The 60,948-nt window shown below is 34.5% G+C and overlaps 4 protein-coding genes and 1 long non-coding RNA gene across 8 annotated transcripts in view; 3 read left to right on the forward strand and 2 right to left on the reverse strand.

Annotated features, from left to right (window-relative positions):
• Positions 1 to 20,731, reverse strand: part of sos1 (son of sevenless homolog 1 (Drosophila)) — a 57,281-nt gene extending 36,550 nt beyond the window's left edge. The window contains exons 1-6 of one of the 2 annotated variants that reach the window (XM_048200914.1): positions 19,945 to 20,731; positions 6,380 to 6,505; positions 5,231 to 5,362; positions 2,316 to 2,480; positions 404 to 613; positions 185 to 328 (exon numbers count right to left, since the gene is read on the reverse strand). In XM_048200914.1, the coding sequence (XP_048056871.1) occupies positions 185 to 328; positions 404 to 613; positions 2,316 to 2,480; positions 5,231 to 5,362; positions 6,380 to 6,505; positions 19,945 to 20,031 (864 nt within the window). In that variant the 5' untranslated portion in view covers positions 20,032 to 20,731. The remainder of the gene's footprint in view (positions 1 to 184; positions 329 to 403; positions 614 to 2,315; positions 2,481 to 5,230; positions 5,363 to 6,379; positions 6,506 to 19,944) is intronic. The other variant, XM_048200913.1, reaches the window with a different exon arrangement.
• A 740-nt stretch (positions 20,732 to 21,471) lies between these two features.
• rfc4 (replication factor C (activator 1) 4) lies at positions 21,472 to 27,915 on the forward strand. Its single transcript, XM_048200915.1, has 11 exons — positions 21,472 to 21,632; positions 21,729 to 21,852; positions 21,975 to 22,053; positions 24,647 to 24,726; positions 24,819 to 24,938; positions 25,020 to 25,163; positions 25,237 to 25,357; positions 27,014 to 27,139; positions 27,210 to 27,290; positions 27,465 to 27,578; positions 27,688 to 27,915. The coding sequence occupies exons 2-11, from the start codon at positions 21,737 to 21,739 to the stop codon at positions 27,781 to 27,783; spliced, it is 1,077 nt and encodes a 358-aa protein (XP_048056872.1). The 5' UTR covers positions 21,472 to 21,632; positions 21,729 to 21,736; the 3' UTR covers positions 27,784 to 27,915.
• A 271-nt stretch (positions 27,916 to 28,186) lies between these two features.
• plaat1 (phospholipase A and acyltransferase 1) lies at positions 28,187 to 35,553 on the reverse strand. 3 transcript variants are annotated; one of them, XM_048200920.1, is made up of 6 exons: positions 35,413 to 35,553; positions 33,148 to 33,390; positions 32,619 to 32,674; positions 30,101 to 30,239; positions 28,844 to 29,112; positions 28,187 to 28,558 (listed from the first exon to the last, which is right to left on the reverse strand). In XM_048200920.1, the coding sequence occupies exons 3-6, from the start codon at positions 32,649 to 32,651 to the stop codon at positions 28,457 to 28,459; spliced, it is 543 nt and encodes a 180-aa protein (XP_048056877.1). In that variant the 5' UTR covers positions 32,652 to 32,674; positions 33,148 to 33,390; positions 35,413 to 35,553; the 3' UTR covers positions 28,187 to 28,456. The 3 variants fall into 3 exon arrangements, with proteins under 3 accessions (XP_048056877.1, XP_048056875.1, XP_048056876.1); XM_048200918.1 differs by lacking the exon at positions 35,413 to 35,553 and having other exon boundaries at positions 33,148 to 33,571; XM_048200919.1 differs by lacking the exon at positions 35,413 to 35,553 and having other exon boundaries at positions 32,619 to 33,571.
• Positions 35,554 to 35,744: 191 nt separating this feature from the next.
• On the forward strand, positions 35,745 to 60,455 carry ankrd13c (ankyrin repeat domain 13C). The gene is made up of 13 exons (XM_048200917.1): positions 35,745 to 36,198; positions 40,129 to 40,170; positions 43,221 to 43,325; positions 49,078 to 49,163; positions 49,654 to 49,699; positions 51,291 to 51,357; positions 51,624 to 51,768; positions 51,839 to 51,970; positions 54,536 to 54,697; positions 55,771 to 55,850; positions 55,939 to 56,037; positions 56,115 to 56,215; positions 59,027 to 60,455. The coding sequence occupies exons 1-13, from the start codon at positions 35,913 to 35,915 to the stop codon at positions 59,155 to 59,157; spliced, it is 1,482 nt and encodes a 493-aa protein (XP_048056874.1). The 5' UTR covers positions 35,745 to 35,912; the 3' UTR covers positions 59,158 to 60,455.
• On the forward strand, positions 37,002 to 39,211 carry LOC125274483. Its single transcript, XR_007186263.1, has 2 exons — positions 37,002 to 37,767; positions 37,904 to 39,211. It is a non-coding gene; the product is annotated as an uncharacterized LOC125274483 (long non-coding RNA).
• Positions 60,456 to 60,948: the final 493 nt, after the last annotated feature.

A 60,948-nucleotide genomic window follows, 5' to 3' on the forward strand; every position in this document is an offset into this window, starting at 1 on the left:
TAATAATAAATCACACTAAGTTTGTTGAATCATTAATTCTTTGATTTTCATTAGATGTAGCTATTGCACTTTGCAAAAAATAATTAAAAACAATCACATAAATAATATTCACACACATATATATATCAAAGTGTATATATGTACATTTGTGTGTGTTTATAATATTTATAAATCACATATTCACCTCAGCAAGGTCTTCAAAACAGCTGCCGACCAGCGGATGAGGACTAGTCTCATCTGTCATCTCCACCGTATCTTCAATTAACCCCAGCAGCTTCACCGTCACCTCGTGGATGTCCACGATACGACTGAAGATGTTCTCCACGTCCTACAGGAAGAGACACCAGAGTGAATCCAGCTGCCGGAGGAAGAGGAGCGTGAGGATGAAGAATCTGCGACTCACGTGAGGGGAGAACAGCATGGTGTTGGAGGCGAACGGCTCGCGGAACACCTTGATGATGAGGTTGAGATCTCGCAGATACTGTCGTACCTCCGCCATGAACGCTTTCACCAGGTCATAGTACATCTGCTCCTCTGACGCCGACGGCTCCTCGTCCATCAGAGGAAACACACTGATGTCCTCCTCAACCTGATGGAACATGTCCATCAGCACCTGCAACCATAGCAACAGGGGCGGAGCTTGAGCAAGAGCTGGGCGGAGACTGAATCTGTCATTTGCTTGAACGTTGATGTGTTTAGTTAAAGCTGCATGATTAATAACAACAAAAACATAGAATAAAACTGAAGATTTATGCGGTTTGATTAAATATATGTATGGCGCTTTAGGGGGTCTGTTAAAAGTCAATGTGATCAGGGGAGGCAAGTTACCCGCTGTAACTTTACACACTTTTTAATGTCATATTTTTTAATATTTGCATTGTTTTATTTTTGTTTGTTTTTTTGTTTGTTTTTTTGAGGAGGCACTACATCCCTTGACTCCTTAAAAATTAAAAATTAAATATTTTTTATAAATTATCATATTTATAAAATAAATTATTAATAATATAAATTTAACCATAACCCTAAAAAAAAAAAATAGTAATAATTAATAGACTATAAATTACGTTAGTGTTATTATTAAATAAACTCAAATAGTATTATTATTATTACTACTACATCTTAAAAATTAATATAATTTCTTATAAATTATACAAGTAAATTAAATTATTATTATTTAAATAAAATAATTTATTTTAAATCATATTATTAGTAGTAGTAGTATTAAATTGATAAGCCAATTAAATAAATTATTTTAATTTCCTATAAATTATTAAACACAAAATTATTTAAATTATTATTATTAAGATTAAATTAAATAATTAAATTTAATATTTTAATTTCTTATACATTATTATACACAAAATTAATTATTTAAATTATTATTTTACATTAAATAATCAAATTAAATAATTCTTTTAATTTCCCATAAATTATTATACAAATAAATTATTTAAAATATTATTATTATTAAGATTACATTTAATAATTACATTTCTTATAAATTATTATACAAAATTGATTATTTAAATTATTTTTATTTTATTTTACATATTATTAAAATTAAATTAAATAATTATTTTAATTTCATATAAATTATTTTACAAATAATTCAATTATTATTATTTGACATTAAATCATTCAATTAAATAATTATTTTAATTGTGACTGATTAATCTAATTAATTGCAAATTAATCGCACATCAAATTTGGCTGAGAAATTACCCCCAAAAGATAAAGTCATTATTGCATTAAACGAGAAAAGCATCAAATAGACATTACAAAAATAAATTTTTGGGTGAACTATACCTTTAATGGTTTTTTTAATAATATGTAAGTATGAAAATTATAATGAAATTAAACTATATATAAAGAAACTAAAACACCAGGTGGTAGGTGGCGGTAAATGTCCAAATGAGTAGAGTCATTCATTTGATTCATTCAAACAGGAATTAAGTAAACGGCTCTCTTTATGAATGAGTCATTGAATCATTGACTCACTCCATTGATTCGTTCAAAGCACGGATTAGAAGAACTGCTATTTTTATTGGCAAATTGAGCAAAAGCAGAAAATAATGTGTCTAAAATATAACAATATTGACTTCTTATTTATTGAACTGTTGTATTAAATTCAGTATCACATTTGCACTCGTGCTATTCAGGACAAAAACAGCACTCGTGCGATATTGCTCAACTATATCATGATATAAATATGAGACAAAAACTAATAAAGTGTCATTTTAGGCTCATTCTAACTGCATTATAGGCTCCATCATGCAGTGAGATGTTGCCCTGCTTCATGTTCAGTGATGTCATACCTTATCAGCACACATGGCCACTGTGATGTCCTGCTGCGAGATCTCATAATGGCGAATGTTTCGTACGTAATTTCCCGCCAGCTTCAGTATATCCGCAGAGATGTACTCCAGCACCGCCACGATGTACACGGACACCTGATGGTCAATTTTGTACCCCAGTACCTCCTGCAGGAGAGACCAGAACAATCACTGTGATGATCACATGATCAGTTTATTAATGAACACAGGAGTGCCAGTAAAACACACTACAGAATGAAGAGATTTTGGGTTCATGGTTTCAGGGAGCTGCAGCGCCCTCATCAGGACATCAGCGGTACTGCTAGGAGAACTACTGAACTACACATGATAAACTATTTTAGACCTCACAACAAATATGAGCAGCAGGATATGATGTCATAATCCAGGGCTTCTGTTATAATGATAAATAGTCTTTTAGCTGAAGTTTATACTTGTTTTTGATCATGTTTGATCATCTGTGAGGATTAACTCTTATCATATCTGATTAACACATTTCTAAGGCATCTAAATGATTGATTTTTTTTAGCAAATAAAAGTCTTTTAGTATAATCGTACAAACGTCCTCCTTCAGCTTCATGTGTCTGTAAAATCTGCACTGATTTTTAATGCAAGAATAACTGATATTGTTAGTAATATTTCAAATGAGCTTCACTTGATTATCCAGACATCATTTATTAGAAAAATCATGAGTATCAAATATGATAATCAGGCTTTTGATGAAGGTTTATTATATCAATCATCATTGTATTGCATTATGTGTTTTAAAACTACAGTTTTGATCATAAAACCAAGCATTTAAACATATTATTGGAGGATATTGATATTTATATGAATTTTATGTAAGTATCTGCTTTTCATCTTACTTTTTGTCCATATAAATATCAGCATCTGCAGCAAATTGCATATTTTTGCTCAGTTTGGGTCTGTGAATAAAATTGAGCTGTTTTTTCCTTCATATTCTCACTATATTTTAGCCATAAAAGCCTGATGTATCAAATATGAAAACATATATACAAACATTTTTTTTGCTTCTGTCTAAAAAGGTTAAATAAACATTTAACCGCTTCGTTTGAGAGAACTATCATCGTAAACAGAGGAACTCAAAGCTCTCGACAACTCGTCAAAATAAAAGTTCGATTTAACTTGACAGAAACATATCAGTGTTGTACAGTAGAATTTAGATAAATAAAATTTAATAATTTATTATTAAATTAAACAGTAAAGTTCTGTTGTGCAGCACATTGTTTGACAAAATGTATATAAATGTAGATAAATTAAATGGTATGCGTTCATTTTATTGCCGGAAAAATAAAAATACGGAACAGAATTTCTGGAAAAAAAATAAATAAAAAAATCATAAAAATATTTTTTTTAATTAAAAATTTTTGTTGTTTTTAACAATTCAATTAATTAGACATGCTTATTAATTATTAAAATGTAATTAAACCATTAAAATGGAATACAGCAAAAATAAAACAGAATTTGAGGGAAAAGAATAAAACGTATATCACTGAGCCCTAAATAAAATGTAATTTTTTGTTAAACCTTTATTAAATTGTTGGTAAATTAGATAAGTTTCATTATTTCCATTGATTAGACATACTTTTTGATTACTAAAATTTAATTTAACCATTAAAATGGAGTCCAAAAATAAATAAATAAATAAATAAATAAATCTAATTAAAAAAATAAAAAACAGAATCCAGAAAAATTAAAATAGAAAAAAAGGAATTTGGGAAAAAATTAAAACAGAATTTAAGAAAAAATAAAACGGATTTCATAGGGCCCTATGTCAGGCTTTACAGGTTTAAATGTGTTTTTGAAATAATAATTTGCTTCAATGTCTGCTCTCCTGCTTTGTTGTGTGACTGTTGAATTTCGATTCAATTATGTCATTAAAAATAGGGCTGCACAATTAATCAAATTTCTAATCGCGATTACAATTACGGATGCCACAATTATGTAATCGTTCAAAAGGTGCAATTACAAAAAAGCCCACTTACATTATTCTGCATGCTTAAGATGTTTTTTTTTTTTCTTTCTACAGGTTATCTTAACCATTGTTTTAATTTTAGTTTTAGAATAACATTATACCACCATGCATATTTTTACTTTTTTTTATTTAAAGAAGAAACCAAACCAATGTATAGTTGGAAAGTTTTCAGGAAGAGTGTTTTCAGCTTGTTTATTTTCATATAAAAACATGGCATACAGTTCAAACAATGGTATAAAGCTATTCAAAACGTAAATTGTGATAATCGTAATTAATAATTGCAATTAAAATTTCAAGGGAATAATCGACAATTATGATTTTGTCATAATCGTGCAGCCCTAATTAAAAATTCAACATCCTGCATTTCATGGCCAATTCACACTCTGAAAGTGAAAGTGTCTCAAACTCACGTCCAAAAAGACAGAAGCGTCTATATTTATCTTCATAGATTGTGATAAATTTACACTGTATCCCAACCAGTTATGACATGATGAAATAAATCACATCTTTTCAATGTTAATTCTGTGAGTTTCAGTCCAAACCAGCTGCAACAAGCAGAGATACGGCTGTATTGAATTGTTCTGCAGCAACCGTGACTTTAAAGAGGAACTATTATTCCCCTTTACATCTTGGTGTTATTTTTGGGCTCTACTAGAACAGGTTTTCATGCTTGAATGTTCATTATTTTCCTCATTGTTGCAGCTCCTCTCTTCCCAGTCTGTCAGTAACGCTCTGTTTAGTTCCTGTCTCTATTAAGCCCCTCCTTCTGAAAAGCACAGTGTGCTCTGATTGGTGTTTGGGAAATGTCCCGCCCCTTACCAACTAACTAACTAACTCAACTAAGCCCCGCCCCTTTATCTAGTATACGCCTTGGGCGGGAATTATTTAAAGACACATGCATTACCTTCAGAAGAGGATGGATCTTATCCACCGGCAGGGCTAAAGGGTTCCTCCTCTTCCTCTTCTCTATAGCAGCCTGAGCGTCTGCGATGGCCCATTTCTCTATCGGGTGCGGGAAACTCCTCTGCACACGCTCCTGAGGAGCAACAATCACGTATGAGATGGCGAAACCAGCAGAAATAGAAAGCAAACAGAGTTTACATGTGGGGCGTCACAGGATAAAGGACTGAGGGATGAAGGACGATTCTTTCACACAGTACAATGCGAGAGAGATGAAGAGTGATGATGATGGCTGTGAAGCTGAGGATGATGATGATGAAATCTAAAACCAGAGAACAAGCGGAGGGACCCGACCATGATAAACCAGCGGTTTAACATGCTCTGTGGTTGAGGTCTTAACCACAAACTAAAGCACCTGTCCATCTCACAGCTGCCGTCTGTGAGCAACGACCAAACACACAAAAACAAACATGTGAACATGAGTTAGTGAAGATCATAAAGCCGTCTGAAACACTCGTGGAGGAAGAAATAAGAAACACATTAAAGCCAGTCACACAGTTTTAGATATACATTATAATTCACTAAGATGAGTCCCATGATGCTCAGTGTCATGAAGCAACACGCCTCTCTTGCATCATAACTCGATGTGTTTTTCATATTTTGTGGATTTCAGATTCAGATCTCAATGTGGGCGAGTCTGGCTCATATTTCACCTTATAAAGAACAGAACGCCTATTTTAAGGAATTATTTGCACTTGTTTTCATTCTGGAGTAATGATGCTGAAAAATCAGCTTTGATCACAGGAATAAATTACATTTTACTATATATTCATATAGAAACAGCTATTTTAAATTGAAATAATATTTCATAAGATTTTACAGTATTTCTGATCAAATAAATGACTTGCTGATCTCAAACATTTTGAACGGTAGTCTTATTTTATAAGCTACTTTGTGATATTTTTATTGATACAGATCAATATGCTACTAATAGAACTGAATATCATTCATGTGCTGCAGTAGCGTATGACAATGAGGTCGCGAAACACGGAACCGGTGAACATGATCAATCTGACCGTGTGCATTTAGCTCTAAACTCGTGCTGGAATGCAGTTAATGTGTTGGCAGCGGTTTTCACGGTGACGGCGTTCACCTCCACGTCCTGTACGGTGCGCGGCTGTGCCTGACAGAGCGTGTTGAGCAGCACCAGGATCAGGCCCTCGATGTACTGCAGCGCCTCCTGCTGGGACGACAGCTTTGGGTGCACCTGATTCAGCACCTGAAACACACAAACAACACAATTACATAAACATGTGAGCAACACGTGAGCAATATGTGAGCAACATCTGTTCAACACTTAAGCAACATCTGAGCAACATATAAACAACATTTGAGCAACATCTGAACAACATTTAAGCAACATTTAAGCAACGTCTGAACAACATTTGAGCAACATTTAAGCAACATCTGATCAACATCTAATCAACATAAGCAACATCTGAGCAACATCTGATCGACATCTGATCGACATCTGATCGACATCTGATCGACATCTGATCGACATCTGATCGACATCTGATCGACATAAGCAAAATCTGATCAACATTTAAGCAATGTCTGAACAACATTTGAGCACCATTTAAGCAACATCTGAGCAACATTTGAGCAACATTTAAGCAACATCTGATCAACATTTAACCCTCTGGAGTCTGAGGCTGATTTGGGGCCTGGAGAAGTTTTGACATGCCCTGACTTTTGTGCTTTTTTCAGTTGTTCATAAACATATTAATGGAAAAAGTGTCATTACACTGTATTCAGCACAAACTAGGCTACAATAATATGTAAGGAACATGTATGTACATGTTTGTGTTTTTGAAGGAATAACATTTATGCGTGGTTATTGAAAAAACAAAAAACTTAAATCACTGAAATAAGGCCAAAAAAAGTATATTAAATCTGTTCACAAGACTTTAGGGTATTTGAGGTTGTAGTTTTTGCTTCAAAATTATGTAAAAATTATGCTGCCTACTCCTTCATATAAAACAATATATTGATTTAGTTTTTGTAATACACTTTTTGCCAAGAAACACAGTATGCGTGGAGGTGTGAATCACCACTGAATAATGGGCCATTCTCACCTGAGAAAACAAAAGAATTGCATAGTAATGAGCTGAAATGACTTGCATATTAATGAGGCATTTCAGTCAGGTAGGCTGTGAAAAAAACCTTCTGTGATGTCTCAAGCTCATCATGATATATGAAACATACAGAAAAATATTATTACAATATAAAGTAATGGTTTTATATTATACTTTAAAATATAATGGATTTCTGTGATGCAAAGAGTCTGAATATAGGCTTTTAGTTTAAAAGCATGCACATTTGGAGAAATATTGGATTCTCATATGCTTATGTCAATTTTCTATACAGAGGAGTTATATTTATTTAATATTCATTGTCATTACTATGAGCGCTGGTGTTTTCAATTCATCCTTGAAGTCGGAGGGCGCTCTCTGTGCATTTTTAGTCAAATTCATCTAAAAGAAGAAGAGGCTATTCCATGAATGGAGTTTCCAATTCATACTGATCGCAATACCTTTCTAGTACCGGTATATCATGCAACACTAGTCTGAACAACATTTGAGCAACATTTAAGCAACATCTGAATAAAATATGAGCAACATCTGAGCAACATAAGCAACATCTGAGCAACATCTGACCAACATAAGCAACATCTGATCAACATCTGATCAACATCTGAGCAACATCTGAGCAACATCTGAGCAACATCTGAGCAACATCTGATCGACATCTGATCGACATCAACAACATCTGATCAACATCTGATTAACATCCGAGCAACATTTGATCAACATAAGCAACATCTGATCAACATCTGAACGACATCTGAATGACATCTGAGCAACATCTGAGCAACATCTGATCAACATCTGATCAACATCTGAGCAACATCTGAGCAACATCTGATCGACATCTGATCGACATCTGATCGACATCTGATCGACATCAACAACATCTGATCAACATCTGATTAACATCCGAGCAACATCTGATCAACAACTGATCAACAACTTATCAACATCTGATCAACATAAGCAACATCTGAGCAACATCTGATCAACATCTGACCAACATAAGCAACATCTGATCAACATCTGACCAACATCTGAGCAACATCTGATCGACATCTGACCAACATAAGCAACATCTGATCAACATCTGACCAACATAAGCAACATCTGATCAACATCTGATCAACATCTGAGCAACATCTGATCGACATCTGATCGACATCTGATCGACATCAACAACATCTGATCAACATCCGAGCAACATCTGAGCAACATTTGATCAACATAAGCAACATCTGATCAACATCTGATCAACATCTGAACGACATCTGAACGACATCTGATCGACATCTGATCGACATCTGATCAACATCTGATCAACATCTGATCAACATCTGATTAACATCCGAGCAACATCTGATCAACAACTGATCAACATCTGATCAACATAAGCAACATCTGATCAACATTTGATCAACATTTGAGCAACATATAAGCAACATCTAAACATTTGAGCAACATCTGTGCTCTGAACTGCACAACTTATGGTTAAAAGATCACAATCTCGATTCAAACCCCCGCGCGATCTTATTCCTAAATGACAACAATTCACCTCTGTCTGTTAAACCTTCGACAAGTACAATCACAGCGAAGATTCAGATCTGTGTTCTGATCCAGAGAGAGCAGTTGTCATGTTTAAGTATGAAACAGTTTTCAACCACACAGCATCATTATTTCTGTCTTACAATAATTCATATTATCACAGAAGTACTGGAATGAAAGTTTATTGTTCGGATATAAACACTGATGTCTACGGTAGCAATCAAAATAGATTAAATCACCTTTTGAAAGTCACTCGATGCTTCAAATAAAGTTTGTATCATTACATTGTTACACCAATAGGTGGCGACAAGTGACTGTTAAACAAATGTATGTCATTGAATCATTCATTCAAAAGATTCATTTAAAAACGCTGATTCATCCAGTAATGAAACAAGTGAAATATTTATGAGTGAGTCAAAAACTAAAAAGTTAAAAACTATAGACATTAAAACTAACAAAACAAACAAAAACGAATAAAAAATGAGAGAAACAAACAACTTTAAAATCAAAATCAAAATGGAAAATAAAAAAAACAATTCAAAATATTAATTAAAAACTATCAAAACAAATCAGATGAGTGTCTTTATTCTTCCTCGCACCTAAATCTGAGTGCGAGACAGTTTCTTCAGCTCCCACGATGAGATATTTTTAAAAGCGCAGCCTAATACAGCCAGAGACGTACAGCACAATCTGAGGGATTGTGGGTATTCTAGTGCAGTCTGCCTGAGGACGTCTTCCTGTTGAGACATCGTTCAAATATGACACACACAAACTCAGTTCCTCATGTGAAGTCTCAGAGTGTCAGTGGGTTTCTGTGTGAGAGCTCAGGGAAATCCTCAACACAAACTACCGACGCTAACTAAACCACAGCACAGTGATGGGCAGCTGTCAATCAATCTAAACCACAACAAGCCTCTTCACGCATCAGTCAGAGGAGCAGAGAAAGCACAGTGAACATCACAGAAGTGCAGAGTCAGCAGCACTCCTCATGACATCGCAGTGGAGCGACTGCATGTTCAGTAGCGATACAGAACGCTCGACTTCTCCACAGTTATGACAGGAATTTTACTCAGAAACCGCAGCTAGTACAGGCCTGCGTTCACACACGCGAACACACTTTACCCTGCTGTACCACAGTACAGAATCCAGCCGCTGCAGTGACGACGTCAGACGCTCGTGTACAAACACGGTCGGGTTACTGGGGCAAGAAACATCCGCCACAGCTAAACCAATAAAACTAATGATGACGGAACAGAATCAAACTCTGATTCATCCTGATCAAACTTCATGAGCTCATGAAAATATAACAATGCATGAACTACTTCATAAAAATGTAACATTTAAATAAATACATTTTAAAATAAAACCATCAAAATGAAACGCTTATTAAAAGATACTTAAGTCAAATATTTAAAATTAAAATAAGTGAATAATTTTAAAATATAAACACAACAAAATAAACCTTAAAAATAATTAAATCATACAAACACATATTATATATATATATATATATATATATATATATATATATATATATATATATATATATATATATATATATAATTTTAAAATAGAACAAAATAAAACTTACTAAATAATAAATCATAAAAATGTCAAATTATAATGAGTAAATAATTTTAAAACAAAACAAATCAAAATAAAACTTACTAATAATTAAATCACACAAAACGTAAAATTTAAATTTTACATTTATTTAAGAACTATCAAAATACACCTTACTAATTAAATCATAAAGTAAAATTAAAACGCATCAAAATAAAACACTTATTAAAATGTAATTAAATTATTATATTATAATAAATTATTATATTATATTATATATATTAATAATTTAATTAATTGCATTATTTTAAAATAAGAACTATTAAAATAAAACTGACTAAAATTAATTAAATCATAAAAATGTTAATTATTAATTAAAATAAAAACAAAACAAAATAAAATTACACAAATGTATATAAATACATCATTTTAAAATAAGAACTAAATAAAACATTAAAAAATAACTAAAATAAGTAAATAATTTTAAAATAAAACAAATTAAATCACACAAATGTAAAATTTAAATAAACATATTTAAGAACTATCAAAATAAAACTGACTAAAATTAATTAAAAAGTTAAATTATTAATTAATTAAAATAAAAACAAAACAAACCTTAAAAATAAATAAATCATACAAATGTATACAAATACATAATTTTAAAATGAGAACAAGCTAAAAACTTATTAAAAAATAAATCATAAATGTCAAATTAAAATAATAATTTTAAAATAAAACAAATTAAATCACACAAATGTAAAATTTAAATATACATATATTTAAGAACTATCAAAATAAAACGTACTAATTAAATCATAAAAAATGAACGCATTTTAAAAATAAAACAATCAAAATAAAACACTTATTAAATATATAAAAATAATTAAAATAATTATAAAAATAATTAATTTCATTAATTACATTATTTTAAATTAAGAACAATTAAATTTTAATTAAATGAATTTAATTAAATAATAAAAATGTTAATTAATAAATAAATCAAATATACCTACTAAGTCAATAAGTAAAATTTAAACAAGTAAATTATTTTAAAATAAAAAATCATCAAAATAAAGCACCTACTAAAAAAGATTAAATATTTTATTTGCTGACCTGCATGTCATGTGAGAGAACTGTGAACAATCACCGTCTCTAAATCACTGAAATATTACCTTTAAATCTCAGAGGGATTCAAGTCAATATTTCAGCTCAAAGGGGTTTGTCTGATAACTGACTGACGCTGGTTATTTTGAAGACATCAGAACATTATAAAGTGCACATGGCTCTGGTTCTGTCTTCTGATTGGTCAATGGTCAATCCAGTGATGATCTAGCACTGTAAAGACTAACTATTAACCTCAGTTTACATGCCACAACTAGTGAAGATACACGACACCAACCAATCAGATTAAGAAAAGCGCCACGCTGCTGATAACACGTCTGAAACCGCAGACATGTTGACAGACAGACAGTTCAGGGTGGACGTTTTCCTTTTGCTTTCTGTTCCCATGCGTTTCAGACGCGTCTGCTGCTTTGCACTTGGATCACATGCCTGACGCTTCATTCCCAGCATTCCTGTGGCGGCACTATGGCGTGCTGGTATTTAGTGGGAATGTACAGTACAGTATGCTGACAGTGTGTGTGTGTGTGTGTGTGTGTGTGTGTGTGTGTGTGTGTGTGTGTGTGTGTGTGTGTGTGTGTGTGTGTGTGTGAGAGAACAGTCTGTGAAAAACAGCAACACACACTCGGCCTGTTCTCATTTACAATTCATGCATGAAACTTAAAGAGGTCATAATATGCTTTTTTCCATGTTCATCTTTCTTTAGTGTTTAATGTTGCTTTTTAAGCATGAAAAAGCTCTATATCAGCGTCACCATTTCTAAACTCCCTGAAACACCTCTAGTTAACAAACACGTCACAATATTCCTCATTTAAATAATTCATAAGCAAAATAAAGGGGCGGGGCCTGGTTGAATTAGTTAGTAGTGTGTTGAAGCGCTCAATACTGAACTTCAGTGTGTAACGAGTCCTGCAGTGTTTACGAAAGACAAACACTACAAACCTTCAGAAAAAGGAAGCTACAACAGAAGGGCGCTTCTGGCTTTGATCAGAGCTGTTATTGCACAAACGAGTCTCCGCTGGCCTGTGATGCGTTTCCTTAGAATCGCACCATGAGCCGTGGCGTCTCCACTGAGCTCTGCTGAGAGAGACGCGCTCCTCCCTCATGAGGAGAACCAGCAGACTGTCAAACACGACCACAAACCGACAGGACACGACGCTGGAGAACCAGAACACTGGATCAACTTCAGCACTGATGGATAGAATGATAGATGAATAGAACGATAGATAGAATGATGGATGGATGGAATGACACAGAACGATAGAAAGACAGAATGATAGAACGATGGATAGAACAAAGGATGGATGGACGGATAGAATGATAGATAGAATGATAGAACGATGGACAGATGGATAGATGGATAGACAGACAGAACGATAGCTGGATGGACAGAATGATGGATGGACGGATAGATAGATAGAAAGAACGATCAATAAAAAGATGGATGGATGGATTGATAGAATGATAGAACAATGGATAGAACGAAGAATGGATGGACAGATAGAATGACAGATAGAATGATAGAACGATGGACAGATGGATAGATAGCTGGATGGACAGAATGATGGATGGATGGATAGATATATAGAATGATAGATAGATAGATAAATAAAAAGATGGATGATGGATTGATAGAACGATAGATAGAATGATAGAACAATGGACAGATGGATAGACAGAATGATAGCTGGATGGATAGAATGATGGATGGAACAATATATAGAATGATACAACCACAGATAGAACAAAAGATAGGTATAACGATGGATGGATGGACAGACAGATAGATATATAGAATGATAGATAGATAGAAGGATCAATAAAAAGATGGATGGATTGATAGAACGATAGATAGAATGATGGATGGATGGACAAAACGATAGAACGATAGATAGACAGAACAATAGATAGAATGATAGATAGAATGATGGACAGATGGATAGAGAGAATGATAGATAGAATGATAGAATGACAGATTGAACGATGGATAGATAGATAGAATGATAGCTGGATGGATGGAACAATATATAGAATGATAGAACGACAGAACAAAAGATAGATATAACGATGGATGGATGGATGGACGGATAGATAGATAGACAGATAGATAGATAGATAGATAGATAGATAGATAGATAGATAGATAGATAGATAGATAGAACGATAGATAGATAGATAGAATGACAGATGATGGATGGATAGATAGATAGATAGATAGATAGATAGATAGATAGATAGATAGATAGATAGATAGATAGATAGATAGATAGACAGATAGATAGATAAAATGATAGCTGGATGGATGGACGGAACAATATATATAATGATAGAACGACAGAGAACAAAAGATAGATATAGCGATGGATGGATGGATGGATGGATGGACGGATAGATAGAACGATAAATGGACAAAACGATAGATAGATAGACAGATAGATAGATAGATAGAATGATCAATAAAAAGATGGATAGATGGATTGATGGAATGATAGAACAATGGATAGAACGAAGGATGGGTGGACGGATAGAACGATAGATAGAACGATGGATGGACAAAACGATAGATAGATAGATAGATAGATAGATAGATAGATAGATAGATAGATAGATAGATAGATAGAATGATGGACAGATGGATAGATGGAATGATAGGTAGAATGATAGAATGACAGATTGAACGATGGATAGATAGATAGAATGATAGCTGGATGGATGGATGGAACAATATATAGAATGATAGAACGACAGAGAACAAAAGATAGATATAACGATGGATGGATGGATGGATGGATGGATGGATAGAACGATAGATAGAATGATGGATGGACAAAACGATAGATAGATAGATAGATAGATAGATAGATAGATAGATAGATAGATAGATAGATAGAACAATGGATGGAAAGATGGATTGATGGAACGATAGAACAATGGATAGAACGAAGGATGGATGGACGGATAGAACAACAGATAGAATGATAGAACGATAGATAGAACGATGGATGGATGGATGGATGGACGGATGGGTGGGTAATAGATAGGTAATGTATTCAATGATCCCAAAAACTATTTGGACACTTCAGCCAAAAATAAAAATGAATTTGCATTAAATCACAAAATATCAATTCTTCAATTTTTGAAAAATATGAAGCAATAAATATATACTGTTCAAAACAAATGCAAAATCTCCAGAGACTCGTCCACAATAACACATTCTGGTTTGAAAACTCATCTTTTTCTCTCCGTTTTGTCCTTTTTGAAAATGTTCTTCCAAGTGGATAAACGTGAAAACACTGTTTAGTCATGTGACTCATACTGTACTGATATATATATATATCTCTGTTTATACTGGTATTGTGCCTGTTATGTGCTTCACATGTTTCTCTGCACACTCTTCACATCACAGTCCTGCAATGACAAAGTTTCCTGGCGATTGTGTCCTGCGGCAGTCGTGTTTCACACCAAACATATAACGGTGATTGAGCGCGACCTGAACGCATCAGTGAACGAGAGATATTTTCATAAACAATATGATCCTGCCAGAAGAACAGCGTGCATCATATCAGTACGCTTTTACGAGGTTTCAGTGTGGTTGAGAAACCGGCTGAAAACCAAAGCGGCGTCTGACAGGAGCGAACAGACGGAGGACGGACGAGTGAGTTCTTGAGTTTTGCTGTTGCTATGGATTCAATGTCACAGAAAGCAGCAAGAAACGGCAAGAAAGCTGCCAAGCACAATTGTGTGAGTGTGAGTGTGTCGTCCTCCACAGACGCTGAAACTGCATCCAGCACGCTGCCATTTTGGATCCGCACACAGCAGAGACGGCGGATTCTGATCGGAGTTATTCTAATGAAGACCGAGATCTCAGTTCTGCAGCTGTGAATCTGAACACCTGCAGCTCAATCAAACTCTCACCGTCCATCGACACTGAAATAACTGCACATGAACTCCCATGGAGATCTGTTCATATTCCGATAGTCAGCCAATCTGAGATTATTGAGCCATTTATAAATCTATCTAAATGATTTATTATCCATTGATAAGACATTTCTTTAGGTCATTTTCTATAAATCTTGTGTATTCAGTCATGCACTTCACCAAATAATAGTTAGGCTTGTTATAAATCGATCCAAACCTTGCAGGTTTCATAATTCTCAATATCTTGACCACATATCGAATTAATAACTCCAACAACCTACAACTATAAGTACATCCAAGTTTATACGCAAACATACAGATCACTTATGATATATACGATGTAGCAAATCTCAACCGTTTGATTGTTTATATCGTTGCAAATTGCATTTATATTATCGCACAGTGATATCGATATATATATATATAAAGTTGATATGCAAGTATATCAAACTTTCTTTGCATACAGTACACTCAAGTAAAAATTTATTATATATGCTTAATAGCAAATCTTGATTGTTTATATCATCATTTGTGTGCATCTTCTTTGCTCTCATTATGGAAGCCCATTTCTGCCACATAAAAAAAATCACGCTTTTGAAAATCATAATTATTACATTTAAAAAAAAAATGATTTTATGAAGTCAGAATTATGATATAAAACAGTGAAATTATGAGAAGTCATGAGATGAAAAGTGCAAATTATGACTTAAAAAGTAGAAATTAGAAATAAAAAGTAGAAAAGTAGAAATAAAACAACATGTTGGGTCAGAATTATATGATTAATTACGACTAAATAAAAATTTAGACTTACAAAAATCAAATTATGACATACTAACTTAAAAAAGTCATATTTATGAGATGAAAAGTCGAAATTATGACTTACTAAATGAAAACTTACTTATAAAAATTGAATTATGACATACCAAGTCATATTTATGAGATGAAAAGTCAAAATTATGACTTAAAACATAAAAATTAGAGAAATAGAAAAGTTGAAATAAAACAACATTCTGACATAATTCTGACTTAAAATGTAAAAATTAAAAATAAAAAGTAGAAAAAATATGAAAAATCAAAATTATGACATACTAAATAAAAAATTTAGACTTACAGAAATTGAATTATGATATACCAAATCATATTTATGAGGTGAAAAGTCTAAATTATGACTTAAAATGTAGAAATTAGAAATGAAAAGTAGAACAAACAACATATTATGGCAGAATTATATGAAAAATAGAAATTATGACATACTAAATGAAAACTTAAGACTTACAAAAATCGAATTATGATATACGTCATATTTATGTAACGAAAAGTCAAAATTATGACATTAAGTCAAAACGATGACTTAAAAAGTTGACTTTTTAAATATGATTTGCTATGTCACAATTTTGACTATCGCATAGTGATGCACCGATACATTCTGGCCGATACTGATAACCGATAATTCTTCATATTTGAAAGCCGATAACCGATATATTGGCCAATAAATCTAAATCCAAATTTTTATATAATTTTTGAGAGCCTCACCATTAAAAGCCATGTCCCAAACACAGGATTATAATATTCTCATTATAATTTTATGTAGTCTATATGACAGACTTGCGCTGTACATTGCACTGTATTTTCCTTTTTGAAGTAATTTTAATCATATTTCAAGCAATTCAAAACCATCATGGCAAAGGAAATACTCTATTTATCGGCTTCCTGCAAATGTTCTTATTGGGCCGATACCGACAATATTAAAAATGAACATATATCGGCCGATACCGATATTGTGGCCGATATATCGTGTATTCCTACTATGGCATCATAATCATGTCTTTTTAAATAGTTATTTTGACTCTTTTAGGTCATAATATTGACTTTTCATCTTATAAATATGACTTAGTAATACATAATTTCGAGGTTTTATGTCATAATAAAGATTTACCAACACATGTTTATTTTCTTATGAGGCGGAAATGGGCTTCCATCTTAATATGAACATCAATATGAACATTTTGGCCGATACCGATAATTCTTTATATTTGAAAGCCGATAACCGATACATTGGCCAATAAATCTAAATCCAAATTTTTATATAATTTTTGAGAACCTAATTACAAAAACAAAAGTCTCACCATTAAAAGCCAAAGCCGATACCGATATTGTGGCCGATATATCGTGCATCCCAACTATCGCATCATAATCGTCTTTTTATGTAGTTATTTTAACTCTTTAGGTCACAATATTGACATTTCATCTTATAAATAAGTCATAATTTCGAGGTTTTATGTCATAATAAAGATTTACCAATGCATGTTTATTTTCTTATGAGGCAGAAATGGGCTTCCATGCATTATATCGGTCACTTGCTCTTCAGATATCGGCACTCAGGTATCAGTATTGGCCGATGATAAACTCATATCGGCATTTCTGCAGCTCAAATGGTAAATCATGGCACTGATGTCATGTCCCGTCCCAAACACACAATTATAATATTCTCATTATAATATTATGCAGTCTATATGACAGACTTGCGCTGTACACCGCACTGTATTTTCCTTTTTGGAGTGATTTTAATTATATTTAAAGCCATTCAAAACCATCATGGTGAAGGAAATACTCTATTTATCGTTTTTTAATATATCGGCCAAATGTTCTTATCGGGCCGATACCGACATCATTAAAAATGAACATATATCGGCCGATACCGATATTGTGGCCGATATATCACGCATCCCTACTATCGCATCATAATCATGTCTTTTTATGTACTTATTTTGACTTTTTAAGTCATAATATTGACATTTCATCTTATAAATATGACTTAGTACTACATAATTTCGAGGTTTTATGTCATAATAAAGATTTACCAATGCATGTTTATTTTCTTATGAGGCGGAAATGGGCTTCCATCTTAATATGAACATCGATATGAACATTTTGGCCGATACCGATAATTCTTTATATTTGAAAGCCGATAACCGATACATTGGCCAATAAATCTAAATCCAAATTTTTATATAATTTTTGAGAACCTAATTACAAAAACAAAAGTCTCACCATTAAAAGCCAAAGCCGATACCGATATTGTGGCCAATATATCGTGCATCCCATCTACCGCATCATAATCGTCTTTTTATGCAGTTATTTTAACTCTTTAGGTCACAATATTGACATTTCATCTTATAAATATGTCATAATTTCGAGGTTTTATGTCATAATAAAGATTTACCAATGCATGTTTATTTTCTTATGAGGCGGAAATGGGCTTCCATGCATTATATCGGTCACTTGCTCTTCAGATATCGGGACTCAGGTATCAGTATTGGCCGATGATAAACTCATATCGGCATTTCTGCAGCTCAAACGGTAATCGTGGCACTGATGTCATGTCCCAAACACACAATTATAATATTCTCATTATAATATTATGCAGTCTATATGACAGACTTATGCTGCACATTGCACTGTATTTTCCTTTTTGAAGTGATTTCAATCATATTTCAAGCAATTCAAAACCATCATGGCGAAGGAAATACTCTATTTATCGGCTTTAATATATCGGCCAAATGTTCTTATCGGGCCGATACCGACAATATTAAAAATGAACATATATCGGCCGATACCGATATTGTGGCCGATATATCATGCATCCCAACTATCGCATCATAATCATGTCTTTTTATGTAGTTATTTTGACTCTTTAGGTCATAATATTGACATTTCATCTTATAAATATGTCATAATTTCGAGGTTTTATGTCATAATAAAGATTTACCAAAGCATGTTTATTTTCTTATGAGGCAGAAATGGGCTTCCATGCATTATATCGGTCACTTGCTCTTCAGATATCGGCACTCAGGTCTGAATATGAACATCGATATGAACATTTTGGCCGATACCGATAACCGATAATTCTTTATATTTGAAAGCTGATAACCGATATATTGGCCGATAATTCTAAATCCAAATTTTTATAATATTTTTTTTCAGAGCCTGATTACAACAACAAAAGTCTCACCAGTAAAAGCCAAAGCCGATACCGATATTGTGGCCGATATATCGTGCATCCCTACTATCGCATCATAATCATGACTTTTTATGTAGTTATTTTGACTCTTTAGGTCATAATTTTGACGTTTCATCTTATAAATATGTCATAATTTCGAGGTTTTATGTCATAATAAAGATTTACCAATGCATGTTTATTTTCTTATGATGCGGAAATGGGCTTCCACGCATTATATCGGTCACTTCGTGTTCAGATATCAGTATCGGCCGATGATAAACTCGTAAATCGTGGCACTGGCAACGACAAGGTCATGGGTTCGATTCCCAGGAATGCATGATCTGATACAATGTAGCTCTTTATTTCAGTGAAGTGACTTTGGATAAAAGCATAAATGTACATGTAGTGTGACAGCTGTCTCACCTTGTTGAGTGACGGCACCAGCAGTCCTCTCCATTTGGGCGCGTTCTCCTCACTGTAGAAATCATACTGGAAGGGCGCAGCCTGCATGACTGTGTGTGTGTGCGTGTGTGTGTGTGTGTGTGTGTGTGTGTGTGTGTGAGTGTGAGTGTGTGTGTGTGTGTCTCACATCCACCTGATCTCACACACCGGCTCAAAGCATCCAGCCAGAGGAGGAGGAGGAGGAAGAAGAAGAGCACACCTGCCTAATGTGACCATTGCATCCTCCAGACAGTCCGTCAGGCGCGCTGCAGCATGTGTTATCGATCAGATATCGATCAGATGTGTGTATCAGTGCGCGCGCATCTCCTCCGGGCTCCTCTGTTATCGATCAAATATTGATGAGGTATCGATCAGTCTGATCAGTGACTCCAGTCACAGAAAGCATCTGTTTTCAGGTCCCTCGCTGTTTTGATGCTGATGCGCGTGTTTTGAACAGATCTCAGTGTTTTATTGATCCGCGTTCATTCGGGCGGTTCATGAACATGCGCAATAAAACGCCTCCAAAAACTCTCTGCTCTCGGCGCGTTCCGCGTCCCTCGCTCCACAAGCACAACGACAAACACAAGAGCATCCGATGAAGCGCTAAAGTCCAAACCGAGAGTAAAAACTGAAGGTAGAAAAGAAAGAGTCTCTCCGCGGTTTGAAAGAGACGAAGCAAAAACACTGAGCGTGTGATGACGCAATGACGCACGGCGGCGCAGACAACACTAACGGAGCGCCGATCACTTCAGGAATGTGGAATATAATAAGTATAAAATAATAAATAATAACAATAGATCATTTTTAAGAAGTATAATAATATAAAATATTAAATATACATAAAAACAAAAAAGTACACGCTCACTTTATTTACATCTCTACAATTTTGAGAAATAGAAATCGTTTGGATGTACAGCTTGGTGTTGTTTTCATAAATAATACTGATTTTTAGTTAGCAAATATGATTCATCTCTGTGCTTTTAAAGTGTGATGACGCAATGACGCACGGCGGCGCAGACAGAACTAACAGAGCGCAGTGACGCAGAACGTAGATCACTCCCGTCACCAGGAAAACAGAAGCACATAATATTTTTTTTTTCTTTTCAAATATAATACGTATAATAATTTCTTTAAAATTACATATGCATTATAAAACAAAAAGTGCGTGCTCAGTTTGCGATTTTGAGAAGCTTGATTTTGTTTTCAAATCAATAGTGTCTTTTATTAATACATTTGTTTAATCTCTGGATTTTTTAAATCATTTTTTATGGATGATAAACATTTAAAAATAAATTAAGGAGGGTTTAATGTTGTTCCACTTCCATAATAGTGATTATGTTTCTTGAAAAACCATCGAATGATTTGAAATACATATTCTTGTCTGTGTGATAATATTACTAACGACATTAATATTATTATTTACACACACACACACACAAACACACAAAACAAGCATAATCTAAAGCAAAACATTCAGCGTGAATGTTATCACGTGATAACGAGCAGCAGCGGCGCGCACCATTGACGTACACGCGCAAACGACATTCGCGCGTCTCTGGCGGGAATCTGACGGAGTATCAACAAACCTCCGAAGCGTTTCATTCACATTTATTCGACAATAAAGAGATATATTCTGCCTTATTCTCTTCCATCGGTCGTGTCAGCTTCAGGTGAGAGCGTCTATCACCTCAGTAAATGGAGATAAATGATGAAATCTGATGATGAAGAAGTCTAAATGATAGTTTTCTCTCTTCTGTTGTTTACAGGAGGAGATATGCAGGCGTTTTTGAAAGGAACTTCACAGAGTGTTAAAGCTCAGAAACCATCATCATCATTATCATCATCAGGTGGAGAGAAGAAGCAGAGAGCAGTGCCCTGGGTGGAGAAATAGTGAGACTTCATCACATATGCACCATATTCATGTCATCTGAGAGTGAATCATGCATTTTTGCTCCAAAGTGTGTTCATAATTTACCTCAGATTTCATCTGTGTGTGTTTTTGATCTCTTCAGCAGACCAAAGTGTGTGGATGAAGTGGCTTTTCAGGAAGAGGTGGTTGCAGTACTGAAGAAATCTCTAGAGGGCGCTGATGTGCGTGATTCTCCTTCACTACACTGATCTGTTTGTGAAATCTGAATCAGAACATTTGTGATGAAATTAGTGAACACGTCATGTCATTTAATGAGGTCAGAAAAGTTTCACACTGAGTCAGTAGCTTAATTTCAAAAGATTACTCTCTGTTATTACCATAAACTAAAAATCCATATTAAAAAAGTACTTTAAAGGGTTAGTTCACCCAAAAATGTTTACTCGCAGTCATGCCGTTCCACACCCGTAAGACCTTCTTTCATCTTCAGAACACAAATTAAGATATTTTTGATGAAATCCGATGGCTCAGTGAGGCCTGCATAGCCAGCAATGACATTTCCTCTCTCAAGATCCATTAAAGGAATAGTTCACTTTTAAATAAACTTTTCCTGATAATTTACTCACCCCCATGTCATCCAAGATGTTCATTCGGTTTCTTCGGGCGAAAAGAAATTAAGGTTTTTGATGAAAACATTCCAGGATTATTCTCCTTATAATGGACTTCAATGGCCTCCAAACGGTTGAAGGTCAAAATTACATGCTGCGTCCCAATTTGCATACTATCCGTCCTAAATAGTATTTGAAAAATAAGAATTAGTATGTCCCAGATCGTAGTATGTTGAAATGAGTATTTCAAAGATACCCGGATGGTCTACTTTTTCCGGTTATATTTCGAAGTGCAGATCCGTGCACACTTCTAACGGCTAACATTGCCCATAACGCATTGCGCTGTGGACGAGGATTCGATTAGAACTACAAATACGAATAAAAAGTGTTAACTAAAAACATGACGGATGTGCGAGAGAGCGGTTAAGATAAAGGAGCTTGAATGATTAATAATCAGTATAACCTGACGAAAATATATTTATTAAATGTTATCCACATTATATTTCATCTGCAACAGCATTGTGAACTTTTATAACAATGCATTTGGTTATTAACTTTTAAATGCATCATTATGCAAAGATGAGGAGAGTTATTGCATGAAAGACCCATGACTGGCAGATTAACGTGCGACTACATTTCTCTCCAAAACGGTAGGAAATTAAATTTAATTCAATGTGAAGGATTTTAACTGTGACAAGATGATTGACAGGGCAGTGTAAACAGTTACAGGTTGCGTAACTAAGCGACAGATCGTCCGTTAAAGACGCAATTATGATGAGGTAGCATGTCCCAAAGCTTGCATACTCTTCTGCTACACACTCAAAAGTATGTACTTTTTCTTTACAAAAAAGACATACTTTTAGGACGTAGTATCAGTAGGCGAATTGGGACGCAGCAACAGTTTCAGTGCAGCTTTAAACGATACCAGACGAGGAATAAGAGTCTTATCTAGAGAAACGATCAGTCATTTTTGAAAAAAATTCAACTGTATATGCTTTATAAACACACATTATTGCCTTGAACGTACTTCTGCTTTCCGTATTCTTCAGAAAGCTTACGCTGTATGTCCTACGCCTTCCCTATTCAACTTACAGAACGAACGCGGCGCCAGTTTCGTTTTTTTCCGTAAGTAGAATAGGGAAGGTGTAGGACATACAGCGGAAGCGGAAAGCAGAAGTACGTTTATAGTAAACCTTTATAAGACCCTTATAGTACATACTTTTGAGTGTGTAGCAGAAGAGTATGCAAGCTTTGGGACATACTACCTCATCGTAATTGCGTCTTTAACGGATGTTCTGTCGCTTAGTTACGCAACCTGTAACTGTTTACGCTGCCCTGTCAATCATCTTGTCACAGTTACAGTCCTCCACATTGAATTAAATTTATTTTCCTTCCGTCTCGAAGAGAAATGTAGTCGCATGTTAATCTGCCAGTCATGGGTCATCTTTGCATAATGATGCATTTAAGAGTTAATGACCAAACGCATCGTTATAAATGTTCACAATGCTGTTGCAGATGAAATATAATGTGGATAACATTTAATAAATATGTTTTCGTCAGGTTATACTGATTATTAATCATTCAAGCCCCTTTATCTTAACCGCTCTGCTTAACCGTCGGTCTCACACATCCGTCATGTTTGTAGTTTTAACACTTTATATATTTGTAGTTCTAATCGAATCCTCGTCCACAGCGCAATGCGTTATGGGCAATGTTAGCCGTTAGAAGTGTGCACGGATCTGCACTTCGAATTCTAACCGGAAAAAGTAGAACACTTTGGAATACTCATTTCAACACACCACGATTTGGGACATACTAATTCTTATTTCGAATACTATTTAGGACGGATAGTATGCAAATTGGGACACAGCAATGTTTTAGCATTATTAGCATGTTGTTAGCATTATTAGATGCCAAGGCAAAATTTCAAAGTTAAAGGACTAAAATTACTAAAACTGAAATAAAAATGAATAAAGAGAACTTATTTTACTTCAATTAGTTGCCAAGGCAAAATTAATCATTTCTGTTTAAGTTGAAGTACTAAAATTACTAAAACTGAAGTAAAAATGAATAAGAACAAAGACATTAAAAAAAAAAAAAAATCAAAATTACTAAAACTTTTAAAATTGACAATAACGAAAAACATAAGTAGTAATTAAAAATATAATGAATCCTATGACAGTGTAATAATGATGTGCTGTTCTTACAGCTGCCCAACCTGCTGTTCTATGGACCTCCTGGAACAGGAAAGACGTCCACCATCCTCGCGGCCGCCAGAGAGCTTTATGGGTAAGAACTGTACCTGTGTTCAGTGCAGGCGTGATGATGCAGATTCACGTTTGCTCATATGCTGTTGTGTGTGTGTGTGTGTGTGTGTGCAGACCTGAGCTGTACCGACAGAGAGTTCTGGAGCTCAACGCGTCTGATGAACGAGGGATTCAGGTGGTCCGTGAGAAGGTGAAGAACTTTGCCCAGCTGACGGTGGCCGGCTCGCGAACAGAGTGAGTTACGCCGCCATTAAACGTGATGATTTCCCACTGATCATGTTTTTCTGAATGCAAGCTTTCCTTTCTGATTCCCAGTGGGAAGCCTTGTCCGCCGTTTAAGATCATCATCCTGGACGAGGCGGATTCAATGACCAACGCCGCTCAGGCGGCGCTCAGACGCACAATGGAGAAAGAGTCTCGAACCACTCGATTCTGTCTCATCTGCAACTACGTCAGCCGGTCAGTGTGAACGCACAAACGCACCATGAGCCTCTTCTACAGCATGACTCTTAACTCATGCTTGTTTCTTCAGGATCATTGAGCCGTTGACCTCCAGATGCTCCAAGTTCCGCTTCAAACCGCTGGCCAATGACATTCAGCAGGAGCGTCTGCTGGAGATCTGTGGGAAGGAGAACCTCAAGTACAGCAAAGATGTAAATGGAGCAGTTTTGTTTATTATTATCCATGAAATATGGTTGGTTATCACCGTCAGTCATCGATTGAATTTCGATGTTTCAATCCGATTCAATCAAACATTTAAATACAGTTGCCAATCCAAAAACTGCAGTGTATGATTACACAATTAATCGTTACAAGATCACGATCTCATTCCTAAATGAAAACGATTCGGCTATATCTATTGAATCTTTGACAAGTACGATCACAGCGAACATTCAGATCTGCGTTCAGATCCAGAGAGAGCAGTTGTCATGTTTAGGTATGAAACAGCTTCACAAACAGTCTTTTCTACTACACGGCATCATTATTTCTTTTAATAGAAATAATTTCATTATTGTCTTATAATAATTAAAATGATCACAGAAGTACTGGGATAAAAGTTTAAAGTTCAGATATAAACACTGATGTCTACAGTAGCGATCAAAATAGAGTAAATCACCTTTGAAAGTAACTTTTGTAAGATTTGACATGTTGCTATCCCTTTAAGTGGATTCTGACCAACTTACTGACTAGCACCTCTGATTGGCCATTGCATTCATGCACTCAATAGAAATGACTGTGATTGGCTACAGTGATCAGTGCTTGTAAAAACTGTAAATAGAAACTTTTGACTGTCAGAGAGCTCAAACAAACACAAACGAGACCGTTTGGAAGCAGCGTCTATCAGCGGGTACCGAATAAACCCAGTACTGCAAAAATGTACTGTAGTACTGGTATGTTTGAATTGATTTTAATGATTCCGATTCTGCTTATTGATTCCAATAAGGTAAAAACAGGAATCGTGATATGACTTAATGTGGTTATTAAACCTCAAAAGACTATGATTTAGTTAAATGTGAGCGCTGCATGTTTGAAAGTAAAAACGCAGCGCTATTGCATGTTCTCCAAGCTCACACTTTCAGAGCAGTTCGCTATCACTGAAAAGCCCACATTTATGCCAAGCGATCTACTGTTGATGAATAGTGTTTACCTTAGGATGTTTATATACTTGCAAGATTGTAGCGTTTCTAAAAAGTGCATCTGCGCTGTATGCAGGGGGTAACCGCTATATTTCTGCTACTGTCAGAAGGTGAAATTTTAATTTTCATTCAGCTAGTGGATCAAAAAGAAGCTTAATGTGCATTATAAAAATCTAAACAATTAAGATAAGATATATAAAATGATATTTTAAATGAATGTAATAAATAATTATATTTTAAATATAAGCATTTGATGTATCCCTTTTCTTTAAAAAGGTTTAAAGGCTGAAATGTGAGGTTTAGCATTTGCTAAAACTTTTTTGTCAAAACCTGTTTTGTTTGATTTGTAAAGTTGATTAAATTGTCATTTTATGGTTGCATGTTACCCTAGACGTTGCTCTACCCCACCTATATGGAGTTAATTTTATTTGTGCAAGTGTTAAAAAGCCCTAAATTTGATTTTAAAAACCTTGCCGATCCCCAACCATCCAATCGATTTCCCACAGACAAAATCAAGCCCCGTCTGACATTTGTTCTTCGAGAAGTCGTTTCACTCAGATATATACGTCACAATAGAGAAGAAATTTCATGCTGAATTTAAAGCACAAACTCTCTTTTATCAACTAAATATTTTATCGAATGTGTGTGTGAAATATTTCATGTGTGTTGAAGGGAATCGAGGCTCTGGTGAAAGTGTCAGAAGGAGATCTCCGGAAAGCCATCACGTATCTCCAGAGCGCCGCGAGACTCAACGCTGAGCGGGAAATTACTGAACAAATCATCATCGAGATCGCCGGGGTGAGTGAACGTACCTGATTGAGACCCAGATTTTGAATAAACCATCTCAAAACTATACTTTCTTTTCAAGGTGGTTCCACCCAAAGTGATTGAAACGCTCCTCCAGACGTGTTACAGAGGTGCTTTTGAAAAGCTGGAGCTCGCTGTGAAGGTGAGACATTTTGCTTCCCAAGTAAATGCATCTTGTTTTATGAATGTTTAGATATTTGTACTGGGAAAACAAGACAAAAATACTGAGGAAGAACATCATTTTTTTGCCATGTGTGAATGTTTTCAGCATCAATTTTCTGCATCTCGGCTGCTAAGCTCGTTTTGATTTGTTCAGGATCTGATCGATCAGGGATACGCTGCAAACAATGTTCTCAACCAGTTACATGACGTCATCATCGAAGAAAAGCTGAGCGATAAACAGAAGTCTGTCATTGCAGAGAAGATGGCCGTAAGTGAACCTTCACTGTTCATGAACCAAGAGAGTTTAAAATGTTTTCTTGTTCTGTGAAAATGTGTTGGTTTTGTTGAGATCAAATGTTCTGATCTGTGTCTTTCAGGAGGTGGATAAGTGTCTGTCAGACGGCGCAGACGAGTATCTGCAGTTATTGAGTCTGTGTTCTGTCATCATGCAGCAGGCCGCACAGAACACTTGAGCCGACCAATCAGCAGCTCTGTTACACTTCAGTTGACCAAACAGCATTGTGCTACTTTCACATGTGGCTGCCCAGATTGTTTTCAACCTTTTGTACATTTGATATATGTAATTAAAACATTTCTTTCCAATATATGTTGTGGGTTGTTGTTTTTTTTGTTCATTTTTTTACATTTAATATTTTTGTCGAAACTGCCGGTTATGGTAAGGGGCAGGACAAAGCACTCGACCAAACACAACACACTGGTCCAGCCGACCAATCAGAGCACATTGTGCTTTTCAGAAGGAGGGGCTTCATAGAGACAGGAACTAAACAGAGCGTTACTGACAGACTGGGAAGAGAGGAGCTGCAACAATAGAGAATATGAGGAAAATCTGGTGTTTGAACATTCAAGAAACCAATAAACTCCTTTATCCAGACAAAATCCTAGTTTATTACAGTTTTTATTTAATTTCTATGAATACCATATCAAGTTGTCACAGCAAAGGTTCATTGCATTGTCACGCACAACTTGTTTTCAACCTAAAAAGCTGAGTATATCGAGGACATTTAACTTTTGACTGCTGTTTTATCAGATGCCCTACAGTCTTTCCATCCATATGAAAAGGTCAGCAGATGTAATTCAGATCGCTCCATATATATAACGTCTTATGTGGTCTGAGCTTCAGCAGATCTAGAACGGTCTGTTTCTGGAGCGTGTGTTGATCAGTCCCAGCACTGAGAAAGCACTTGCTGCAGCCGTCACCAAACTGATGGCGCCTATCGCCCGTGACGCCTGTGAACGCAGACAGAATGGCAATGCATCAGTATGGATGTTCTTACAGAAAAAAAGTACAGTGGTGAGCTTCTGACTAAATACCATATTCATCTATCAAGGCATTTACATGGTACTTGTCTAACTAGACAGCATTTTTGGTCGGAGCACCCATGATGCCTCCCTCAAAATGCATCTTCACTAGATTTGAAACATGCCAAAATACCATATCAGATGCTGCGATTTGCATAGTGCTGATTGAATACCAAATTCCTGAAACATAGTAATAATGTGGTATTTTTTAACCTGTTCAGACACTCCCTCCCCATAGCGAAGAAGAGTGACAAAGTGTTCACAGTTGCTGCCCAGCAGGTCATATGACACCTCCTGTCCAATGAGGAGCTGAGCTCGCTGAATGATCTCAGAGACGGGCAGGGGCGTGTGATTGTCATCATATTTATTGTTGATCCTGAATGAATCTGCCCCCACAACCTCCTTCAAGAGCTGCATGCGGACCACGGCCTTCCGGCTGAACACAGACTTCACGCTGGACATGGCAGCTGCTTGACCCTCATCTGATGGGAGGAAAACACGTTTAAAGATGTTTGCACTCAAATGATTATGTATTTGAATTGCATTTTAAAAATCACATGCGTTTGGACACAGTTTTAACATAAACTTAACGTGATGCATATTTGTTAGTCATACAAAAATGAAACAGGTCAGATTTCTGTAATAACACTAAATACACAATAAGCAGATTTATATATTTATAATCAATAAATCCAATTTGAACTAATTGAATATTGCTTGTTCCACAGCTAGCCATGTTTTCATATTTTGTAATACTAAAAAATGTTGAGTTAAAAACAACCCAAGTTGGGTTGAAAATGGACAAACATCGAAATGGGCAAACATTTAACTCAACTGCTAGGTTAAAACAACCCAGTCACTGGGTTTGTCCATTTTCAACCCAATTTGGGTTGTTTTTAATCACAGAATTTTTTATTTTAGAGTGAACTGATTAACAAATTTATGCTGATTTGAAGCAATTTCAATAAATGCATTTTGAAAATATGATTATTTAAAATCAAATAGATAGTTAATAATAAACTATGACATTATAATGACCTATTTCATTAATGTATAACAGACAAATATGCATTAAGTTTATTAGTTCATTTATGTGCATATGCAGGGGGTAACCGCTGTATTTCTGCTGTTCTGTAACACTTTCCATTAAGGTCCATTAGTTAACATTGGCTAATGCATTATTAACTAACATTAACTAACAACGAGCAATATGTTTGTTACTGTATGTACTAAACAGTGTTTACGATAAATCATAAAAAATACAGTTAATTGTTAGCTCAGGTCCATTAAATAGATACAGATACAATTTAAGTGAAGTCAACTAACATTAACAAATGTAAAGTTGTTTTAAACTGTTTAATCCAAATGAACTGAGCTTTTATATGCAATTCATATACATAAATCTTAAATTTAGGGCTAAATATTTTTTGAGAGTGTAGCTTTGAGCTATTTTTGAGACATGACACTGACCAACAGGAGTGAGGTTGATGATGTATCCGTCTCCCAGGTAAAGAGCCCAGTGCTGATAGGCTGGTCTGAAGATCTCGATGAGGTCACCAGGCTGGGGTTCCTCATTAGATTGATAAGTAACAGGTTCACTGGAGGCCATCTGAAGCAATCAGATAAACTGACAGTCAAAGGACAGTATATAATGACATACTGTAGAAGTTCACTTTCAGCAATGAACAATTCTACAATTTGTATTTTATGCATGCTGTTTCTTTAACAGTAACAGATTATTTGATTAATTATGTTTTCCATTTTCCAAGAAGCTTCTTTAATCCTCAGATAAAAAAAAAAAATCTAAATAATTATTGTGTGATCCTTCTATTATAAGTGCGCGCTGCAGTTTTGTCGTCTGTCACTTTAAATGCTCGTGCGCTTTAAAGCAGGATGGATTCTGATTGGCTGTCAATGTTTTTATCGTTCATTAGCTGAAAAACCATCACTCTGAAAGTGATTCCAACAATATTGTTTCTCTGTGCATTTATAGTTATAGTTGTGGTGTGAACTCTGCTATTCTTTTTTATGTGTAATGATTTTTAGAACTATATCTTTATCGTTTTCATTATAGTTATCGTCCTTTGTGTGAACGGGCAAATTCATCTCCAACGCACGTTCACGAAATAACGGCTGCTCAACACGCATATGTTGTGGTGCTCGCGTGTACGCGCATTTGAGACTAATACTTTGTAAATAATGTGATAAATTATGCTTTTTACACAAACAAAGCACCTATGTCGCTTCACAAAACTCAGGTTAAACTACTGGAGTGGATTACTTTAATCAATGATGTCTAAACTACATTTAAAGTGGAAGTTGCGAAGGCTATAGGACAGAAATCTCTGAGATTTCATCAAAAAGATCTTCATTTGTGTTCCGAAGATGAACGAAAGTCTTACGGGTTTGAAACGACACGGGGTGAGTAAATGATGACAGAATTTTTTGTTTTAATTGTGTCATGTTAGTTTAATAGTTCAAACATTAGTACACAAAACAGTGCACCATGGGTAATTCTGTTGTATTTTAGCTTGTCTGTCGATTATTAAGTTGGCTTGGGAAAGCCAACTTACTGTAATGCTATTTTCTTCTGAGACTAAAATTTCTGACTCTAACTCCTTCTAGAGCTTTAACTCTCCATTGAAACTCATTCAAACTCATAAACTCTATCTATCTATCTATCTATCTATCTATCTATCTATCTATCAAACTATATCTGTCAAACTAAATCAATCAATCAATCTCTCTATCTCATAGCAACCACCCAGAACACCATGGCAACTGCCTAGCAACCACACAAATCACCCTGGCAACATCCTAACAACCAGCCCAAATACCCTAGCAACCGCATAGCAACACCCTAGCAACCATCCAGAATACCTTAACAACCACGTAGCAACACCCAAGCGACCACTCAGAATACCTTAGCAACCACATAGCAACACCCTAGCAACCACTCAGAATACCATAGCAACCACATAGAACACCTTAGCAACCACCCCGAGTACCCTAGCAACCGCATAGCAACCACCCAGAATACCTTAGCAACCACATAGCAACAGTCTAGCAGCCACCCGTAGTACCTTAGCAACCACATAACAACACCTTAGCAACTACCTTGAGTACCCTGACTCTATCTATCTATCTATCTATCTATCTATCTATCTATCTATCTATCTATCTATCTATCAAACTAAATCTGTCTATTAAACTAAATCTATCTATCTATCTGTCAAACCAAATCAATCTATCTATCTATCTATCTATCTATCTATCTGTCTGTCAAACTAAATCTATCTATCTATCATCTATCAATCTATCTATCAAACTATATCTATCAAACTAAATCAATCTATCAATCAATCTATCTATCTATCTATATATCTCATAGCAACCACCCAGAGCAACCTAGCAACCACCCAGAACACCATGGCAACTACCTAGCAACCACACAAATCACCCTGGCAACATCCTAGCAACCAGCCCAAATACCCTAGCAACTGCATAGCAACACCCTAGCAACCATCCAGAATACCTTAACAACCACATAGCAACACCCAAGTGACCACTCAGATTACCCTAGCAACCACATAGCAACACCTTAGCAACCACCCAGAGTACCCTAGCAACTGCATAGCAACCAACCAGAATACCTTAGCAACCACATATCTATCTATCTATCTATCTATCTATCTATCTGTCAAAACTACTAAACTAAAACAAACTTTCAAACTGAAAACTTTCAAACTGAAAACTTTCAAACTTTCAAACTTTAAACTTTCTGGACCGGCTTTTTCAAGCCAACTTAAAGTTTGTCTTGACTAACTTTTTTATCTAGTTTATTATTTTATATGCTTTCTTGGTTTATAAAAATCGTGTATAGTAAACACATTATTTTCCACAACGCTGTTTAGCTCATTCACACACATTTCTAAGTATTTTTTATTTTATTTTATTTTTATTTTTTTAAATGGGCTTGTTTACTCACATTAACAGTTCTTCTATGTTGATTATCCATCATCCCAAAGCATAATTCTGCACATTCTGAGGGAAAAATAATCCGCTATTTTAAATCTTTGTCCATTTGCGTGAATCATCCTTCATACATAGACTTTAATACTGCTGAAGTGACAGCTGCTCTAGAGGGATCATCAGACAACACTGAAATCAATAAAAATATTACATTTCTGTAAACGTTTCTAAGCATGTAAAATGAGTTGTGGTGTGAAAACAGCCAGAGAATGCTGGAGTAACACAAGACAATGAAAAGGGTCACAGTTACACAAACACAAATAAACACAGGCTCTTACAACACTCACAATGGCATGCAAATAATAGAGAAACAAGTGGAAAAGTGGCATGAAATGTTTTATACAGTGTTTATCAAAGATAATCTTGGACAGAAATACAATACACACTTGTATAAACGGCATCCTAATCATGTTATTGGACCACTGTCATTCTGTACAACAAATGCATATCATAATAGATTTAATTTTCATCTCAAATTTACTTACTTATCAGCAGATTTCATCATCAGATGAATGATTTCAACCCTCCATCGGATATCCGTTTGATTCCAGAGAAAAAACCCTCAGTATTTCTGTATATAATGAGAGTCTAATGGACGAGGAGAGATTTCAGAGTTGTTGCTGCTGCTGCTGAATGATCTGAACTCACTGAGCTGCTGCGGTCACTCACGGGTCACACTGTCATTGTGTCAAAGCACCTCTCTTCCCTCAGGAAAGGCACACGGAATGCTGAAATTGAAGGCAAACATGTGATTTGTGCATTCTAATCAATGAATTCAGTGTTCCGCACACAGTCTAAGAATAAATTCAAGTCATCTGTTCTGTGGTCTTCCAACACTGACCACAAAAACAAACAACACAAAACATGTTTCTGTTTATGATGTAAATGTGCAGTTTATTTAGTAAGGGGTAAAGGTCACCTCATGCATTCGCCTCAGTGGCTTTTTTATTACCCTATCATCACATATTTTTGTAATCTCATAAATTAGATATGTACGGAGCCCTGCACATGACATGCAAGAAAAAAAAATTAAATTGTGTGCACGATTTACTATTTCGTTCGAAATAACGAAACAGTAAATCATGCGCATGTTTTAGTAAATCGAGGGAACGAAATAGTAAATCATGCGCACGTTTTAGTAAATCGAGGGAACGAATTAATAAATCATGCGCACGTTTTAGTAAATCGAGGGAATGAATTAATAAATCATGTGCACGATTTATAAATCAAGGGAACAAAATAGTAAATCATGCGCACATTTTAGTAAATCGAGGGAACGAATAGTAAATTGCGCGCACGTTTTAGTAAATTGAGGAAACTAAATAGTAAATCATGCGCACGTTTTAGTAAATTGAGGGAACAAATTAATAAATCATGCACACGTTTTAGTAAATCGAGGGAATGAATTAATAAATCATGTGCACGATTTATAAATCGAGGGAACAAAATAGTAAATCATGCGCATGTTTTAGTAAATCGAGGGAACAAAATAGTAAATCGTGTGCATGTTTTAGTAAATCGAGGGAATGAATAGTAAATTGCGCGCACGTTTTAGTAAATTGAGGAAACTAAATAGTAAATCATGCGCACGTTTTAGTAAATCAAGGGAATGAATTAATAAATCATGTGCATGATTTATAAATCGAGGGAACGAAATAGTAAATCATGCGCATGTTTTAGTAAATCGAGGGAACGAAATAGTAAATCATGCGCACGCATTAGTAAATCGAGGGAACAAAATAGTAAATCGTGCGCACGTTTTAGTAAATCGAGGGAACGAATTAGTAAATCATGCGCACGTATTAGTAAATCGAGGGAATAAAATAGTCAATCGTGTGCACGTTTTAGTAAATCGAGGGAACGAAATAGTAAATCATGTGCACGTTTTAGTAAATCGAGGGAACAAAATAGTAAATCATGCACACGATTTAGCCTATTATTTTTTCCTGCATGTCATGTCCGGGGCTCCGTAGATATGCTATCAAAAACATTATGATTACTAGAGATGCACCAATATATCGGCCAATAATCGGTATCAGCCGATAGCCAATATTGTGGAAATTTGCATTTATAGGCCGATATCGATTATTGGCTGATATATCAGTGCATCTCTAGCAAATATAATGTTTTTGATAGTTTAAAAACAGCTGATGTATCCTGTCAATCAAAAGAGGGCAGGAAAATACACTGCATTTGTGCTTTGTGTAAAGAAAATGCTAAGAAACCAGTTTGATGTTCAATATTAATAGTAATTATATGAATTAATAACATTCAGAAAGTTAAGAAATATTAATTTAATCTTCAGAATTTAGTTAATGTGTGTTAATATTAATTAGAGTAATGTGTTTATGTTTATAACTGATGCCAGTTGCTCTGAAACAAGTTGATGAATTGGAGAGTTTATTTTATCTGTTTATTTTGTGTTGTAGTGCTTTTAACATGAAAAATGTGCGTTATAAATAAAATTCTACAAACAATGCTATATTTTAAAGCAATATGGAGGAGAAACGGTTAGAGATTATGAGGAAAATTGGGTTTTACGAGCTCAATGGCTCCGAGCTGTGATCTAGGCGAAACGCTATTGGCTATTTTGAAAAAAGGGGAGGAGCTTCTAGATATATCGCGCCCTGTCATCCTGTTTCATTGGAAATGACGTAAAATTATAAAGCTGCGCGTTCCAAGGCACTTCAGTGGGCCTTTAAATCAAAGTCAGATTTTACCAGAAGCGCCTTTGAATGAAGTTAACTCACTCTCCAGCAGGTGTCAGCAGTGTCAGTGCGCATGTCTGGGCCTCTTCTACTCTAAACATTTCATTGCGTGGCGCCATTTATAAAATGACAACAATTTTATATTCTATTTATTTAGCTCGTTAGATCCAAATATCTCAATCAGTTTGTGTATCTCAAATGTACCAGGCAGAAATGCTCGATCTCGCGACACAAACCAATCCCTGTTCAACTTGCATGCCATTCTCGCGAGAGTAGAGGATTGTTTCGATGCATGAGGGTGAGTCCCCTCATTCTCGCGAGACTCTCCCGTGTGTTCCATGCCCCCCGTTAGTGATTCTCGCGAGAGTGTGAGCGGAAGATGGCAGATGGCTCTTCCTCGTAGGGTGTGTGAGTGTGTGTCGTTTGTTTACCGTTAGATGCGTCGCTCCGGTGCGTGTTTCATTCCCGTCCGTCTCCGTTGAGTCACCGGACAGTGTTCATGTTGTGCGGGCTGCTGTTTTCCACCGCTCATCTGTGTAAATATGACGGGAGAGAAGATCCGCTCGGTGCGCAAAGAGCGCAAAGCGGGTTTGGATCTGCTGGAGCCGGACGAGGAACCGGCGGCCACCGGGCCGATCAAAGCCAACCGAGGCAGCAAGATCTTCAGCGGCAGCAACCACAAGATCATCCGCTCCAGCTCGCAGCAGAACCAGAACCATGGCGACACTGACAGCGCGTATCCCGTGCATGAGTGTGTGTTCAGGGGAGACGTGCGGAGGCTGTCATCGCTCATCCGAACACAGAATATCGCGCAGAAAGACGTGCACGGTGAGACGTGACCTACAGCCACAATAATCCACAGTCATCTAGAACTGCTATTATTCAGTTATAATAATACAGAATCATGCTGATCTAGAACTATAACACATCAAAAGCATGAACGAGAACCGTGATAATTCAGAACCATGCTGATCTAGAACCTCAATGACTCAGAAACATAGTGATTGAGAACCATAATAATCCATAACCATGATGATCTAGAACTGTTATTATTCAGATACATAATGATCATGCTGATCTAGAACTATAACACATCAAAAACATGAACAAGAACCATAATAATTCAGGACCACGATGATCTAGAACTGTTATTATTCAGATACATAATGATCATGCTGATCAAGAACCTCAATGACTCAGAAACATGGTGATTGAGAACCATAATGATCCATAACCATGATGATCTAGAACTGTCTGTTATTATTCAGTCATAATTATCATGCAGTTCTGGTACTATAATGCATCAAAATATGGTGATTGAGAATCATAATAATTCAGAACCATTATGATCTAGAACTGTTATTATTCAGTCATAGTGATCATGCTGATCTAGAACTATAATGCATTAAAAACATGGTGATTGAGAACCATAATAATCCACAGTGATCTAGAACTACTATTCAGTCATAATAATACAGAATCAGGCTGATCAAGAACTATAACGCATCAAAAACATGATGATCTAGAACTGTTATTATTCAGAATTATAATGATCTTGCTGATCTAGAACAGTAATGCCGCAAAACATGTTAATCGACAACATAATAATCCAGAACCAAGATGATCTAGAACTGTTATTATTCAGAATTATAATGATCTTGCTGATCAAGAACAGTAATGCCGCAAAAACATGTTAATCGACAACATAATAATCCAGAACCAAGATGATCTAGAACTGTTATTATTCAGAATTATAATGATCTTGCTGATCTAGAACAGTAATGCCGCAAAAACATGTTAATCGACAACATAATAATCCAGAACCATGATGATCTAGAACTGTTATTATTTAGAATCGTAATTATCATGCTGATCTAGAACCTCAATGACTCAGAAACATGGTGATTGAGAACCATAATGATCCATAACCATGATTCAGTCATAATGATCATTCTGATCTAGAACTTTAACACATCAAAAACATGAACGAGAACCATAATAATTCAGGACCATGATGATCTAGAACTGTTATTATTCAGATACATAATGATCATGCTGATCTAGAACCTCAATGACTCAGAAACATGGTGATTGAGAACCATAATGATCCATAACCATGATGATCTAGAACTGTCTGTTATTATTCAGTCATAATTATCATGCAGTTCTGGTACTATAATGCATCAAAATATGGTGATTGAGAATCATAATAATTCAGAACCATTATGATCTAGAACTGTTATTATTCAGTCATAGTGATCATGCTGATCTAGAACTATAATGCATTAAAAACATGGTGATTGAGAACCATAATAATCCACAGTGATCTAGAACTACTATTCAGTCATAATAATACAGAATCAGGCTGATCAAGAACTATAACGCATCAAAAACATGGTGATCAAGAGTCATAATAATCCAGAACCATGATGATCTAGAACTGTTATTATTCAGAATTATAATGATCTTGCTGATCTAGAACAGTAATGCCGCAAAAACATGTTAATCGGCAACATAATAATCCAGAACCAAGATGATCTAGAACTGTTATTATTCAGAATTATAATGATCTTGCTGATCTAGAACAGTAATGCCGCAAAAACATGTTAATCGACAACATAATAATCCAGAACCATGATGATCTAGAACTGTTATTATTCAGAATTATAATGATCTTGCTGAGCTAGTACAGTAATGCCGCAAAAACATGTTAATCGACAACATAATAATCCAGAACCATGATGATCTAGAACTGTTATTATTCAGAATTATAATGATCTTGCTGATCTAGTACAGTAATGCCACAAAAACATGTTAATCGACAACATAATAATCCAGAACCAAGATGATCTAGAACTGTTATTATTCAGAATTATAATGATCTTGCTGATCTAGAACAGTAATGCCGCAAAAACATGTTAATCGGCAACATAATAATCCAGAACCAAGATGATCTAGAACTGTTATTATTCAGAATTATAATGATCTTGCTGATCTAGAACAGTAATGCCGCAAAAACATGTTAATCGACAACATAATAATCCAGAACCAAGATGATCTAGAACTGTTATTATTCAAAATTATAATGATCTTGCTGAGCTAGTACAGTAATGCCGCAAAAACATGTTAATCGACAACATAATAATCCAGAACCAAGATGATCTAGAACTGTTATTATTCAGAATTATAATGATCTTGCTGAGCTAGTACAGTAATGCCGCAAAAACATGTTAATCGACAACATAATAATCCAGAACCAAGATGATCTAGAACTGTTATTATTCAGAATTATAATGATCTTGCTGATCTAGAACAGTAATGCCGCAAAAACATGTTAATCGACAACATAATAATCCAGAACCAAGATGATCTAGAACTGTTATTATTCAAAATTATAATGATCTTGCTGAGCTAGTACAGTAATGCCGCAAAAACATGTTAATCGACAACATAATAATCCAGAACCAAGATGATCTAGAACTGTTATTATTCAGAATTATAATGATCTTGCTGAGCTAGTACAGTAATGCCGCAAAAACATGTTAATCGACAACATAATAATCCAGAACCAAGATGATCTAGAACTGTTATTATTCAGAATTATAATGATCTTGCTGATCTAGTACAGTAATGCCACAAAAACATGTTAATCGACAACATAATAATCCAGAACCAAGATGATCTAGAACTGTTATTATTCAGAATTATAATGATCTTGCTGATCTAGAACAGTAATGCCGCAAAAACATGTTAATCGACAACATAATAATCCAGAACCAAGATGATCTAGAACTGTTATTATTCAGAATTATAATGATCTTGCTGATCTAGAACAGTAATGCCACAAAAACATAGTGTTCGAGAATCAAAATAATCCATAACCAGGATGATCTAGAACTGATATTATTCAGAATTATAATGATCTTGCTGATCTAGAACAGTAATGCCGCAAAAACATGTTAATCGACAACATAATAATCCAGAACCAAGATGATCTAGAACTGTTATTATTCAGAATTATAATGATCTTGCTGATCTAGTACAGTAATGCCACAAAAACATAGTGTTCGAGAATCAAAATAATCCATAAACAGGATGATCTAGAACTGATATTATTCAGAATTATAATGATCTTGCTGATCTAGAACAGTAATGCCGCAAAAACATGTTAATCGACAACATAATAATCCAGAACCATGATGATCTAGAACTGTTATTATTCAGAATTATAATGATCATGCTGATCTAGTACAGTAATGCCACAAAAACATAGTGTTCGAGAATCAAAATAATCCATAACCAGGATGATCTAGAACTGCTATTATTATTCAGAGTCATAATGATCATTCTGATCTAGAACTTTACTAACTCAAAAACAAGGAGGTCGAGAACTGTAATTGTTCACTATCGTGATTCCACATAGAATGAATCAATTATGACAAAAATGGAAAATTAGCCCACTTGAAACCTGCAAAACGAGTTTCATGCTTTCATGTCTGGTTTTTATCTGTATCATAAATTATGAATCAGTCCTAATAATATGATTAATCATGACTGATGACATTCTCTCGCGCGGGTTCACTGCTGAGAGCTGTTTGTGTTACCTGTTTTCACTCTCATATAATGTCAAACTGCATATCTGTACATATATCTGCATTTACTATTATTACGGAAATAAAACTGATATACAGAAACACGCTGACGTCATTTCCTGCTGAATGGTTGATCAGTTAGTGAATGCTATTGTCTGTCTTACAGGAAACACGCCCCTTCATCTGGCTGTTATGATGGGTCATAAAGGTGAGTCGCGCAGATCTAGTATATCTTAATGTTTGATTGGGTGTTTCCCAGCATGCAGTGATTTTGATGTTAAATATGATGCCTCTTTCACAACAGACCAGTGGATGATCGTCCACCCCAGTGGGGTAAAAACGATTATGTATGAAATCACACAAGTCTCAATGGGTGTCTCTCATATGTTGTTGTTGTTCTTTTTAACTACTAGTAATTGTATTTGTCATTAGATTAGAACTGTACTATTCTTCAGACCCGTCGCGTGTTTAGCACAGGTTTTGATCTCTGGTGAACATGAGAATTATGATGTCGTTATACAGTTATGGCCACATGTGCCCTGCTGAATTTGACTTGTACTTCGTGAAGTTTTGATGTAGCTCTGTTCTCTTTAAAGAATGCTGAATCCATCAGAGTGTGTTTTTTGTGGCTTGTGAACGCAGGCCGTTATGAAATATTAATGCACGGCTCCCCTGTGAGTGGACGACTGTACACTCTAATTTCATTAATATACTACAAGCTTATTAATAATTTAAGCAGGTTTTTCTCAACGATGCAACTGAAAAGGAAGGCCTTGCTCGTTGATTTAGTGAAGACAGTTGCTGTAAATGTACTGTCTGTCGCTCCTCAGTGAATGCGGTCAGTGTCGGCTAGCCGTCACATGTCACATACACACACAGAGCCAGAGACAGGGTTTGTTCTGTCCTGCTCCAGTGGTTCTGTTAGTGTCCACTCTCATGCTGGAAATAAGATGACAGAACGTCTGTCTCGTTTGTCTGGACTGTAGTAGCATTGCAAGTGTCCGCTCACATGTCTGTTGCAGAAACGCCATTAGAAAACACATTTTTATAGTAGAAGTATATCTAAATTTACATTTATTTATATTTACATTTATGCATTTAGCACTGGGGTTTTCAATCTTTTAGTATCTTTTATTTATTATAATTTTATTTTAATCAAATGTATTTATTTAAATCATGTTTTTATTTATTTTAATCAAATTTATTAATTTTAATTAAATTAATTAATGTATTATTGTATTATTTATTTAAATAATTTTTATGTATTCAAATTTTAAATCAAATGTATTTATTTTAATCAAATGTTGGTTTGTTTGTTCGTTTATTTAAATAAAATAGTTTTTATTTTAATATTTTTTAAATCAAATTTATTCATTTATTTTTCATTTAAATCAGTTTTTAAAATACTATTTTCTACAAAAATAGAAGCAAAACAAATGTTTTATTTTAATCAATTTTTTTAAAAACAAATCACATTCTTTTCATTTATTTATTTAGTATCCGTTACATTTTGTCATTCTATTCTTTTCTACTCATTAAAGTATTGTACTGTTATTTATTTTAATCAAATGTATTAATTTTAATCAAATTAATTAATGTATTATTATATTATTTATTTAAATAATTTTTATGTATTCAAATTTTAAATCAAATTTATTTATTTTAATTGTTTTATGTATTTTAATCAAATGTTTATTTAAATACGTTTTTATTTTAATATTTTTTAAATCAAATTTATTCATTTATTATTTATTTAAATAATTAAAAAAATATTAAAATACTGAATATTTTCTACAAAATTAGAAGCAAAACAATTTTTTTATTTTAATAATTTAAAAAATATATATATTATTTTAATTTATTTATTTAGTATCCCTTACATTGTCATTCTTTTCTTTTCTACTCATTAAAGTACTGTACTGTTAGATGTATTTTTTATTTATTTTAACCAAATGTTTATTTATTTAAGTTGTTTATTTTTTTATTTACATCAAATTCATTAATGTATTTATTTGAATTAATTGTTTATTTTTTTCATTAAAAATGTTGATATTTTAATCAAAATTTAGTTTGTTAGTTAGTTAGCTTTGATTGTAAATTTGATGATTTACTGAGTCGGTACATAAAGCAGTAGACCAAACCCCTTCTGATCAGATATTCACGTCACGATTCTCTTCATTGACCCAAAGACTTTATGCTTGAATTTCAAAACCTTGTTCTGCTGTGCATGAGCAGAAATGTGTTGAACTGAATGTGCTAAGCATTTCTAGCAGAGAGAGAAGGACATTGTTCAGCACTAACAGAGCAGCGTGTGTGGCTCTTCATGTGCGGTCAGTTGTAGAAGGTCACAAAACACTTTGGCACTGACACAAACCTGCTGCCCGTCAGTCCAGCGTTTACAGTGAGCCAGAGCGGGCTGAGAATGAAGATGTTCATGCATCACAAACAACTGACGCTGCTCACAGTGACATACTGATGGTGTGTATGTGTGTGTAAATATGCACGGTATGTGAGTTTTCTGTACGCATGAAAACCCAAGGGACCGATGACATGTGCAGACTTGACCTTCCATTTCCAGTCCAACCAGAATTTTTTTCTAAAGCAGCTCGCAGTGAATTGAAGTTACACAAGATATTATTCTCTCTGGACTTGCTGCATTCAACCTGGCTGCATGATCATGTGACGACTATATAGCGTACTACTATTTGAGATGTTGTTTTAGTCAGCAGTATATAGTGCTGATATTTCATCCGTACTGGCTCTAGACGTCGTCCACCCTCACGTTTGACTCTCGGATGAGTTTCTCTAGAGAGGTGGAGATATGAACACTAAAATTAAAGCCATTCCTTTGTGGCCGCAGCAGAAGAGGGATGTTAAATTAAGCTGCTGCACCTCCTTTTATGTTTAAATCGGGATCTTGGCGTCATTTCAGTGGCACGGTTCCCTTTTTGTAACTCGTGCAGAAAGTTTTCGCATGCCTTAAAAACCATTTGGACTGTAATGCATAATAAAACACCATGTTATTTATTGTAAAGAAAGATGCATAAACACAACATTTGATAGACAGAATCTCTTGAACATTGAATATACAATTAAAGGCAATTATAACATCAGTTACATCAAAGAAAACAGTTAATTTACATCAGTTAACTGCTTTATAAATCATTCAAAGGATAGATTTAAGGCTTTACAGTAATTTAAAGTGAAATCAAATGCATGGGCAGAACTGTAATGGCATCTTTCTTTCTCTTTCTTCAGAATGTGCCCATCTCCTTCTGGCCCATAATGCACCAGTGAAGGTGAAAAACGCTCAGGGATGGAGTCCACTCGCCGAGGCCATCAGCTACGGAGACCGACAGATGAGTATGTCGCTTTTGAGTTTGAAATCTGTGTTGTTTTAGCATCATTGAGATACCGTTATAGTTTTTATTCATATTTTCTGTTTTGATTTTAAAGTTTGTTGTGTTTTTGTCTTTTTTTTTTATGTGTATGTTGCTTTTATCAAGTTTTAGTTTTAGTTATTTTAGTACTTCAACTCAAACTAAACAAAAATGAGAAATTATGCTTTGGCAACTATCTGAAACAAAAAAATAATTTTATTTGATATATTTTATTTGATTTAAGTTAATGTTTTTTTTAAAGTAATGAACTCTTTTATGGTTTTAGTTTTAGTTATTGATATAATAACCCTGATTGAAACAACAGTTTAACATTTTGAACCTCAATCAAACCTTGTAATTGTATGTTTAAATGAGTTTGATTACATATTTGATGAAATAATTGAAGTTAGAGCACAATTCGAGAATCACGTTTTTTGTTTCAAATAGACATCACGATTCTCCCACGATTCCGAATAGACGACTAAACAAAATATGTAATTTATTAGAGGTTCTGACAAAATGTTAATTGTTTAAAACATTTTTTAATTCATTTGAATTAAAAAATTTTAATCGGATTGAGTGAATGATTCAACGACTCACTCATACTTCAGTTGTTTCATTACTGGTTGAATCAGTATTTCTGAATGAATTAATGAATCTCTTGAATGAATTAACGAATGAACGATTGAATGCCGTCACTTGTCGCCACCTACTGGTGTAACAGTGTAATTGCTACAATTGTTATTTGACGCATCAAGTTACTTTCAAAAGGTGATTTACTCTATTTTGATCGCTACTGTAGACATCAGTGTTTATATCCGAACTTTAAACTTGTATCCCAGTACTTCTGTGATAATATGAATTATTGTAAGGCAGAAATAATGATACTATGTGGTTGTTTCATACTTAAACATGACAACTGCTCTCTCTGGATCAGAATGCATATCTCAGTGATCGTGCTTATCAAAGGTTTAATAGACAGAGGTGAATCATTGTCATTTCAGAATAAGATTGCATGGTTGTTTGAATCAAATCGTGATCTATTACCGATTAATCATGCAGCTTTAGTAGAAGCTTTGCCTAAATCTCAAAGTGCGACATCAGTTTAAGGTTAGTCTCATTCGTGGATGACCATTAAAAATCACAAGCCCTAATCTGACTTTATTGTAACTGATGTCATTTCTGTGCACAAGTGTATATCAGTTCATCAGGAAACACTTTTGCTGACTCCTGCGATGAGCACAACTGTACACTTTCCTCCAAGGTCTTATTTCTGATATACCCGCAACTAAATGCTCTGTGTTTTTGGTCGTTTTGAATGTCAGATGGTCTCTTCCTTTCTGAGTGGGTGGTTCTTGGCCAGAATGAGCTGCAGACTTTATAATAGTCTGGTCTGTAATGACTGGTCTCAGATCAGTTTCTGGAGTTTCTCTGTGTTCAGATGGAGAGGGAAATTCCTCATGGAGCAACTTGGCTTTGTGTGCCGATGAAAAGAGCTTCATTAGGACAAGCTCCTGTGTGTGTGTGTGTGTGTGTGTGTGTAATCAGGCCATGTGTCGTCTGCTCTGAGCTCTTCCATTAAGGATAGCAAGAGTCCAAATCAAATGAATGTCTTTTGTTGTGGTGAATTAAAGCGGGTCGGTGTCTGTCAGATTAAATCTCACTCTGGATTACGTTACACCGTCGGCTCTAATTCACTTAAAAAGCCTTTTCAGCCGAGAGAGAGTATTAATGCGTGTGTTTATCAGCGGCTGTAGCGAAGCTCTCAGTCATGACGGATGAGTTAATGAAGAGCTCGATCAGCTAACAAGTTTTCACGTGCAAGTAACTGCTCACACTTTACATGTGACACATTTGCATTGGACTGTGTGTCTGTTAGAAATGCAAAACATTCAGTTCACATGGGTGAGTACTTCAAACACTGATCTCATGTGAATATTAGGGTATAATCAGTTTTAATTTTTCCCAAATTCCATTTAAATTTTTTCTGGATTCTGTTTTTAAAGGGGTGGTTGATTATGATTTCACTTTTTTAACTTTATTTAGTGTGTAATGTTGCTGTTTGAGCACAAACAACATCTGCAAAGTTATGATGCTCAAAGTTCAATGCAAAGAGAGATATTTTCTTTTACAGAATTCTGTTTAAGGACTACAAAAATGGCTGGTAGGGACTAAAACAAGCTTCTTCCTGGGTTAGTGACATCACAAACCCGAAAATTTACATAAATCCCGCCCCTGAGAACATGCAACAAAGGGGGCGGGGCCATGTTGGGCTGCTTTAGAGAAGAGGAAGAGTTGTTGTAGTAGAGTGTTGTTGTCATGCCGTCATTTTATGCCAGACTGCTTCACAAACGAGGGTCAATTCAACACAAAAGATTAACATGACGGCACATGCTAGTGGATGAGTTGAATCAACTCCACAGCAACTACATAAATTTATCCACTAACCATTCAGAAACGTCTAAAAGTTGTAACTTCTTCCTGAGTCTCTCCATCAGTGTCGACTCCGGTTTGAACAATGTAAGGCTGAACACCGTTACTGACAATCCTCATTTTGGCTGCGTGAGATTCTCCAGCTTTGTTGTTGTTGAGCTGTTAAAGCTCCGCCCTCTTCTGGAAAGGGGGCGGGAGCAGCAGCTCATTTGCATTTAAAGGGACACACACAAAAATGGCGTGTTTTTGCTCACACCCAAATATAGGTAAATTTAACAAGCTATAATAAATGATCTGTGGGGGATTTTGAGCTGAAACTTCACAGACACATTCTGGAGACACCAGAGACTTTATTACATCTTGTGAAAAAGGGGCATCATAGGTCCTCTTTAATGGTTTAACTTAATTGTAATAATCAAAAAAGATGTCTAATCAGTTTAATTCTTCAAACTTTAACATTTTAATAATTAAAAAAAAAAAATGAAACAATAATTGTGTATATTATTATTATTTTTCTTATTTTTAATTTTTCTGGATTATATTTTAATGGTTTAACTAAATGTTAATAATAAAAAAGGATGCCTAATCAATTGAATTAAACTTTAACAATTTAATAATTTAACAATTATAGTGCACTATATTAAATATTTTATTTTTTCCATTTTTCTGGATTCTGTTTTTTATGATTTAATAGAAATTTATTAAAAACGGTGCTAATCAAATGAATACTTAAAACTTAATTTAATTAATCTTTTAAAATGTAATAGAAGGAAATTTGAATGATTCCTTTCATTTTTTCCGGCAAAGAAAATGCAGCACAACAGAGTTTTACCATTTTAAATTTACATTTTTAGATATTTTTAAATAATGTTTTAATTAACTGTTATTATGAATTAGAGAAGTACATTATACTATACAATATAGCCTATTTCTGTCTCATTTTCTTCAAGTTAAACCAAACTTTTATTTTGGCGTGTTGCAGTGAAGAGCTGTGAGTTTGTGTGTGTGTCTCTGATAGTTTTCTCTGATGAAATGACTCTAGAGATGAAGTTCATGTGTTCATATAGTTTCTGTAACATGCCGTGTTTTACTCCATTTATAAGACTGGATTCTGTGATTCAGTCCGTTTGAATTCTGCTTTGGTTCTTCAGATTGCTTGAACAGCGTGACACACTTCTGTATATCTCACATTATCACTCCCTGATCTTCATCTTCTTCTTGTATTGTGTTGCAGAAGCGGCCAACTGGTGATTATCTGTGCTATTGACTCACCAGAGCCGGTCTTTACTCTCATTACACGTGACGCTGCCTCAGATGTTGCGCGTTTACATAATTTTATATAATTTTGGAGTTATTAATTTCTCTGTGAAGACGATGATGAATCAGTGACGGTGGGTGGAGATGATGATGATAATGATGCACATGATGTTTGGTTTGAACTCAAAGTATATACATTTTTGACTTGTGAATGTGTTTTAGTAATCTTTATGTGATTATAACTATAAACTAGACACATTAAAATATTAAATCTAATCAGTCCTACAGGAAACAATACGTTTGTTGCTGCACTTTTTCCTGTTTCCTCATTCAGAGGAATGAGACACGTCGAGTGACATCATCACAGGGTCAGCGAATCACAGTGCTTTATTTTGGACTTTGGATGTGGTGATTCATTTGGAACAAGGAGAAGCTCGTTAGGAAAACCCTCATTAGAGAGCTGCTCGTTAACACAGCGCTCATTATGGCGTGATTCCTGCTGCGGTGACGTTGATGCTGGTTTATTTCAGTCGTGTTGTTGTTTGTTTCTGTCTCAGTGTGTGTGTTGATGATCGATCTCACACACACACACACACACGCACACGCACACACACACACACACTGTTTCCATTTTAGACTCTGGTAACCAATGGAAACGTCAGCCTGATTTCCTGTGAAGCTGGCGTGTGTTTTTGGAGGTCAGGTGATGTTAGGTCTCTCTCAAAGATCCTTTCTTCATCATCATCATCATCTTCAGGAGATTTTTCCTTTGGCTCACTGATTTTAAACTGTTTTTGTGAAAAGCTCTATTTGGAAATAATTGAAATTGCCAACTGAAGGATATTGAGCTTTGATTTACATAGTCAACCACTATTAAATAAACTTAAATGTTTTCATATCTCTGACAGTCTAGTCATATTTCATGTCTCATGCATATTAAGTATATAAATAGCTAGAACTGTCTCAAATCAAGAGTCAAGATTCAATCTTATTGGCTGGCTTTACAGTCTCTTCCTGTCTGAGTGGGCAGTTCATGGTCAGAATTAATGAATTATTCATTTTATTTATTTATTTTTTAAGTATTTTTATTTATTTAATTATTTCCAGTTGTCTTGATGCATTTTAGCAATGATGAGAATTTTTGTAGGAGCAATTTAGAATTTTTTTTATTGTAATTTTTATTTATTCATTATTTTTAAAATTATTATTATTTGTTTATTATTGTAATTTTTACTTATTAATTATTATTTGTTTATTATTATTTTTATTTATTTATTTTATTTTCAGGTGTCATGACTCATTATTTTTAAAATTAGTATTTTTTGTTTTTTTAATTTATTATTTAATCATTTTTATTATTATTTATTTTGCTTATTACTGTTATTTTTATTTAATTAATTTAATGTGTCTTGATGAATTATTATTTAATATTTTGTTTATTATTGTTTATTTTCAGGTGTCTTGTTTCCTTATTTTTATTATTTTTGTTTATTGTTATTTTTAACCATTCATTAATCATTAATTTTTTGTTTGTTATTATGTTTATTTATTATTTAATTATTTTCTTTATTATTTTTTGTTTATTACTGTTATTTTTATTTAATTCATTTCAGGTCTTGATTCATTATTTTGTTTATTATTGTAATTTTTATTTATTGAATTATTTTCAGGTGCCTTGATTCATCATTTTTTAAATTAGTATTTTTTATTGTTATTTTTATTTAATATTTAATTATTTTCAGATGTCTTGAATCACTATTTTTTATATTATTATTATTATTATTATTATTTTATTTATTTTTTTTATTTAGTATTTAATTATTTCCAGGCGTCTTGATTCACTATTTTTTATATTATTATTTTTTTAATTATTATTATTATTATTATTATTATTGTTATTTTTATTTAGTATTTAATTATTTCCAGGTGTCTTGACTCATTTTTACAATTATTTTTTTGTTTATTATTATTATTATTATTATTTTTATTTATGTAATTATTTCCAGGTGTTGATCGTCAGTGCTGTGTGTGTGTGTGTGTTGCAGTCACGGCTCTGCTGCGGAAGCTGAAGCAACAGTCACGAGAGAGCGTGGAGGACAAGAGACCCCGTCTGCTGAAAGCACTGAAAGAGGTGAGGAAGCACACGTTTCACTGCAGGCCTTCCAAACACACACGATATCCCTGCGTGATGATTGGGGCCTGTGGAGGTTTGAGGGAGACGGATCCCTCTGGGAATGTTCTGCAGACAGGAAATGACCTACAGGACAGAAAACAGTGTCAGTTTTGTGTTGCTCAGGACGCTCTGTAACATCTCAACTCTTCTATGATCTCTTTGTCTCTAGACAATCTTTGATTTATTTACAGCCTTTTACAGTGCGAAACACTGAATGAAGACCTCATTTTCATCTGCAAACACACATGATGTGCTGACAAAAAATCCCAAAGCTCATCCTAATTAGACAGCTGACACTCATTTACATCAGGGATTCATAATCTGGACATCCTCATGTTTGCCTGACTCCAGATACAGCTCCTGTATTTGTGTACATGCATATTATTTCTCAAGCTCTCGCTGTTACTCTGAATGACCTCTGCTGTTTTATTTTCATGTTGTTCTGTAGCTTGGAGATTTTTATCTGGAGCTTCACTGGGATTTCCAGAGCTGGGGTGAGTTGATTTATTTGTGTTTTCAGTCGTTAGAGTCGCTCGTGTCTTTATCGTGAGGCTGTTAGTCGATTCTGTCCGGATGAGCCACAGGACGGAGCTCAGCATGTGTGTGATGGCAGACGGGAGGGATTGTGTATGGTGCTGATGTCATCTATATGGGCGTGGCCTTCATGTCAAACACTGACACTCCCCCTACTGGACAGACACCGTCACTGCAGTCCTGATGAATGAAGCTCAATCTCAGCGCTGAAGGTTCTGCAGAACTTGGAGGACATTGAAGATTTATTATATTTTCATGATAATCAAGATTGTTATTGTTATTGTTGTACATTTCTTATATATATATATATATAATATAAAATGTACATATATTTATTTTTATATATATTAATTATTAATATAATAATATATATAATAAAAATAAAAAATATATAAATAAATTAAATATTTAAAATCTTTACATCAGGCATTTAAATTTAAATATAGTACAGCAAATAAAATGTACTATTAATATTATGTACAAATATTTCAGTGTTATTTTAGTATCATTAATATACTATTATTATTATTTTTGTTAATATTCTGAATTATATTTTATTTTTATATTTTCTGGTTTTTTTTTTTTATATTTTTTATTTATGAGTTTTAGGTCATTTAATAGTACATTTAGTTTTTATATATATATATGTATATATGTGCACATTTTATCTGTATTTTTTTACATCCATTAAATATTAACATAATAATATATAATTTAATAAAAATAAAAAATATTTATGAATAAATTAAATATTTAAAAAAATTATATATATATATATATATATATATATATATATATATATATATATATATCAGGGATTAAATATATATATATATATATATATATATATATATATATATATTAAATATGTATATATCAGGCATTAAATTTAAGTTGAAATACAAAAATGTTACTTTACAAATATTTCGCAGTGTTATTTTAGTATCATTAATATACTATTATAGTTTTTGTTAATATTTTGAATTATATTTCATTTTTATATTTTTTGGTTTTTGTTTTTTAAAATGTTTTTTGTATAATAATTTTTTATATATATATATATATCCATAAATTATTATTTAATATAATATTATATAATATTATAAAAATACAAAATATATATCAATATATTAAATATTTTAAATGTATATATCAGGCATTACATCTAAATCTAGTACAGCAAATACAAAAATGTACAGTTACTGTAAATTAAAGATGTTATAATTTATTTTATTTTAGTTCATGTTTATTTCAAACATTGAAAATATATTTTTATGGTTTTAATTTAAGTTTTAGTTAACAATAATAATTCTGATTCTTCATAATTTCAATAATTTTTGGCTTGGAAATGTTCTTGATTCTCACGAAAATAATCTGGGCTTAGAAATATGACCCTGTCGTGTTTAGGATTCACGAGGCTCTCTCTGTGTCCTCTGAAACGTTAAACCAATGGATACGACTGAAGTCATGACTCAATGCTCAGTCGAATAACATGTTGAATATGTATTTTGCTGCAGATGTGTGTTAAGTTGTTCGTTTTCTTCTCCTCAGTGCCTTTACTTTCACGGATTTTGCCCTCCGACGCCTGCAAAATCTACAAACAGGGTATCAACATCCGGTACGTTTCCTCTCGGTCTGTCAGGCTCCAGATGAGTCAGCGTGAGATTCAGCGAGTCGAATGAAACCTGCTATTAATATGCAGCTCTGCCCACCCACAGCTAATTAATAAGAGTGTATAACCATCACAGCTGAGCGTTAGTTTGACAGGAAACAGATACAAGTTTCTGTAAACTAAAACTTAACAAACTCTTCACAATCGAAGGTTTTTTTTGACATGTTTGTATTGTGTCATGACTGCACTGAGTCTGTGTGTTTGTGCTCTAGTTTGGACACTACACTGATCGATTTCACGGATATGAAGTGCCAGCGAGGAGACCTGAGCTTCATCTTCTGCGGTGACGCCGCTCCCTCCGAGTCCTTCGTGGTTCTAGACAACGAGCAGAAGGTTTACCAGCGGATTCATCACGAGGCACGTTCATTACAACTGCTTTCGGTGCGGGTATCACGCGTGTTCCTGTGTAACGTGTGTGATGTTTCAGGAGTCCGAGATGGAGACGGAGGAGGAGGTGGACATCCTCATGAGCAGCGACATTTACTCCGCCACCCTCTCCACCAAATCCATCACCTTCTCACGGGCGCAGACGGGCTGGCTCTTCAGAGAGGACAAAACGGTCAGTGTGTCTGCTGCAAAATCAGGGTTATTAGAGTGAACTGAAACTATAACGACCCATAATAAACGTTTTTGTTGCTTGAAACAAAGTCGGCATGAAAGGAAAGTTCCCTATTGTACCATATATCCAAGTGAAACTGCTTCTCAAACCAGAACAAATGTTGATTTTGTCTGTGGGGAATTGATTGGATGGTGGTGGTTTGCTATTGGTGGATCTCATGTGAGTGACAGGTTGACCCGCCCTCGTTATCATCAGAGAAGAAAGGGAGTTATTCTGATTCAAGATTATGAGGAACATGAATTTAAAACAATAATGATGTGCACTGATAAAATATTCTAAAATATTGCATAAAAAAAGTGTGACACGAGCAAGTGTGCCGTTGTACCCGAATATACAATTGCAAATATGATATTGATTTTATACACCAGTTACATAAACAAGAAGTTAATATTGTGAGTTAAATTTTAGACACAATATTATCTATTTTTGCTCTTTCACCAACAAAAATAGCTCCAAATAAAGCCACAACAGAACCGCTGTGCATCTCCGAACGAATCAATAATTCAATGATCCATTCATAAAGACAGAATCTTGCTCCGTTTCTCAATGATTCAGCTGTTTGAATGAATAAATGGATGAATTAATGACTCAGTCATTAACCTGTTAACTGTCGCCCCCACTTTTTTTTTTAGATAAGAAAATGCACTATCCAAACTTAAATGGTTGTAATTCAAGAATACTTTGGAGTATAGACATAAGGCTGGTCTTGTTTTAAAGATGAAATTTGGCAGATTATTGTAGACATGAAATAACTTATGTATAATAAGTTATAGAAGTTTAAGTTTATGAAAATGTAAAATGTAAAAATATAATATTTTATATAAAATATAAAATATATATTTTACAAAACAAGTTTTACTCTAAAACTGCAATGAAATCAAAGCCAAAAATCTGAACAAATTGTGTTCCAAATTTCAGGTTGATATCTCAAAAAATGAGCTTTCAGTAAGATTTTGTTTGGCCGCAGTACCACACTTTTTCACTAGATGACACCCAAGCTCCATTACTGACCATATAAAGGCGCCTCCATTTCCATATATGGTTTGAGTGATCTGAACCATATATTTCCATTATTTTCATACAATTTATGAAGTAGACATCCTATATAGAAGTAGTATGGGAAGTTTGGCAGAATTTGATATGAATTCAGTCTCTAATAAACATAAAAATAACATGTATGTGGGTTATAGATCGCCGCCACAATCATAAATGTATTTTTTTTTTCTATTAAAAACATTTTCAGACCTTTTTTTCTCAAAAAAATGAATGGATGTTATCTTTTGAAATCTTGGCATGAAAACAAACACGTTTCAACCAATCTTTAATGATTTTTCATGTTCATTGCTATTTCAAAATAAAGGTCTGAACATGCCTTATGAGTATGAAAATATGCTTGTTGCAAATTGATAATTTATTTTGGAAATCAGTCACCAAATATGTAAACTAGAGATTCTAAGCTTTCAAATGATATATAGTTTGTCAAGATTAGTTTAGGTTTAGTATAGAATATTACTGTTTTAAATATGTAATGGCTGTGGGCCTACCAGTGGGCCCGTGGCAGTTAACAGGTTAAAGGGATAGTTCACCCAGAAATTAAAATTATACCATGATTTACTCACCCTCGAGACATCCTAGGTGTATATATGACTATCTTCTTTCAGACAAACACAATCAGAGATATATTTAAAAATATCCTTGCTTTTCCAAGCTTTATAATGGGAGCGAATGGAGGGCGTGAGATTTTGAAGGCCAAATAAAGTGCATCATAAAAGTAATCCATACGGCTCCAGGGGGTTAATAAAGACCTTCTGAAGTGAAGCGATGGGTTTTTGTAAGAAAAATATCCATATTTAAAACTTTATTAACTATAATATCTAGCTTCTGGCAGACTGCCGTATGCATTGTTCCTGGCTGAAGAGTGACCTCTGAGCTGAAGCGCAGAGGATAGAGCAAAACAAAACACCGGTCATGATTAAGAAGTCTAAAATGAGACATTTTAAAGAGAAATTATTTTAAAATGAATTTAAATAAGGATATTTTTCTTACAAAAACCCATCGTTTCACTTCAGAAGGCTTTTATTAACCCCCTGGAGACGTATGGATTATTTTTTATAATGGATGAATGAACTTTTTTGGGCTTCAAAATCTCACGCCCTCCATTCACTACCATTATAAAGCTTGGAGGACTAAGGATATGTTTAAATATATCTATGATTGTGTTCGTCTGAAAGAAGATAGTCATAATCACCTATAATTTTCGCTTTTGGGTGAACTATCCCTTTAAGACAATGACTTGCTGCTGCCTACTAACTCATTTTTAAAGTTCGTTTCATTTAAATTTAATTTTAAATTCAATATTCGAAATATTATTTTAAGCATTAATTTCATCGCATAATTCATGCAGTTGTAATCGCATCTAAAAGCTGTTCTTTGCAGTGCATCTAAAAAAAATCCCTGTTCTCTCTGGGGCTTTTGATGCCATCTGAACGCAACTTGTTCCCGCAGGAGCGTGTTGGGAATTTCCTGGCAGATTTCTACATGGTCAACGGTCTGGTTCTGGAGTCCAGGAAGAGACGCGAGCACTTGAGCGAGGAGGACATCCTGAGGAACAAGGCCATCATGGAGAGCTTCAGCAAAGGAGGGAATCTCATCGAGCAGAACTTCGAGGTGACCCTGTGTTCCTCTATAATATATCTATCTATCATATATATATATATATATATATATATATACACACACACATATATTAATTGTGGTTGAAGCATTGATCATTGAAGCCAATCACAGACATATCTGATGAGCATGTGAACACAATGGCCAATCAGAGGTGTTTACGAATCCTCTCAAAGCGTCACATTTTTAAAATTTCAGTACTGACTTGGTAGCGAAGTTGGTACTTTTGACAACTCTGGTTATATATATATATATATATATATATATATATATATATATATATACATACAGTAGTCAACATTTGAAGTGGATCAAAACCTTTCATCAAAGTTGTCCTAATACCTTCTTCTTAGGACATCCTAGTTCTTAGAACAACTTTAATGAACTTTTTTGATCCACTTCAAATGTTGACTACTATATATTACAAAACTGAAGTGTAAAAGCACAATAACCCTGTTTAACTCAGGTTTGATGATGCTCTTTTGTTTGAGCCTGTTTATGGCTTTCTGATGATAGTGTGTCGGTTCTGCTCAATTTGTTATCTGTGACCATGTGCATTTCAAAACGTCAGTCCTTTAGAATGATGAGCGTGAGTCACTAGCGTCCTCTGCTGGTGACGAACCTTTAGCTCAGCATTAAAGTCTTTGTCCTGAGAACAAGAGACGTTGTTCAAGTGAAGAGTACATCACTCCTGAGTGCTCTATAGTTTAAACTGCCCATATTATGATCATTAGAATACATTTACGTGATTTAAAGTTCAAGAAATGCATAATTTCTGCATCACTTCTTTACCATAACCACCAGTTTCAACACACTACTAACTCACTCAACCACGCTCCGCCCCTTTATTTTGCATATGAATTATTTAAATGAGGAATATTGTGACATGTTCGTTCCCGGAAGAAAACTCAAGACTACAATGGAGGCTTTTCAGGGAGTTCAGAAACAACCACTGGAGGGACTTTGAAAAGCTTTTTCATGCTCAAACAGCAACAGTAAAGAAAGTCAAAAAAAGCACTTTAAATTTTGTTAAATAATTGCTTCTCTCTCTCTCTGTCCTCGGATAGCCAATGAGGCGTCAGTCGCTGACCGCTCCATCTCCGAACACTATATCCTGGGAGGAGTACATCACCGCTGAGACGGGAAAGTACGTCAGACCTCCATCACGAGCAAACGTGAGTGAAACGCATTGTAAGATGAATTGATGGAAGCACATGTTCTCTGGTCTCTTCTAGGGCTCCTCACCTGGGCCGAGAGCTCGTGTGCAAAGAGAGCAAGAAGAACTTCAAAGCAACGGTAGCCATGAGTCAAGACTTTCCTCTGGGCATCGAGTCGTAAGTGTCCCGCGTTCATTCAAGAGACTCCAGTCGATTTCCACCGGATGTTTACTGATCAGATCTCTGTTTTACAGGCTGTTAAATGTTTTGGAGGTCATCGCACCCTTCAAGCACTTTAATAAACTCAGAGAATTCGTTCAGATGAAACTCCCACCTGGATTTCCTGTCAAATTAGGTAAACGGACACATTTACCATACATTATCAGTGTTCAGAGACTGAAGCTTGTTCACTGTTAGTTCATGTTAACTAAGAAAGCTTAACCCTTGTGCGGTCTTTGTTTGGGAAGTCACAATCAGGGTCTTTGGGGTCTCAACAGACCGCAGGCAACAAAATGATTGTTTTTTTGTTTTTTTTAAACAAATGTAATTTTACTGTTTATTAATGTTTTTACTCCACATTTGTGCAGTTTTTGGAGGATTTATCATATTTTTTAAATTTATATAAATGAATTAATAAATATTTTTTTAAATAGGTTTTTATACAAAAACAGCTTTTTATGTAAAATTCACTTTATAAAGACCCACATTTCTAAATTTCATTCATGGGCATAACATGGATAATTTGGCATGGTTTAGTGTAAGATTTTTGCCCATCTTCTAAATATTATGAAATCACAATTATGACAATAAAAATTACTTTTTGTCAAAGTTTAGCATTTTTTGTACTGAAAAAAATAAGTTTTTCAATAATGTTGATTTTGAGGATGAATTTTGTCCATTTTCTAAGTGGGGTCTCATAATAATATAACATTATTGAAAAACTGATTTTTTTCATTACAAAAAATACTAAACTTTGACAAAAAGTAGCATTTATTGTCATAATTGTGATTTCATAATATGTAGATATGAATCCAATTGAAAAAAAACTTGTGAAAAGATGTCTTTCAGTCAGTCAAATAGCACATAGTGGAGCTCTGCAGCCATCTACTGGTAAAAGTTATAATTTTTTACTTTTAAAACTGCATTTTCCAAAAGATGGGCAAAAATCTTACACTAAACCATGTCAAATTATCCATGTTATCCCCATGAATGAAAGTTGGAAATGTGGGTCTTTTATAAAGTGAATTTTACATGAAAAGCTGTTTTTGTATAAAAACAAAATATTTATTTATTTATATAAATTTAAAAGATGTGATAAATCCTCCAAAAACTGCACAAATATGAAGTAAAAACATAAATAAACAGTAAAATTACATCTGTTTTTTAAAAAACAATTATTTTGTTAAAAAATTACATTTTGTTGACCCCAAAGACCCTGAGTATGACTTTTTTTTCTACACTAACATAAAAACAAGATATCGCTCCAATTTTTTTTTATTTGTAGATCTAGAAAGTGTTAACTACTGTACAAAGCTGTGTTTTGTCATTTGGACAAAGAGAACTTTTTATTTTTATTTTAGCAAACGTCGTTTGGGGTCTAAAAAGACCCCAAAGACCCTATAAGGGTTAATGAAATTCCCAACATGCAGCAGCTTCAGTTATTTGGTTTGAATAATTTTATTAGTCGATGTTGAATGCAGTGATGTATTTTGACAAAAACACAAACATGGATAAATCTGAAGGATGGATGAATTGGAATCGTTCAGTTGTTATGCCATTATTACCAGTGGTGGACAGTAACGAAATCGTTTTACTTTGTTACTGTTCTCAAGTACATATTTCAAGCATCTGTATGGAGTATTTTTACTTTGCGAAACTTTTACTTTTTACATCCCAAAGCATAATATCATACTTTTTACTCCATTTGATAAAAATACATTCCACGTTATTTTGTGAACGAACCGATTCTTTCCATTGAACCTGTTGAATTGGTTCATAAATCACACTGAATGATTCATTCACAAATCAGACTGATCCAATCGCAGCTGTTCTTGAATCAACAACTCACTGATTCAATGATCCGGTCAAAAAGTAAATGACTAATTCCTATTTTAGTATTGATTATTGTAAATGAAAATCATATTTAAGTCATGACTGTCAGTTATTTGTGAACTAAATCGGCTGTAATAGTGTATAATATTTATAAGAATATATATATTGTTCAAGTAGTTTTGGTTATAAAATAAAAAATTTGCTTATTTGCAGATCAATACATATTATACATATCTTATTAGTGCTGAATAATGACTAATAATGGCTAGAATAAATCAATCGGTGCTTTTCACTTTTAATACTCAAGTACATTCGAAATCAATGAATTTTGTTCTTTACTCAAGTAATATTGAAAATGAGTATTTGTACTTTTACTGCAGTAATATTTTACTAGAGTATCTGTACTTTAATGCTGGCTACACACTTGATGATTTTAAGCCCGATTTTGGGCCCGATTTGATGTACCGAATTGAGCTCTCTTTCACGTCTTCTTGCGCTTGAACAGACACTCAAACAAAATTGTCAACAAAAATGCCCGTCTTGGCAAGTATCCTTCTAAACATAACACAGTTATGTCTTAACTGAATGTAAGCACTTGAGAAATAAAACACGTGTGTATCAGTATATTGGATCTGCGCATTAGCTCTTAAAGTGACAGCAGCCTAATATTCCTGCTGCTTTCTGTGTTTTTATTGTTAATCAAACAACAAGAACAATCACTCATTGCTCTTGACTGAATAACTTAAATAAGGATTAATCAAAGTTTCATCACGATTCGGTGCATACAGTCAGTCACAGGCGATTTACACTCCAATCCAGAAGGGGGCGCACGTGGTAATGCAACAGGAAAAAGTGCAGACGATTTACGCATAGATATGTTTCAACCGCAGAAAGACATCAATGAAACAGCTTGAGAATAATATCTAACGTAGCATTACATTCACCTCAGGCAAGTCATTTAGTGTCCTCAACATGTTAAGTTCACTAGAGAAATTTAACTAAATATATGCACTATATTAGCTTAGATATTTACTTTACCTGTTAGTAATGTCTTAATTATTTAACATGCGTTTAGATGAATTTGTGTGATGTAATGTGTGATTCCCATTCGCAGACATCCCCGTTTTCCCCACCATCACCGCCACCGTGACCTTTCAGGAGTTCCGTTACGACGAGTTCGACGAGTCCATTTTTACGATTCCCAGCGACTACAAAGAGGATCCCAGCCGCTTCCCAGACCTCTGAGCTGCTCTGTATCCCACTTTACCCCGTTGTTCCCGTCTCCATCTCCTCCCATCCAGACCGACATCTCCCTCCGGTTACTTCTGAGACGTTTGCAGATGGAGACGTAGAAAACACTTGTAATATGGACACAAAGGGATCGTGCTGAAGGGAAGTGATCAACACTGCTGACTCCTGGTACGCAGCTGCACTACATGATAAAACACGAGTTCTACACAACCAGACGAGGAATCGCAGATGTGTGGAGCTCAGGACAGTACGATACGCTAGAAACACGGCGTCAGAGTCACTTCACATCACCTCTGTAACTGGCAGGAAATATGGCATTATAAATTATTACATAAGCAGCGTTTTCATATATATCTTTGTACAACTGTTACAAACTTGTATACTTCACTTAAAGGAAACGTGTATATTTAGGAAAGAAGCGGGAGGCGTGTGTATATGATTTGAATTGTACGAAATCTGTCACAGAATACAATGTATATGTCATTTCTACAGATAAGAGAAGACTTTCTTTGTGCAACTTGTAAATACCAGTTCTTTTGCTTGTCCTTTGTGTTTCTGTTGCATTATGGGAAATGGGCTGCGTCACTTTCTTCTTCACTGTGTTGAGGTGGTTTTGTTGCTTTCTCACATCCTAATAACTAGTGTTTTTGAACTGGGACGATCGTACAGGGCCGGATGTATATGTAGCAGAAACGTTTCGATGGACGGGAACTTTCAGCTGCTGCAGCCCGTCGGTTTTGGTTCACTTTTTCACCTTGATAGATGGATGTAAATAATTCAAATTTAAAAATGTTTTCCAATGTAGTATAATTGACATGTATAACTGACGAATATGTTTATTATTGAGATATTAGTGTGAAATGTTTCCAGAGACGTTAGGTGATATGGCAACGACATCTTACTCGAGTGTTTTATATGTTTTTGCTGTGTGCCGAGGGAAAAGGAGCTCCCGTCAAATTTGCGCCAGCAATATCCAGTTGGGAAAAAAAAATATTTTTATGTTTCTTGTGTTTTCGTTTTTTCCTCCTCAGAATGGAAACGAGCTGCAACACTTCCATGACCCACTACTGGCTAGTGTGGAAAACTCTTGTGTTTTGCTATATTCCTTTTTATTTTTAATACCAGCTTCTTTTCCTGTGTTTGTTTTCATTGTTTTTAGATTTGCTTTCTGCCTTCAATACTTCAATTCTCTCCCAAATGCATCAAACTCCTTGATGTACAGCAGGAACCTTGTATGAACCTGCTGCACTTTTACATGACAAATTGTAATTAATAAAATGTCCACGTATCAATCTCTTGTGAGGATTTGTTTTGGTTAAACTCTTTTATTAGCCTTACAAAAAATACTATATTGTTTTTAAACCATACTATAGTAAAGTGTAGTATACTGTTTATACAGGGTTGGGGAGTAACGAAATACATGTAACTTAGTTACGTATTTCATTACAGTTACATCTGAAAAGTATTTTAGATTACCAAAGTGATTACTTTTAATTTTAATGTCATTTAAACATTAATGTAAACTGTGGCAGGCAATTAACGTAAACAGCAATTGGTGATTCTCTGACTCTGACAGTCTGCAAAAGCATCCTAAGCTATAGTTCTGCTTAAAAGTATGTGAATATGTGACATTTTAATCATTTTAACAAAATAAGAGGGATCATAAAAAGTGCATTTTATTTTTTAATCCTGTCCTGAATAAGCTATTTCACATAATAGATGTTTACATACACTCCACAAGACAAAATAACTGAATTTATAAAAATTGCCCCATTCAAAAATTTA

This window comes from Megalobrama amblycephala, linkage group LG8 (genome assembly GCF_018812025.1).
Source record: "Megalobrama amblycephala isolate DHTTF-2021 linkage group LG8, ASM1881202v1, whole genome shotgun sequence".
NCBI classification, from domain to species: Eukaryota; Metazoa; Chordata; class Actinopteri; order Cypriniformes; family Xenocyprididae; genus Megalobrama; species Megalobrama amblycephala.

What these genes read in the sequence shown, in the direction of transcription:
- rfc4 (XM_048200915.1), top strand. Translation starts at nt 21,737, where the DNA reads ATGCAGGCGTTTTTGAAAGGAACTTCACAGAGTGTTAAAGCTCAGAAA. An exon ending in ATCTGCAACTACGTCAGCCG is followed by an intron (nt 25,164 to 25,236) that starts GTCAGTGTGAAC and finishes TTGTTTCTTCAG; the next exon opens with GATCATTGAGCCGTTGACCT. An exon ending in TCATTGCAGAGAAGATGGCC is followed by an intron (nt 27,579 to 27,687) that starts GTAAGTGAACCT and finishes TGTGTCTTTCAG; the next exon opens with GAGGTGGATAAGTGTCTGTC.
- plaat1 (XM_048200920.1), bottom strand. Translation starts at nt 32,651, where the DNA reads ATGATGGATAATCAACATAGAAGAACTGTTAAT. An exon ending in AACATAGAAGAACTGTTAAT is followed by an intron (nt 30,240 to 32,618) that starts GTGAGTAAACAA and finishes TGATTGCTTCAG; the next exon opens with ATGGCCTCCAGTGAACCTGT. An exon ending in GGGAGGGAGTGTCTGAACAG is followed by an intron (nt 28,559 to 28,843) that starts GTTAAAAAATAC and finishes CTGCGTTCACAG; the next exon opens with GCGTCACGGGCGATAGGCGC.
- ankrd13c (XM_048200917.1), top strand. Translation starts at nt 35,913, where the DNA reads ATGACGGGAGAGAAGATCCGCTCGGTGCGCAAAGAGCGCAAAGCGGGT. An exon ending in CGCGCAGAAAGACGTGCACG is followed by an intron (nt 36,199 to 40,128) that starts GTGAGACGTGAC and finishes TCTGTCTTACAG; the next exon opens with GAAACACGCCCCTTCATCTG. An exon ending in CTACGGAGACCGACAGATGA is followed by an intron (nt 43,326 to 49,077) that starts GTATGTCGCTTT and finishes TGTGTGTTGCAG; the next exon opens with TCACGGCTCTGCTGCGGAAG.